This window comes from Lampris incognitus, chromosome 9 (assembly GCF_029633865.1).
Source record: "Lampris incognitus isolate fLamInc1 chromosome 9, fLamInc1.hap2, whole genome shotgun sequence".
Taxonomy (NCBI): domain Eukaryota; kingdom Metazoa; phylum Chordata; class Actinopteri; order Lampriformes; family Lampridae; genus Lampris; species Lampris incognitus.
The window spans coordinates 151,415-222,484 of record NC_079219.1 but is presented as its reverse complement, the minus strand read 5'-3'; the positions used below and the strand labels follow the sequence as shown (position 1 = coordinate 222,484).

General features: G+C 42.0%; 6 non-coding genes and 11 pseudogenes across 6 annotated transcripts; all 17 read left to right on the top strand.

Annotated features, from left to right (window-relative positions):
- Positions 1–24,690: 24,690 nt before the first annotated feature.
- Positions 24,691–24,896, top strand: LOC130118716 (small nucleolar RNA U3). Its single transcript, XR_008810786.1, has one exon. It is a non-coding gene; the product is annotated as a small nucleolar RNA U3 (small nucleolar RNA).
- A 396-nt stretch (positions 24,897–25,292) lies between these two features.
- LOC130118730 (small nucleolar RNA U3) lies at positions 25,293–25,462 on the top strand (annotated as a pseudogene).
- A 5,756-nt stretch (positions 25,463–31,218) lies between these two features.
- On the top strand, positions 31,219–31,424 carry LOC130118711 (small nucleolar RNA U3). The gene has a single exon (XR_008810781.1). It is a non-coding gene; the product is annotated as a small nucleolar RNA U3 (small nucleolar RNA).
- A 397-nt stretch (positions 31,425–31,821) lies between these two features.
- Positions 31,822–31,991, top strand: LOC130118727 (small nucleolar RNA U3; annotated as a pseudogene).
- A 1,394-nt stretch (positions 31,992–33,385) lies between these two features.
- Positions 33,386–33,573, top strand: LOC130118731 (small nucleolar RNA U3; annotated as a pseudogene).
- A 397-nt stretch (positions 33,574–33,970) lies between these two features.
- LOC130118725 (small nucleolar RNA U3) lies at positions 33,971–34,140 on the top strand (annotated as a pseudogene).
- A 1,483-nt stretch (positions 34,141–35,623) lies between these two features.
- Positions 35,624–35,750, top strand: LOC130118732 (small nucleolar RNA U3; annotated as a pseudogene).
- A 401-nt stretch (positions 35,751–36,151) lies between these two features.
- LOC130118724 (small nucleolar RNA U3) lies at positions 36,152–36,321 on the top strand (annotated as a pseudogene).
- A 2,010-nt stretch (positions 36,322–38,331) lies between these two features.
- LOC130118729 (small nucleolar RNA U3) lies at positions 38,332–38,501 on the top strand (annotated as a pseudogene).
- Positions 38,502–39,984: 1,483 nt separating this feature from the next.
- Positions 39,985–40,111, top strand: LOC130118733 (small nucleolar RNA U3; annotated as a pseudogene).
- Positions 40,112–40,512: 401 nt separating this feature from the next.
- LOC130118726 (small nucleolar RNA U3) lies at positions 40,513–40,682 on the top strand (annotated as a pseudogene).
- Positions 40,683–42,166: 1,484 nt separating this feature from the next.
- On the top strand, positions 42,167–42,293 carry LOC130118734 (small nucleolar RNA U3; annotated as a pseudogene).
- A 402-nt stretch (positions 42,294–42,695) lies between these two features.
- LOC130118728 (small nucleolar RNA U3) lies at positions 42,696–42,862 on the top strand (annotated as a pseudogene).
- Positions 42,863–47,162: 4,300 nt separating this feature from the next.
- LOC130118708 (small nucleolar RNA U3) lies at positions 47,163–47,378 on the top strand. The gene has a single exon (XR_008810778.1). It is a non-coding gene; the product is annotated as a small nucleolar RNA U3 (small nucleolar RNA).
- A 3,233-nt stretch (positions 47,379–50,611) lies between these two features.
- Positions 50,612–50,823, top strand: LOC130118715 (small nucleolar RNA U3). The gene has a single exon (XR_008810785.1). It is a non-coding gene; the product is annotated as a small nucleolar RNA U3 (small nucleolar RNA).
- A 10,061-nt stretch (positions 50,824–60,884) lies between these two features.
- LOC130118699 (small nucleolar RNA U3) lies at positions 60,885–61,097 on the top strand. Its single transcript, XR_008810770.1, has one exon. It is a non-coding gene; the product is annotated as a small nucleolar RNA U3 (small nucleolar RNA).
- A 1,062-nt stretch (positions 61,098–62,159) lies between these two features.
- Positions 62,160–62,372, top strand: LOC130118707 (small nucleolar RNA U3). The gene has a single exon (XR_008810777.1). It is a non-coding gene; the product is annotated as a small nucleolar RNA U3 (small nucleolar RNA).
- The last annotated feature ends 8,698 nt before the right edge of the window (positions 62,373–71,070 follow it).

Here is a 71,070-nt window from a genome sequence, read left to right as displayed (position 1 = left end):
TTCACTGTTTACCCGGGGCCAGAGTCTCCGACATAGAGGATAATCTTAGGGTGCTGGCATCACGGAGGGAGAATCGGGGAACCCAGGCACACAGCACCACTACTTTCAGCAACATTGTTATTCATGTTGGCACCAATAATGCTAGGATGAAGCAATCAGAGATCACAAAAGCCAGCCTAGTCAGAGTGCTTGAGTTTGCTAGAAAGATGTCGGCATCGATTAATTGTCTCTGGTCCCTTACCTGTGAGGGGTAATGATGAGATGTACAGTAGGCTCACCTCAATGAACTGCTGGCTGGCTCGTTACTGTAATGAGCAGGGATTCGGCTTCGTTGATAACTGGCCTTCTTTCTGGGGCCGCCCTTACCTGTTGAAAGCGGACGGCATTCACCCTACTGGGGACGGCACCGCTCTTTTGTCTAGCAATATAGATAGTTGTTTACGTTTAGTTTGACACTAGGGACTTAACCTTCAGCAGGTTGCAGGTGATTAGAGAGCCTGCTAGGTTTAAATCTAGTGCGGATGTGGAGTCAAGTAGTTTAATTAATGTTAGTCAGGGAATTTCTCATAGTGTAGATTATCAGCCTGATAGCTTGGTCTATAACATTGAGACTGTCTCCTTGCCCTGCTGTATTGCTCTCAAGCTCTCCTCTCCTAAATATGTGAATCACAATAATGTAGTAATTATTCCTACCACTTGTAGTGGTGAGATGTCTGACAAAGTACCTAATAATCTACAAAACCAAACAGCTAACGTTATCAAGAATGTGACCACATATCGTCCAAAGCGTTGGTGGCCAAAACTGTCAACAAGGTGTCTAATTCCAATTAATCTTTCACCTATTGGTAGCTCTAAAGCTCTGCCTACTACTGATCACTTCCACAAGACGCTTAAATTTTTGTAAATATCAGATCACTGTCTACCAAAGCCTTACTAATAAATGATCTGATTCTTGAACATAGTTTTGATATGATTAGGTTATGTGAAACATGGCTGAAACCAAATGTTTTCCTTCCCTTAAATGAAGCTTCCCCACCTGACTATACTTATGCCCATGTAGCTCGGGCAAATAAACAAGGTGGGGGTGTTGCCTTAATATATAAATCTATTTTCAATCTGACTTCTAGACTTGAATCTAAATTCCAGTGTTTTGAGTCTCTTGTTCTTGGTCCATCTCCCTCAGCCATGAATAGACTCGGCTCAGTCCAAATTGTGATACTCTACCGGCCTCCTGGCTGTTACTCGTTATTTCTTGAAGAATTTGGAGAATTTGTCTCAGGCTTTGTTACGCACTGTGATGAGATTCTAATTCTAGGTGATTTCAATATTCATCTGAATAAGGCTGCTGATCCTCTAAGTATAGCCTTTCTGGCACTAGTTGATACTTTTGGGTTCACTCAGTTTGTTCAAGAGTCGACTCAGTGCAGTGGTAACACCCTTGATTTGGTTTTATCTAAAGGAATAGCTGTTTCTGATCTAAATGTCTTACCAACCACATCTGCTGTGTCTGATCATTTTCTCATCAAATTTGAAGCATTATTGGCCTGTCCAGTTATTGTCAGCACAGATGTAATTGCCACTCGCCATATTGGTCCCTCCAGTGTAGCTGCATTTGGCCAGCAGCTGCCTGAAGTCTTGGCTCCTTTCACTGTGGTTAAATGACTCTGTTGAAAATTTCACTAGTGACTTAAATGTGGCCCTCTCTAGTCTCTTCTATTCAGTTGCACCTCTCACTACCAGAGCTAGGCAACTAAAGAGGCCTACACCCTGGTTTAATGATGAGACACATGCTCTTAAGCGGACCTGCAGGAGACTTGAATGTAAATGGCGAAAATCAAATTTGGAAGTTTTTTACCTATCGTGGCACGAGTGTTTATTGAAATACAAGCGTGCTTTATCTACTGCAAAAACATCGTATCTCTCTCACTTAATAAATATTAATAAACATAACCCCAGATTTCTCTTTGACACTGTATCTAAACTTACTAAAAAGCAGTCATCTATTAGCTGCTCACCATTCACAGCCCATGAATTTCTAGATTTTCTCTGCAATAAGGTTGATGAGATCTTGGACAAAATGAGTTCTTCAACTTCATCTACTCCTGCAGATCCTGTCTTACTATTTTCATATCTACATAATGAGTCACTGACAGTTCCAGTTATTACAGCTTTTGAGATTATCTCTCTTGATACTTTGACTAAGTTCGTGTCAGCTTCTAAATCAACTGCTTGCCTACTTGATCCCTTACCAGCAAAACTTTTTAAAGACCTCTGGCCTTTTTTTTGGACCTACAATCCCAGACATCGATAATTTATCTCTTACTGCTGGCTTTGGTCCCAGCAGTTTTAAGACAGCTGTGGTTAAACCTCTACTTAAAAAACCGCACCTTGATCCAGGGTCTCTTAATAACTATCGACCAGTCTCTAATCTTCCATTCGTCTCTAAAGTACTAGAGAGAGTTGTTTATCAACAACTTTGGACCCATATAAAAGACAACCATCTATATGAACCTTTTCAGTCAGCTTTCAGGCCCTGTCATTCCACTGAAACTGCTCTGACCAGAGTGGCAAATGATCTCTTACTAGCTATCGACTCTGATTCCACTTCTGTGCTTCTACTACTGGACCTCAGTGCAGCCTTTGACACCATTGATCACTGTATACTTTTAGATAGATTAAATTGTAATTTTGGTGTCTCTGGCTTAGCTCTCTCTTGGCTGAAGTCTTACCTATATGGAAGAACACATTGTGTCTGCTATAATAATATTATATAAACATTTTCTGAAATTAAATACGGTGTGCCTCAGGGCTCAGTTCTTGGCCCTCTACTTTTCTCTCTGTACATTACACCTCTTGGCCAAATTATATGCAGTTATGGAATAAATTTCCATTGCTATGCTGATGATACTCAGTTTTATGTGCCTATAAGGGCTGATGATCATACTCAAATCACGAACTTAAGAGGCCTGCTTGGCTACTGTGAAAAACTGGATGTCACTTAATGTTCTGCTTTTAAATTCAGATAAAACCGAGATGCTGGTCATTGGCCCTGCTAGACAGACACCAATTTGGTCAAGTAGCGATAACTCTGTGGCTTGGCACCCAAAAATCTTGGTGTTACGTTTGATCCCAGCCTTTCATTTGTTAAGCACATTAAAAAAATCACCAAGACTGCCTTTTTTCACTTACGTAACATAGCTAAAATTCGGTCTTTTCTCTCCATGGCTGACGCAGAGACTCTAATACATGCATTTGTTTCATCCAGACTCGATTACTGTAATGTTCTGTTCTCAGGTCTGCCACGTTCTAGTACTAAAAGTGTTCAGATGGTTCAGAATGCTGCTGCTAGAATCCTAACTAAAACTAGGAAATTTGACCATATTACACCAATTCTTGCCTCCCTTCATTGGCTTCCTATCCATGTTAGATCAGAATACAAGGTGCTTCTGCTGACTTGTAAAATCCTAAATGGGCTTGCCCCACCTTACTTGTCTGATCTCCTTAAACCTTACATGCCATCTCGAGCTCTTTGTTCTCAAAATACAGGGCCCCTGTGTGTACCCAAAGTTAAAAAGAAGTCAGCTTGTGGCAGGGCTCCATTGTTGTGGAATAACCTGTCTGCTGCCATCAGACTATCGGAGTCTGTTGAATCCTTTAAATCCAAACTTAAAACTCATCTTTTTGCCTTAGCTTACAATTAGTTGCCTTTACGTTGTATGCTTCACAACCTGTACTGGATGGCAGGTTGGTTTTTTGTCTCAATGAATTTTCCAACCACTGTTCTGCCGACGAGATTATCGAGTATAGATTACAGAGTATAAATTATGACTACTTGATGACGTAATTGATTATGACTAATGACTATTGCAAACTGTTCTCTTCTCTAACATGTCTTTTTCTCTCTCTGAATGATGTCTTCTCCTTTCTCTTTTTCTGTGTTTGAATGGTGTCATATGAGTCTCTCTTGCGTGCACGTGCAGTCGGTTCTCCTCCCAGGTCTCCGTGGTGATGGTGGTCACCATTTGGATGCTGCCTGCCCTTCCTCTCCTCACATAAGTTTTTTTTAATTTAAAAAATGTTTTTAACTGATGATGCTGGTCGTGTGGCTTGGGTCCTGGACTGCACCTGGGGAAGGATCAGCCAGTCAAAGAGAGCATCTTAAGGATCGCCTCAAAAGTATGTTTGAGAGGCTGTTGTTGAAATTGAGACAGGATGAAACATTCCAGGCACCCATAAAATCTCTTGTCTCCTCTTATGAGAAGGTTATGCCCGAGAGTGCGCTGATTTCACCGTTGTCCACGTTTGGAAAACCAAGTAGTGCAGCCACTTCAGCCAAACTACTAAAAATGCAGGCAAGGAAATGCCTGCAAATGAGCACAGTAACTGGTGTGCAACCTACAGCTGTGGTTCGATGGAAGGTACCACTTGGAGGCAGATGGGCATTGATCACTGGACGACCTCCTAAAAGAGCCCGGAGAGATCATAACTGTGGCAGAGTTAAAGAGGGGGGCAGCGAACTGCCCAAAAGATTGGCACCACACTTACTTTCTCAGTGTGTGACTGATCGTGTGTCCCTGGGTGGCAAACATAGCAGCAAATAAACTATTAAACAGCATGTTTATGTTTATGTAGGCCTAAGTATTCCGATTTTAACAGCAAAAAGTTCTCAAACAAATCACAGACTATACCTTCCAAAAAAAATTTATATATATATTGTAACGTGCATGGATAAGAAGACATCGCTAACCGCTAGACTAAAGGGTCAGACCCTTTAGTCTAGCGGTTAGCGATGTCTTCTTATCCATGCATGTTACAATATACACTCACTGGCCACTTTATTAGGTACACCTTGCTAGTACCGGGTTGGACCCCCTTTTGCCTTCAGAACTGCCTTAATCCTTCATGGCATAGATTCAACAAGGTACTGGAAACATTCCTCAGAGAGTTTGGTCCATATTGACATGACAGCATCACGCAGTTGCTGCAGATTTGTCGGCTGCACATCCATGATGCGAATCTCCCGGTCCACCACATCCCAAAGGTGCTCTATTGGATTGAGATCTGGTGACTGTGGAGGCCATTTGAGTACAGTGAACTCATTGTCATGTTCAAGAAACCAGTCTGAGATGATTCGAGCTTTATGACATGGCGTGTTATCCTGCTGGAAGTAGCCATCAGAAGATGGGAACACTGTGGTCATAAAGGGATGGACATGGTCAGCAACAATACTCCGGTAGGCTGTGGCGTTGACACGATGCTCAATTGGTATTAAGGGGCCCAAAGTGTGCCAAGAAAATATCCCCCACACCATTACACCACCACCAGTAGCCTGAACCGTTGATACAAGGCAGGATGGATCCATGCTTTCAGGTTGTTGACGCCAAATTCTGACCCTACCATCCGAATGTCGCAGCAGAAATCGAGACTCATCAGACCAGGCAACGTTTTTCGAATCTTCTATTGTCCAATTTTGGTGAGCCTGTGCGAATTGTAGCCTCAGTTTCCTGTTCTTAGCTGATAGGAGTGGCACCCGGTGTGGTCTTCTGCTGCTGTAGCCCATCTGCCTCAAGGTTCAACGTGTTGTTCGTTCAGAGATGCTCTTCTGCATACCTCGGTTGTAATGAGTGGTTATTTGAGTTACCGTTGCCTTTCTATCAGCTCGAACTAGTCTGGCCATTCTCCTCTGACCTCTGGCATCAACAAGGCATTTTCACCCACAGAACTGCCGCTCACTGGATATTTTCTCTTTTTCGGACCATTCTCTGTAAACCCTAGAGATGGTTGCGCGTGAAAATCCCAGTAGATCAGCAGTTTCTGAAATACTCAGACCAGCCCGTCTGGCACCAACAACCATGCCACGTTCAAAGTCACTTAAATCACCTTTCTTCCCCATTCTGATGCTCGGTTTGAACTGCAGCAGATCGTCTTGACCATGTCTACATGCCTAAATGCATTGAGTTGCTGCCATGTGATTGGCTGATTAGAAATTTGCGTTAACTAGCAGTTGGACAGGTGTGCCTAATAAAGTGGCCGGTGAGTGTATATTGTAGCGAATTCGGTACAATATATATATATATATATATATATCAGTGATGAAAAAATGAATTGACAGGTCCTGTAAATATTGATTAAAACGACAAAACGCACACACATGTTTCCCGGTTAAATAAATACTTACGTAAATTACGTGTTAGCATGTTTATTTATTTTAAACTTGCAGCAACTTTGCTAGAAGTTTGACACAAGTGTTTGCCTGAAGGCACTTTTTGTAAGGGAATGCATTGTAATGTTTGTGTTACACATATTTCACAATTATTGTAGGGCAGAGGAAGAGTCAGAAGACGGGAAGAAATGGAAACGGATGATGCGCTGTGGTGACCCCTAATGGGAGCAGCCGTAAGTAGTCGTAGTAGTAGTAGTAGTAGTAGTAGTAGTAGTAGTGGTAGTAGTAGTAGTGGTAGTAGTAGTGGTAGTAGTAGTGGTAGTAGTAGTAGTGGTGGTAGTAGTAGTAGTAGTAGGTAGAACCCCCTTAAGGGTCAGATCCTCAAAATGCTGCTACTTCCATTCTCTCCCCCCAGAATAACGTTACTGACGCTGATGATGCATCATCTTTCTAACCAGTACTAGTCTGCTGTACATTATTGCGCCTATGAAAATAACGGCGAAAATAATTAAAATATGTTTTCAGTATATCTGTGGTGGTGATAGGATTACACTAATATATAGAGATAGGACAAGTAGTTGTTTTGATACATATGTATAATAGTGTAACGTACAGGATCGGACCCTTTAGTCGACTGGTTAACGGTGTCGCCCGCGATGCGGGAGATACGGGTTCACGTCCCGGCTGTAAACGGATCCCACTTCTGACACCAATGCCGCGGGGTTCCGCTACAGCCGGGACGCGAAGGATCCGCTACAGCCGGAACGCGAACCCGCATCTCCCGCACCGCGGGGGACAACGTTAAGCAGTCGACTAAAGAGTCCAACCCGTTATCCAAGGGCTAACGTGTCTACTTACTCGTGTACGTTACAATATATTGATGTAATGGCGAAGATCGGTTATAACTTATGCTAGCTAACGTAGCCAAGCATTGTCAGAGCAAGGAAGGAATCACGTGCTTTGAGGGGAGCAACGCGAACGTCAGATCGTTGACTTTTCAGCGGCCAATCAGGTAGCGCTTTTATGAATATTAATTAGCCTTCCCCTGCCACCCTGCACTACGGAAATTCGCACGCGGCGCAGCAGTTAGCGGAAGATAACATTAACATAACGCGGAGCAGCAGTTAGCGGAAGATAACGTTAACATAACGCGGCGCAGCAGTTAGCGGAAGTGGAGACGTAACAAGCGCATTTGATTTACACCACTGGTACATTACCTGTTTTAAAGCACCGCATTATAAATCCAAAGTTATCAAGCAGTACATGATCATTGTGGTCTACAACTGTCACAGCACATCCAAAGCAACATTTCAGACCGCCATGACCCGCTCCACATCCTAGCTCATGTTTTATGAGTTTTTCATATTTCCCAGTGTTTCCTGTTTTATTGTGGTATTAATGTTTGTCTCGTTTTCAGATGCCACTTCCTGTCAAGTTTCCCTCCAGTGTGATTACCGGCCCCGCCCTAATGTGTTGCACCTGTGTGTCATCTCCCCATGTGTGTATTTAAGCCACGTCTTTCTCCCTCATACTGCCAGTTCGTCTTTACCCCGGAGAAGAGCCTGACGCCTCTGACTGGTTGCCGCGTACCGACCTTTTTGCCCGGTTAAACCTTTTTGGAGCTTTTGCTATCTGTGTCAGTCTGCTTTGTGGGTCCTTCGTCATTGTGAGCCTGCGAACTGGCCACAATATGGGCTCCGCAAACCACAGCCCGGTTCGTACTGCTCTGCGAGCTAGGACCAGCGACCGCAATGCTAGAAGCGATGCATAAATCGGACGCTACATCGCCGTGTGACCCTGGTAAGTTTTCTTTTCCTGTCAAACAACGTTATTGATTGTCTTACACGTTTGGTAGTTAATGCTGAACAACAGAAACAATTTCACTTGCTGTTTTATTGCTTGTGCAGTACGAGTGTGAGTAGACTCGCTAGCTGGTGGTCGTATATAAAAAAAAATACAAAAACCTCCCACTAACACCTGCACATATTGCATTCTACCACACAGCAAACAACCACCACTCCCAAGAGACGCACCCGGGTCTTCCGTGGTGTTTTAAGTCTGTGGTCATGCAAGAAAACATTATTTCAGTGGTGTCAGTCAGGGCCGGAGTTTGTGTCCATATTTTATGATTAACTCCCGGGTTCACCGCGCAATTTCCCATGAAGTGAGGTCTGCCGGGCCGGTTAGGGTTTAGCTTTCTGACGAACGGCCGGCCCCGGAGTTGCCACCGAGGCAATTCGCACCGAGACAAATGCCGCGTCGCACAGCGTGTCTGAGAGTTAGCATGCTATGCTAGCACCATGTCATGAGCAGGCGGGACGCCGAGTCGAGTAGCCGCTGGTCTCGGCTAGTTTTTGACGGAGGTGCCAAGAATTTTGAACCGTTAGAGACGAACAGTTTGGGCGGTCTTCGGCTGCAAGTTCTAAAGGACACCGTTTTAAATGAGGGAGCGCAGCCGGCAGGAGACGAGGAGAGACATGCCGCGGATTATGCAGAGCTAATTCAGTTTGTGGATGATGAAAGCTTGTCGCTGGTCATGCGAGAAGCAGTGGACAACGGTGATTCATTAACACCAACAAAAGCTAAATGAGGCCTCCATCGCAATTATTTACATGGTCTCGAGACCGAGAAAACGACAAAACATGTTTTTAAACAAAACATGAAAAATGCTTTCAATGAACAGTCAAGTTTGTTAGGCGAATAAGAATTTAATTTTTTGGAACATTAGTAAACAACTTTATGCGCAATCGATATACTTTAAAAAAAAAAATCCAACAGACTTGGGGGGGGGGGGTGGCAAGGCGTGCAGAGCCTGTGGCACGGCTAACCATTTGGCAAGTGTGCATCAAACCCAATAGCCGGGGGCAGGAGTTCATTCCGTGGACAATTCAATTCCGGGACAGCGGAATCTGCGTTATTCTGTTTGCTACCTAACCCTGGTTAGTTAAGACAGCGTCTTAAGTTGATCTGTTGTTGCATATATTTGCTTATGGTTAGTATTTGTTTTGTTAATAAACTCGTTTATTTTTAAACTTGGTTCTGCCTACCACCTTTCTTATTCCCCCGGGATACTTTTTCTTTGTTACTTCCCCTGGACCTTTTGACGGGCAATGTAACGGGGAGGAAAGGGAACAGTGGTTTGTCACTCAACTAGAAGCAGCAATGTAACCTCGATTCAGGAGCCACATGTGTAATGTCATGAGTTTCAAGCAGAAAATGCGGATTGCTCCCAGACCATCTCACGCCAAGTAGCACCAGACTCTACTCAGACCAGTTGATGCCCTCCATAGGCCTGTTGGTGACAGTGTGTTGTGCGCTACCACAGATGCACTATAGATTTCGAGGTAGTTGAGGCCAGAGCGCTAGAAAGAGAGTTGCGTCAATGAGGGGTCAGAACGCGAGAGGGTCACGTGGTTCATGTAGCCGTCGAATAGTTCCAAACGAAGCTTGGCGGGTCATTTAAATAAACTGCTTAGCCGCGATTTTTTTTTATATATATATATATATATATATAGTGTGTGTGTGTGTATATATATATATATATGTGTGTGTGTGTGTATATATATATATATATATATGTGTGTGTGTGTGTATATATATATACACTACCGTTCAAAAGTTTGGGATCACCCAAACAATTTTGTGTTTTCCATGAAAAGTCACACTTATTCACCACCATATGTTGTGAAATGAATAGAAAATAGAGTCAAGACATTGACAAGGTTAGAAATAATGATTTGTATTTGAAATAAGATTTTTTTTTTACATCCAACTTTGCTTTCGTCAAAGAATCCTCCATTTGCAGCAATTACAGCATTGCAGACCTTTGGCATTCTAGCGGTTAATTTGTTGAGGTAATCTGGAGAAATTGCACCCCACGCTTCCAGAAGCAGCTCCCACAAGTTGGATTGGTTGGATGGGCACTTCTTGCGTACCATACGGTCAAGCTGCTCCCACAACAGCTCAATGGGGTTCAGATCTGGTGACTGCGCTGGCCACTCCATTACCGATAGAATACCTGCTTCTGCTCTAAATAGTTCTTGCACAATTTGGAGGTGTGTTTAGGGTCATTGTCCTGTTGTAGGATGAAATTGGCTCCAATCAAGCGCTGGCCACTGGGTATGGCGTTGCAAAATGGAGTGATAGCCTTCCTTATTCAGAATCCCTTTTACCCTGTACAAATCTCCCACCTTACCAGCACCAAAGCAACCCCAGACCATCACATTACCTCCACCATGCTTAACAGATGGCGTCAGGCATTCTTCCAGCATCTTTTCATTTGTTCTGCGTCTCACAAACGTTCTTCTTTGTGATCCAAACACCTCAAACTTGGATTCATCCGTCCACAACACTTTTTTCCAGTCTTCCTCTGTCCAATGTCTGTGTTCTTTTGCCCATCTTAATCTTTTTCTTTTATTGGTCAGTCTCAGATATGGCTTTTTCTTTGCCACTCTGCCCTGAAGCCCAGAATCCCGCAGCCGCCTCTTCACTGTAGATGTTGACACTGGTGTTTTGCGGGTACTATTTAATGAAGATGCCAGTTGGGGACCTGTGAGGCGTCTGTTTCTCAAACTAGAGACTCTAATGTACTTATCTTCTTGCTCAGTTGTGCAACGCGGCCTCCCACTTCTTTTTCTACTCTGGTTAGAGCCTGTTTGTGCTGTCCTCTGAAGGGAGTAGTACACACCGGTGTAGGAAATCTTCAATTTCTTAGCAATTTCTCGCATGGAATAGCCTTCATTTCTAAGAACAAGAATAGACTGTCGAGTTTCAGATGAAAGTTCTCTTTTTCTGGCCATTTTGAGCGTTTAATTGACCCCACAAATGTGATGCTCCAGAAACTCAATCTGCTCAAAGGAAGGTCAGTTTAGTAGCTTCTGTAACGAGCTAAACTGTTTTCAGATGTGTGAACATGATTGCACAAGGGTTTTCTAATCATCAATGAGCCAATGAGCAAACACATTGTACCATTAGAACACTGGAGTGATAGTTGCTTGAAATGGGCCTCTATACACCTATGTAGATATTGCACCAAAAACCAGACATTTGCAGCTAGAATAGTCATTTACCACATTAGCAATGTAGAGAGTGTATTTCTTTAAAGTTAAGACTAGTTTAAAGTTATCTTCATTGAAAAGTACAGTGCTTTTCCTTCAAAAATATGGACATTTCAATGTGATCCCAAACTTTTGAACGGTAGTGTATGTGTATATATATATATATATATATATATGTGTGTGTGTATGTATATATATATATATATATATATATATATATATATATATATATATATACACGTGTGTGTATATATATATATATTCCAACGTGAACGTATTCTATGCGCACTGTTTGGAACTATCCGGGGCTCCCACGATCCGCCATTGCTGTTAAATAATTGGCCCATTGACGTCTACGGAGTTAACATAACTCTCTTTCTAGGGCTCTGGTTGAGGCCAGCCAGCAGCCATTGCTCTGACGGTCCATCTGTGAGTGCGTTGGGCTCGTGCATTTCACCATTCCATCTGACTGAGAACACGCTGGTTAGCAAATACCAAGGTGTTTTCACTTCCCCAGTTGACTCCGTGCCAGATGAGGTGCATTTTGAGTTGAATGCAGTGATTCGGCCAGTCCACCTCGCAATGTTCAAGTCGCTACGCAGAAAGCGGCGAAGTCACGGCGTGATCAATACGAAGCGGGGGGCTATATTACTCCAGTTAGAGCCAACAGATTAGGATTAGCAATATGGTGATTGTTAAGCGACCTGACAAGCTGCGGGCATGCGTTGGGGCGATCACATTACTTCATGCCCACGCTAGAGGATGTACTCTACAAGCTTCCTAAGGGGAGGGTTTTCACTTTCGTGGACGCCAGGGATGCCTTCCTTCAATGCCAATTTGATGAGCCCAGCAGTTACCTGACAACTTTTTCGACGCCCTGTGGTTGAACGCAGGTTGACGCTTCCCTTTGGTGTGTCTGTGGCCCCAGAAGTGTACCAACAGAAATGGTACGAGCTGCTGGTTAGGTTCAATGGGGCGGAGCATAATGCTGACAACGTTCTCGTCGTGGGCTGTGACGAAACGGATGAAAAGGCAGACCGGGATTATAATACCAAGCTGTCGGCCCTAATGGACGGATGCAGGCAGGTCAAGCGGCGACTTGGTTTAAAAGAGCTCCAATTGAAGGTGCCAGAGGTCTGCTTCCATGGGCACACCATCTTCCATGGGCTTGAAAGCAGATCCGGAGAAGGTGAAAGCAATTGGAAATGCCACCCCCGTCAAATGTGAAGGCTGTGCAGCGGTTTGTTGGATTTGTCACCTACCTCGCCAAATTCCTGCCACCGTTTTCGAAAGTGTGCGAGCCATTGAGAAGACTCGTGGACAAGGACGCAGTCTGGCACTGGCTCACAAAGCATGATAGCGGTGAGCGATAAAACAGCTGATGATGACAACGCATGTTACTACGACGTGGCAAAGGCGGTCATTATTCGGAGTGATTCATTAGCATGACCTGGGCTGCTGCCAGATTCAGGAGGGTCGCTCTGTCGCATTTGCTTCGAGGGTCCTCACACTAACGGAGCAGAATTATGCTCCAATCGAAAAGGAGTGCCTCAGCATTGTTTGCACGCCAGCGTTTTCGCCATTATCGGTATGGACGCTACAGCATAGACCAATCGCAAGCCCCTCATCGCCATATTCAGCAAGCCCCTTCTGAGTGCCCCAAAGCGTCAGCAGGGTATGCTGCTGGCTCTGCAGAGCTACAACCTCGGGTGGCGTGTATATTGGTTTGCTAAAATAACCATAAATGATTTAATGTAGGAGTGTCTTCTTAACCAAGCTTTTTGTGCCGTTTAATTAAAGAATAAAAGTTACAAGTGAGGCACTCGTGGCTGTCGACTAAGCATGCTGTCAGGACTAACCTAACTGTCTCAGTCTGGATGTTAACATTAACTACCTAAAACAATGAGCACTGGTAGTTGTGGTCCTCTAAGCTATGTAGTCATGGCAGGTCCTACAGAGCCATTTAACATGCATGGATAAGTGGACTCGTTGGTCCTTGACTAACGGGTCGGACCCTTTAGTCGACTGGTTAACGTTGTCGCTTGCGGAGTGGGAGACAAGGGTTCGCGTCCCGGCTGTGGCAACAGTTCCTGGGCTGCCCCCCAAATTCGCTACAGTACTTTATTCGTTCTCCGCTAGGCACTACGGTAAATCGGTTTATGGTGACCCCTCTGGGGGTCACTGTCGTAATAATGTAAACTAACCTACGACACATCAGTACAGTGTAGAAGCTGGGACCAGTGATATACGTGAGTGAGACCCTCAGAAGAGCCACTGTCAAACACGTGGGGTCCATGCACAACGATCACGCTGTCTGTAGTTTAGAGACAGCAGCTGGATGTGGAGCTCATCAACCGGGCTGACTACCGCAATGTCACAGATGGGCGACTCGTACAGATCCGGCAACACACGGACAATGACGAGCACCCGACTGTGGTTTCAGGACAGCCGCAGGGTCAGATTTCAGAGTTGAAGCTCCACTTGCAGCAAGGGAATACTGGCATTTAAGGAGGGGCTCAGTAGTCAAAATGGGGTATTATTCAAAGGTGCAAGTCATTACTCTGCCTCCAAATGTTGGCACAGTGCACTCTAGTCACATAGGGGTCGAGGCATTATAGATGCAAGCTTCGTAGAAAGTGTTACCGAAAATTCTTATCCAAAAGGTAGAGATTCAAACACAGTCAAACCTTGTGCATTAAATCTGCCGGGTGGCCTCTACATCGAGGGCATAATTCAATTTATTGTCTTTAAAAACAATGTGCAGGCACATGTTAAAAATGAAATGAGGGCTGTGGCTTCACCAAACGGTGCAAGACAGATGAACACAATATAAGATGTACACGCATGAAGACCAAAAGCTAAAATAAGTTTAAAAAAAGAGCTGGAGTACAAAATATCTAGATGTTCAGGTGGGCAACAGCTTGTGGAAAGGAGCTGTTTTTGAGCCTGGTAGTGTGGGCTCTGAGGCTCCTGTAGCGCCTCCCAGAGCGCAGGGGGGAGAACAGTCTATGGTTGGGGTGGGTGGGATCTGTGCTGATGCTCAGACCCCTTCGAAGGCAGCGTTTTTGATAAATCTCTTTTATGGCTGGGTACTGGTGATATACTGGGCTGCCTTGATGATCCACATAAAGGCTCAATGTTTGGATAAATCTTTGCCAATCTAGTATTAGTAAAATGTACTTTGCTAAACATGGCTTAATACAACTGAAAGTTGTAGAGATGCAGACAATGTGTTTATCAAATCTAAAATGGAGTCCCATTGGTCATCCGTTAAAGGTGTTTCAGGCCAGTTTTACATTTTCCGTGGAATGTTGCTTGATGTTAATGAACTCATAAATCTGGGATGTCGTACCTCCTGTGGTCTGAAGTCGATTCCAGGAAATGGTCGACATCTTTTTTTTTTTTAAATGGGTTTGTATGGAAATGAGATAGATGTCTTTTGTGTAAAACTCCTGATCTGTAAATAACAAAAGTGGTTCTCGGATAAGTCATAGACTTTTGATAATGGAGGAAAAGATACAAATGTCTTTTATGGATTGATCTAATCCCTTTGTTAAACCATAAAGTAAATGCAGCGTCTGTACAAGAGGGAATGATTGGACTTAATCGGGCAGAGAATAGAAGTTTCTTGCAGCCCAAAATGCCTTCTAAACAGTCCATATTCTTATTGAGTGATTGACTATTATATTCAAACTGAGCTTATTGCTAAGGGTCAAGGCTGCACCAACCACTGAGCCAAAATGGTGTTGGCATGATGAGAACTCTAATCGTACCCAGTCTGCCTTTCCTGCAATTGGGTTTTCTTCAAACCAGTGAATCATTTTCTGAATATTGCATGCCCAATCGTAAAGGAACTTAGGCAAAGCCAGGCCTCCTTAGTGCATTGGTCTTTGGAGATGGGTTTTTCTGATTTGGCTAGACTTATTCCCCCATATGAATGAGATGATACTTTTATCAAGGGCTTTTAAAAAACATTTTTTTTTAATTAGGATGTGGATGTTTTGGATGAGATATAAAAACTTTGGTAATACTATCATTGTAAGGTGTCAATATTTAAATTTCAATAGCTCTTATACGACAATCTGTTTTCAAAAAGCTATTAAGAGTGACGATTACAATTGACTTTAAAGCTGGCTCCTACACCAGCAGTCACATCATAGATAATAATAAAACTTTATTTGTATAGCACCTTTCATACATAAAATGCAGCTTAAAGTGCTTTACATTTTAAAAAAAAAAGGGAAACGATAAAACTAAACAATACAGAAGTTAAAAGTAATAAAACAGACCTAGGCAAAAACGCAAGGCAAGAAATAAAACCACAGTATAAGGTAAAAGAAAAAAAATGGAATTTATTAAAAGCAAGAGCATAGAAATGGGTATTGAGCTGATTCTTAAAACTATCTATGGAGGTTGCTTTTACTTGTTGGGAGTCTATTCCAAGCTGTTGGTGCATTAAAAACAAAAGGCTGCTTCGCCATACTTTTTGTAGTTAATTCTAGGGACATTGAGCAGGCCAGCACCAGAGGATCTAAAAGATCGGCTCGGAACATAATCGGATAAGCTGTCAGATAGGTATGAGGGTGCTAAACCATGTAGAGATGCTGGAAGCTAATAAGCAAGATGCTCGACCGCCAATTGGTGACAGAGGTGTCCAAGTCTCCAGCCTGGGACATAATGGTTGACGAGACAACAGACGTGCATCTGTCCCCAAACAGTTGGGTCTTGTTGTGAGGCAAGTAAAATGTTCAAATATGACCAAAATGACTTATGGTGCAGCTAGAAACAGAGTGACAATAGTGTTACTTGGTTTTCTGCAGCTATTTGGGTCCAGACCAGACTGGAACTGTAGTGGTCAAGTCAAAGGTGTTGAATGTCTGCAAAGTCCAGGCTGGAGACGCAGCAACCCTGACAGACGGTCTTAACCATTCTAACCAGCCAGAGGCACTGTGACCTACCTGTCCAATGCCGCCTCACCATCTCCCTCGGAGTGGAGTTGAGGGGGATGGTGAGGTGGCATTCATGGTTCTTAATGTGGTATCTTTAGTGATGAAGTGTCTGATTTGCAAGTATCTTAAAAAAAATGCCACCTCTCTGCAAGCCATATTGTTGCTGCAACTGCTGATGTGGCACTTGGTTAAAATTGGTTAATGTAAACGGATGCCCCCATTTGTTGTTGTTTTTTTTTTTTGTAAATGTACAGAAAAAAACACTTGCTTGTCAAAGTACAGAAATTAATGTCTTATTACTGGTCACTATGATCAACGTATGCTTGGCCAACAGAGGGCACAGTGAGTAGTATTCCCGAAGCATCAGTGGGTTGATTCTAGAAGCTTCGTCAGTACGTCATGTGAGTGCTGAGACCACGATAGAAAGGTTCAGCGCTCGGATAATATTTTGTATTCTCTACTTTTCTACAGGTAGGTTGATCATGATTATCAGTCTAATAAATGTAATGACGTTGTACACTCGAGTGAATGGTAACGGTAATCATTATGGAAGGAAATGTCGATTTGGACCGTATTTTAGCATGACGACATTAGACTAGCAACAGCAGTAAAATGGCGACCGCCGACGGAACGAGTCACGTAAATGTTGTATTCCCAAAAGACGAGATATCAATATGATAGAGGCCTCTGTCTTATTATAATCGGTGCTAGATCGCTGATTAGCTTAATTATCCGAAGACGATTTGTCGTTCATTTGAGGTTCTAGCTTGGCTAACCGCTAGCTTGGACTCCAGTAAAACACTGCAGTAGCTAGCCTAGCCTAGCTTACGGTCACCACGAGGTGGGAGACACTGCGCGTGCTATACGTACTGGTGCTAGTAGAATGGCGACTTAATCTTAACATATCGGCAGCTAGCGAATCAGCGTGTCATCTTTTAGACTAATGGGGATTAACAATAAATAGAATATATTAATGTGATAATAGATAACAATCGATAAAACACGTAATGGATTAATGTGACTGCGTCTAGTAATGGGTCGGTGAACGTAGCTTTTCTGATTCTGTGAACTATTCCGGACGTTAGTACGACCTCGTTAGAGTGCAGGCATAGTATGGTGTTCATGCAGAAAGAACACAGGGTGTATCAGATGAAGTAAACACAGCTCTTTTTAAATAGATATGTTATTCTTAAGAGTTTATCTGCTATTTTAAGAGAAGTATACTGGTTTTCAAAATAAGAATCGTTTGATAAATGTTGGCGTATGTTTAATCTACCTCTTTAATGCAATAGTACCAACCTAAGATATTTCAGGGTCAGGATATGTTGGAACAGTAAAACGGGTATACAGTCTGTAATGAACAATACATTATATATAGTTTGTGTGTGTGTATGCAACTTTAGAATACTTGTTTTGTAAACTATAAAGTATAAATTAGTTAACAAACAATGAACGTTATTTACCTCAACTTCTAAGGGGAGGGAAACTTAACCTTTATACTCAACTGGAGTCCTGTAAGAAAGATCTTGAAATCTGTAAACGAAATATGGGTTAATAAGGACATTGTAATTGAAGAGTAGTAAACTTTGTACTAGGAAGGTACAATTGTGTATTGTATGAGTTAAATGATGGTTGATTGTCTATTGATGTTACTTGATTGTATTGTTTGAGAATCATCAGTAGGTTGCTGATTCTAGAAACTTGGTCAGTACATGATGCGAGTGATAAGACCACTGCAAAAAGATTCAGTGCTCTGATAATATTTTGTATTCTCTACTTTTCTATAGTTTCCCTGCTAAATTAAATGTGTTACACCAAACTGAGCCCCAAGCGTCATTTTGTGTCTAACACTGAAAGGATAGTAAAGTCTGGCCATTGAATAAATCTCCTAGCTTTGTTAGTACCTGGCTGTACCATGCTTTAAACACTATCTTATTGTTTTCCTTTAAAATAACTTTTTCTGTCTCCCCCCCCCCCTTTTAACGTTCCATGTAGGGCTGCGACATCTAGTCCTGAGTCAAGCACCACTACTACCCTTCGTATCAACCCTAAAAAAATCGGCAAAGGTAGTTCTTGTTGCTACAGGCACTTTTGTTTCATGAAATGTAGAAGATCCACCCAGTAGTGGAGCTAGAGTTTTATACAGGGATTGGCCAAGGCTAATTCAGGAGGTCCACAGACAATGACAGAAAACTAGTGTATAACCCTAACCTGGCATTTAACGAGTATGAATGAATCCTGAGGTTGAAGTGATAATTCACTTAGCTCGGAGTGCTTCAATGTGGCACATAGTGTGGTCCACTAGGGTTACTTCGCTAGAATTCTTTAACATACTATGAGTAGCCAGTGTCTCTACCTCCAGAACTGCAGCTCAATTTCTTTGTCACACACACTGTGCTATACTATACTGGAGAGACTGGGGTCACTCTGTTTTCATGAATATATAATCTGGGTCTAAGTGTTGAACATCCAAAATATTTTCATGAAATAAAGCTCAAGGAGATAAGATGGCATTTGTGTGTGACATAATTTGCATAGTTTATTTATGGAAGTAAATTTACAAATAAACACTGCAATTTGATGTACCAGGTATGACCAACTTGTACAGACCTCTGATTCCCAAGTCAAACAATGTTTTTTGTTGTTTTGTGAAAACGCAAGATATGCTTGCACAAAATATTATCAAGCAGAAATGGACTTGGAAAAAGAAAAATAATTTTGGTGCCCACCAAGGTTACAATGTTCTCTGCAATTATTGCAAGGTTTGTTTTTATTCAAAAACATAATTTCTCAACAAGTAGCTATAATTTCCTATACCTTACGATGGCGAACAGGCCATCTGCAAATTGTGGTAATGTTAACAGATTGATAATAAGAATTGTTCGTTTCGAGTTCAAGAACAAAAATCTGAGTTGATGGATTTCAGGTTGTTAAATGTTAACTTGCTGAACACTTAATTGTATTAATTATCGAAACACTTGTATATTGTAACTTACAACAGTTCACTGTCTATGCGTGGTGTGTATTACTTGCGCAGATGTAAACATAATGTTAGGCTAAACTGGGAACCTAGCTCTCTCAGCTGATTAACTCTGTTATGGAGTCAAATGGCCAGTATGCATCTACACAGCCACTCAACTTTCATAAAAGTTGTTCAGGAAACTGAAACTCGATGATAAACCTCAAAACTTACTTCAAAATGGTGCTTTCGCCGTAGGTCTGCCATAGTTGTCAGTTGCTTGTGTAACTCGTGAGCTGTGGAAATATTTTCTCATCCTCGATTTTTGAAAAGCAGTGTTGGATGTCAAAATAAACACTTCTTTCAAGAAGAGGTGAAATGAGATGTCAATCGGCATCAAACTGCAAGTGATGGCGAATCAAGTTTTAGGATGGCATCTGGGCTGGCCAATCAGATGTCAGGGGTGTCCAGTTCCACCCCTCTGGTTCCACCTTGGTTGAGTGGAAGTTTTGTGATTGCCAAGGAGCAAATTGTTGTCAGATGTCTAAACTGGCTAACAACCGTTTTTTTATTATGCTTTAATTTCTTGACCTAGCAAGCACTGTGAGCAGCACTCACTACCTGCTAAACATTTTTAAAGTAGTTTTATATTTCATCCAACCTGATGCAGCACGCACTGAGAGATCGCTAATATAAATGGCAGGGAAGCAAGGAAAACTTTAATGCTGCTGTGAGTATTGGGGGAGGATGGAGTGCACACTATCTGTATGTGCTGAAATGTAGTCGATGAGGTTTTCTTGGTGCAATATGTTTCCATCCGAGTGTCAGCCTACCTGGACTAGCAAATTGCTAATGCTCCTGCATAAAGATGGTTGTATTTAATTTGCAGGCACCGGAATTGATGGACTCAACACCCTCACAGAAGGGACAGCCCACAAGAAAGGTAATTTAAAAACTGCTCTCTGTATGAATAAATGTTCCTGAGTTTTGAGCTGCAATTGTTCAGTTATTTAGCGTTTGGTTTTATGGTTGACGTGTACAAAAGGGAAGCACTATAAAAATGCCAATGTACATATCTAATTTATAGGCTCCGGCATCCCCGCGACCCTGAGAGCAGGATAAGCGGTTTGGATAATCGATGCATGGATAACAAAAGAATTCATGCATTGACATATCCTTGCATTAATGTAAGCCTTGTCTTGTTCCTTGCGATTAGGTCTTGTCAAAACAGGCAGCAAAATATATGGTACATTCTCTTAAAGAAGAACTTGGACGGAGGCCCAAAGACCCAGATCCAAACACAGGCCACCTCTTTGACACACTCTGTCATGGATCTCAACAATCAGTCACCAAGACATGTAAGTAGTTGTAGTACTCTTTAATTGTTTATTTTTTTGGGAGAGTGCACATTAATTAAATCATAAATATGCCAGATTTAGCCTGTCATGTAGTCCTACCTTAGCAATAACCTACAAACTTCATCTGAACACACTTTGCACAATTTACTAATTCACTTTCAGTTGGGTATGAATTTGAATATAATTAAGTGAAAACATCTCACATAAGCAATTACGGCTCTTTTTAAGGCTTGTTTTCTATGATTAAACTATTTGTATTTTTGATACCGGTTTATGCCTACATTCCATTTGCTCCATCTTTTCTGTTCATGGTATAGAGATGAGTGACTTATTTCATATGACCACATACAGCTCGCTACCCCTGCAGCAGACAGCTATTAAATGTACAAGTACTTGTTGTTCTTATTTGGTTGATGTAGTTGTTGTTAGTTTCAAATAAGACAACTGTACTTATTTAACTGAACTTTATTTGTGCGCTCAACAGCAAGTGGCCACAGCCTACCGAACATTTCAACAAGTGCCTTTCACTAGCAGCGCACCTTCCTCCTAATTGGAGGGTTACTGTAAAGACTGCAGTAGAAGTGACTAACAAAACAGGCTACTGTATTATAGGCACCAACAAAAGTTAACTTAACAAACTTAACAGTTGTCTCATTTAGGGCTGCAACTAACAACTATTTTGACAGTCATAACTTATCGATTATTGATACAAATAATCGATTATTCAGATTATGACTCGCACAGTTACTCAATGGCTCTTATTTATCTATCTGCTTTCAAATGTAGCTTGAGGTTGTTTTAGGCATGCGGTAACGATAAAGATGAGACCTTCATTCAAAAATGTATTTTTTAATGAATGGTTAACTAGGACTAGTTCAGTGAGGGCAGTTGCTTGCTGGGGTGTACAAGTCTGCTTCCTGTGAAGAAAGCCATCCATGGTAGCATTACAAGATCCAACAAACCCGCAACTTGTTCCAATTAATTTGAATGCGACCCACATTGGGCATGCACGCATAAACAAGTTGTAGAAATCTTTCACAAATTCAAGTATCAAATCCTCCGGTGTTCTCCAAACTTTTGTATTCGGCAGCAACACTATCTCCAGCCATACATGTCACCATGACAACAATGCGACGTTTAAGCAAATAATTTCCAAATGGCAGACAGGCTCTGGTTTAACATTGTAAAGTTAGGGCACATATGGAATGTGAACAGGATGGTTGTGAATATGTCCAATGTCATTAATAATTGATTGATCAAGAGAAAATGTATTTCAAAACAGAAAATGTTACAGCTCATAACGTGGAGTAACATGGCTTTTAACACTAACATTAGCTATACTAGCTAGCCAGCTAGCTTAACGAGACGAGTCTAAATCATGCAGAGAGCCAACGTGCCACCTCTTCAGATTTTGCGTCGCGTTGATCAGTGCATTATTTCCGTTGGTTGGTTAGTAGACGTAGCTCGTACTAACGGTCCCATTGTGAGATGGTCATCCTAACTTTGACACTGTCAGACTTTTGTCCCAGGCTATCTTCGGTCGTAAGACTGGAATTATGGCCATCTTTGAACCTGTCTCGCAGTGCAACGTAAGACCACTTTTAGAACCCCGACCAAACATATCGCCACGTTTAGTCATCTGAGATGGCCCAAATCGCATAGTCTGTAGGAGAGCGATAATGTTTAGTTACAGAATTTTTTTTCTTTTTCCAAAAAAAAAACACACCCAAACTCCAAATCTGCCTGGAGACACACCAGAGAGCCAATCGGTAATGAGCAGGACAGCCCTCCCAATGGCACGTAAACTGACGATGATTGCTGCCTTCAGAAACTGCAGGGGGCTATTATGAAAGTAGAGTTGTCATATATGGAGTTTTAAATTTTCAGTTAAGACAAAAACAATGTTCTTTACAAGGAAAAGAACTGATAATGAAATAAAACAAATTATGTAATCGAGTTGGAAAAGTTGAACCCTTTCAGTTTTTAAGGATATGGTTCGATGAAAGAATTACATGCTTATCTGTTCAGAAAGTAGTGGACAAATGTAAGAAGATACTAAATGTAATGGTGTTTAGTTGGAAGTGAATGGGGCAGATGGAACTGCTTTGAAGGCCATATAGAATGGTTTACTTTGGTCAGTATTAGATTATGGCTGTGTAGTGTATGGGTCGGCAGCCAACATTGGGGAAAAAAAATGAGAAGGTACAATATCAGGCTTTGAGATAATGCAAAGGTGCATTTAAAACAAGCCCAACAGCAGCATTACAGGTAGAAATGGGAGACATGCCACTAGAAATGAGAAGGATAGTTATCCTTGAACTACTGGGCTAATTTACAGGGCCATAGTCAGGATCATCCAACACTAGACACTTCAGTCCCTTGTTGGGAAAAGGAGAGAAGGGAAACAAAAAGCTTTGGATGGACAATGACACGGAAAGCAATAGAATTTGAAGTAGATCAATTAAACATTGAGCCAACAGTGCCTTTGCCAGCAATACCACCTCGGATACTTCCAGATTCCTCAGTAGATTTCCCATTATTAGAAAAGAACAAATGTAAGGATTTGAATTCTGATTGACATAAAATACAGGCTTACATTGATAATTACACAGTTGCATCCAGATTTATACAGATGCATCAAACGGGTCAGTAAATAATCAAGATGGGAGGTGAATTGTAAAGAAGAAACATCCAAATTTACCGTATCCTTAATCCATCAAACTCTATCCGCATCCCTAACCCTAATTCTGGGGGTATCTCCAAGCCAGCACTGGCGGAGGCCCTCTGGTGACACACGCTGGCCCGGGAATTAAACCCTTAACTTTCACTCCGAAAAGGTCAGTATTATCCATCAGAAATGCCATTGCCATGGTTCCCTTGCCTACTGTGAAGAGTTAGTCTCTGTTGCTGTGGTGTTCTTTGTGGGATTGTCCACCTGAGCAAGTAAAATCTTACCCTAACAAAAACCCAACCCAAAGGTGTGGAAAGATCTGGCAATTTTATCCAAAACTCACTCTGAGAAGTTCAAGACTTTACATAAGAAATGCCATTGCCGTCGTTAGCTTGGCTACTGCGAAGTTAGTCTCTTTTGCTGTGGTATTGTCTGCCTGAGCAGATAAATCCCGTACCCTAACCCAACCGAATCATGTAGGAGGCATCCGTTAATTTTATCCAAAACTATCACTCTGAGAAGCTCGGTGCTTTCCATTATAAATGCCGTTACCGTGGTTAGCTTGGCTACCATGAAGAGTTAGCCTCTGTTGCTGTGGTATTGTCTGTGCGATTGACTGCCCAAGCCGATAAAACGCTTGCACTAATCGAAATATGTAGAAAGAGCCGTCCGTTAATTTTATCCAAAACTTTCATTCCGAGAAGCTTGGTACTTTCCATCCGCATTGCCATAATTAGCTTGGCTACGATGAAGAGTTGGTCTCTTGCTGTGGGATTTCTGAGGGATTGTTCGACTAAACGGATAAAACCCTTAACGTAAGCGAAACATGTAGAAAGCAGTCCAGTAATTTTATCCAAAACTTTCACTCCGAGAAGCTTGGTACTTTCCATCAGAAATGCCATTGCAGTGGTTAGCTTGGCTACTGCGAAGAGGTAGTGTCTGTTGCTGTGGTATTCTCTGTGCGATTGTCTACCTGAGCTGATAAAACCCTTACCCTAAGCGAAACATGTAGAAAGAGCCATCTCGTTCTACATCTTTCGGTTAGGGTTATGGTCAGCAACAGAGACTGTCTGCCTTTGCAGATAAAACCCTTATACTAAACCTATCCCAACCCTTAAAAATGTAGGAAGAGCCATCCGTTAATTGTATACAAACCTAAAGCTCCAAGACTCCGTATTTCCCATCAGAAATGCCATTGCTGTGGTTAGCTTGACTCCTGTAAAGAATTAATCCCACAAAGAATACCATATTAAGAGACTGTCTTGGCGGTTGCCAAGCTAACCACTGCAGTGGCGTTTCTGATGGAAAGTACAGAGCTTCTCGGTGTGAAAGGTTTCGATAAAATTAACGGATAGCTCATTCTACACTTTTTTTGTTAGACTTGGGGGTAGAACTAGGGTAATAGTTTTTTTTTTTTCTCAGGCAGCCAGTCTCTGCTGTAGTATTGTCTACCCTAGCAGATCAAACCCCAGCCCTAACCGCAAGATCCATCCGTTAAGTTTATCCAAACCTAATGCTAACCAAAAGCTGCAGAAGACTGTATTTTCAGCGATCATTTCTGACTTACTTAACTTGAAATATGTTTCTAAGTGATTCCCGCCAGCCACGATTATGGGCTGTTGTGAATCTTCCTGAGCGCAAAGCGGGTACAGGGAAGTTGTTTAATGACAAACTCTGCTTTTATGACCGTTGAGTGCTCCTTTATGGGAGCTTCGAGGAAGGAGCACATTCTGATGGGTTAAAGAGGGGGGGAAATCCACCAGTTTTATCCAGACCTAAACCTTATTCCTAATCCTTACCCTAAAAACATTAAATTGCAATAGCAGACAACTTCAAAAAAAAAAGAAGCTTATATTACTCTAAACCCCACCAACAACTTTTGAAGCTTAAAGCAGGGTAAACTAAATAAGATGGAAGACAATGGGAGGTGAATTGTAAGGAAGAAACATCCAAATTTACCGTATCCTTAATCCATCAAACTCTATCCACCTCTCTAACCCTAATTCTGGGGGTATCTCCAAGCCGGCACTCTGGTGACACGCGCTGACCCGGGCATTCAACCCTAAACTTTCACTCCGAGAAGGTCAGTATTATCCATCAGAAATGCCATTGCCATGGTTCGCTTGCCTATTGCGAAGAGTTAGTCTCTGTTGCTGTGCTGTTCTAGAGAAATGTGTTTCTAAAGTGAGTCCTGCTACCCACGATGATGAGGTGTGATGCTTCTTCCTGAGCATAAAGCAGGTACAGAGAAGTGGCTTAATCCCAATTTCTGTGCTTTTGTGGAAAGAAGCATGCGCTGATTGGTAAAATGCAGAGAGCCATCAATTAATTTTATTTAAACCTAACCCTAAAAACAAACTGCTGTAGCAGTGAACTTCCAAAAAAAAAATTATAATGCTCCAACCCCCACCATCAATTTTTCAAGTTTAAACGGGGTAAACCAATTAAGATACAAGACAGTGGGAGATCAATTGTAAAGAAGAAAAATCATCCTAATTGAACCTACCATTAACCCATCAAACTCTCTCCATAACCCTAATCCTGAGGGTTTCTCCAAGCCAGTGCTTAGGCACTGTCCACCTGAGCAGATAAAACCCTCCCTAAACCGAAACATGTAGAAAGAACCATCTGTTAATTTGATCCAAAACATGGACTACGAGAAGCTTGGTATTCTCCTTCAGAAATGACATTGCTGTGGTTAGTTTGGCTCCTGCTAAGAATTAATCCCACAAAGAATACCATAGTAACAGAGACTGTCTTGGCAGTTGCCCAGCTAACCACTGCAGTGGCATTTCTGATGGAAAGTACAGAGCTTCTTGGTGTCAAAGGTTTGGATAAAATTAACGGATAGCTCAGTCTACGTTTTTCTGTTGGACTTGGCGGTAGAACTAGGGTAAGAGGTTTTTGTTTTGTTTTTTTGCTCAAGCGGCCAGTCTCGCTAACCAAAAGCTTCAGAAGACTGTATTTTCAGCTATCATTTCTGCCGTTCTTAACTTGAAATATGTTTCTACTAGAGGAACCCTGCTGCAATGTAGCGGTTTGGTTATCCACCCGTCTAAATCTTCCTCCTCTTCATCCTGCCAGCTAGCCGCCTGCCCCTAAACCCCCCACTCCAACTCCCTCCCCCCAAATACTCAGAATCATCTGAAATGCCGAGAAAAGTGGTTTTTAGCCATTTTTAGAAAATGCATATTTTGCATAAGTATGTATAATTATTAAAATTGTTTTAATTTTCTGCTATTTTTCTGGTCCTCTCTGGAACAATACCTACCAACTCAAAAAAAAATTAGGATCATAGGTGCATTTTTGCAAAAATGCATTTATTTTGCATAATGCCAAACATTTCTAAGTCCCAGATTTTTTTTTTTACATAGGTGAAAAAATGAAAGATGCTCAATCATCTGAAGTGCAGATAAAAGTGGTTTTTAGCCATTTCTAGAAAAATGCATATTTATGCATAATTTTAATTTTCTGGGATTTTTCCTTTACTCTGCGTCAATACCTACCACCTCCAAAAAGAATTGGGATCTTAAATGCTTTAGTTTTCCGGTTCCGCTGAATAACAGACATATACGCACATGCGCACACACACACACATTACGAAAACATATGAGTAGAAAGTGATTCCCGCCAGCCACGATAATGGGCTGTCATGAATCTTCCTGAGCGCAAAGCGGGTACAGGAAAGTTGTTTAATGACAAACTCTGCTTTTATGACTCTTGAGTGCTCCTTTATGGGAGCTTCGAGGAAGGAGCGCATTCTGCTACTGCTAAGAGTTGGTCTCTTTTGCTGTGGTAATCTATGTACGATTGTCTGCCTGAGCTGATAAAACCCTTACGCTAACCAAACCGAAACATTGTAGAAAGAGCATACGTTAATAAGATCCAAAACTGTCACTCCCATTCACATGGGGAGCTTTGCTACTGAGATTTACTCTCTGTTGCTGTGAGATTGTTTGCCTGAGCAGATAAAACCCTTACCGAATCCCAAACCCTACCTCAACCAAAACATGAAGAAAGTCATCAGTTAATTTGATGCAAAATGCTGACTACGAGAAACTAGGTACTTTATTTCAGAATTGTCATTGCTGTGTTTAGCTTGCCTACTGCGAAGTGCTAGTCTCGGTTGTTATGCTATTCTTGTGGGATTGTCTGCGTGAGCAGGTAAAACCCTTACCCTATCCCAACCGAAACATGTAGAAAGAGCAATCTGTTAGTTTTATCTGAAACTATCTGTTCAGAAATGCTACTGCGGAGGTAGTTGCTGTGGTATTGTTTGCCTGAGCATATAAAACTCTTAGCCAAACTCATCCCTAACCGAAAGATGTAGAAAGAGCAATCTGTTAATTTTATCCAAACCCTTTCAGTTGGAAAAGCTCAGTACTTTCCATCAGAAATGACTGTCATGGATAGCTTGGCTACTGCTAAGAGTTATTCTCTGGTGCGGTATTTTTTTGTGGGATTGTTTGACTGAGCAGATAAAACCCTTACGCTTAGCGAAATATGTGGAAAGAACCGTCCAGTAATTTTATCCAAAATTTTCACTCCGAGAAGCTTGGTACTTTCAATCAGAAATGCCATTGCCGTGGTTAGCTTGGCTACTGCGAAGAGTTGGTCTCTGTTGCTGTTGTATTCTCCGTGCGATTGTCTGCCTGAGCTGATAAAACCCTTACCCTAATTGAAACATGTAGAAACGGCCTCCGTGAATTTTTTCCCGAAACTATCACTCAGAAGCTCGGTACTTGAGAAGACCAGTGCCATTGCGGTGTTTAGCTTGGCTACAGCGAAGTTAGCCTCTGTTGCTGTGGGATTGTCTGCCTGAGCAGGTAAAACCCTTAGGCTAACCAAATCGAAACATTGTTGTAAGAGCATATTTTAATGAGATCCAAAACTGTCACTCCGAGAAGCCTAGTACTTTCCATCAGAAATGTCATTGCCATGGTGAGCTTTGCTATTGCGAAGAGTTAGTCTCTGTTGCTGTGAGATTGTTTGCCTGAGCAGATAAAACCCTTAGGCAAACCCTACCTCAACGAAAACATGAAGAAAGTCATTGGTTGATTTGATCCAAAATTGTCTACGAGAAAGTCGGTACTTTTTCAAAATTGTCATTTCTGTGTTTAGCTTGGCTACTGCGAAGTGGTAGTCTCCGTCGCTGTGAGATTGTCTGCCTCAGCAGGTAAAACACTTACCCTAACCCAACCAAAACATGTAGAAAGAACCATCCGTTTATTTTACCCAAAACTATCGCTGCGACAAGCTCACTGCTCTCCATCAGAAATGCCATTGCCGTGGTTGGCTTGGCTACCACCAAGACTGTCTGTTGCTGTGGTATTTCTACAGGATTATCTGGCTGAGCAGATAAAACCCTTACTCTTTAGTGAAACATGTAGAAAGAGTCATCTGTTAACTTCATCCGGAACTATCACTCGGAGAAGCTTGGTACTTTCCATCAGAAATGACTTTGCTGTGGTTAGTTTAGCTACTATGAAGAGTTAGACTCTGTTGCTGTGGTATTCTCTGTTTGATTGTCTACCTGAGCTGATAAAACCCTTACCCTAAGCAAAACATGTAGAAGGAGCCGTCCATTAATTTTATCCAAAACTTTCACTCCGAGAAGCTTGGTACTTTCCATCAGTAATGCCATTGCCGTAGTTAGCTTTGCTACTACGAAGAGTTAGTCTCTGTTGCCGTGGTGTTCTCTGTGTGATTGTCTGCCTGAGCTGATAAAACCCTTACACTAAGCGAAATATGTAGAAAGAGCTGTCCAGTAATTTTATCCAAAACTTTCACTCCGAGAATCTTGGTACTTCAGTAATACCATTGCCCTGGTTTGCTTGGCTACCACAAAGAGTTGGTATCTGTTGCTATTGTATTTCTGCGGGATTGTCCGACTGAACAGATAAAACCCTTACACTAAGCGAAACATGTAGAAAGAGCCGTCCAGTAATTTTATCCAAAACTTTCACTCCGAGAAACTGTGTACTTTCCATCAGAAATGCCGTTGCCGTGGTTAGCTTGGCTACTGCGAAGAGTTGGTCTGTTTTGCTGTGGTAATCTATGTGCGATTATCTGCCTGAGCTGATAAAACCCTTAAGCTAACCAAACCGAAACATTGTCGAAAGAGCATACGTTAATAAGATCCAAAACTGTCACTCCCATTCACATGGTGAGCTTTGCTACTGAGATTTACTCTCTGTTGCTGTGAGATGGTTTGACTGAGCAGATTAAACCCCTACGCTTAGCGAAATATGTAGAAAGAGCCGTCCAGTAATTTTATCCAAAACTTTCACTCCGAGAAGCTTGGTACTTTCCATCAGAAATGCCATTGCCGTGGTTAGCTTGGCTACTGCGAAGAGTTGGACTCTGTTGCTGTGGTATTCTCTGTTTGATTGTCTACCTGAGCTGATAAAACCCTTACCCTAAGCGAAACATGTAGAAGGAGCCATCCATTAATTTTATCCAAAGCTTTCAGTCCGAGAAGCTTGGTAGTTTCCATCAGGAATGCCATTGCTGTAGTTAGCTTGGCTACTACGAAGAGTTAGTCTCTGTTGCTGTTGTTCTCTGTGCGATTGACTGCCTGAGCTGATAAAACCCTTACACTAAGCAAAATATGTCAAAAAAGCTGTCCAGTAATTTTACCCAAAACTTTCACTCCGAGAAGCTTGGTGCTTTCCATCAGTAATGCCATTGCCGTAGTTACCTTGGCTACTACGAAGACTTAGACTTCGTTGCTGTGGTGTTCTCTATGTGACTGTCTGCCTGAGCTGATAAAACCCTTACACTAAGCGAAATATGTAGAAAGAGCTGTCCAGTAATTTTATCCAAAACTTTCACTCCGAGAAGCTTGGTACTTTCCATCAAAAATGCCATTGCTGTGGTTAGCATGGCTATTGTGAAGAGTTGGACTCTGTTGCTGTGGTATTCTCTGTTTCATTGTTTGCCTGAGCAGATAAAACACTTACCCTAACCCAACCGAAACATGTAGAAAGAGCCATCTGTTTCTTTTATCCAAAACTATCGCGCCGAGAAGCTCTGTACGTTCCATCCGCAGTGCCATTGCCGTAATTAGCTTGGCTACGATGAAGAGTTGGTCTCTGTTGCTGTGGGATTTCTGAGTGATTGTTCGACTAAATGGATAAAACCCTTACCGTAAGCGAAACATGTAGAAAGCAGTCCAGTAATTTTATCCAAAACTTTCACTCGGAGAAGCTTGGTACATTCCATTGCAGTGGTTAGCTTGGCTACTGCGAAGAGGTAGTGTCTGTTGCTGTGGTATTCTCTGTGCAATTGTCTACCTGAGCTGATAAAACCCCTTACCCTAAGCAAAATATGTTGAAAGAGCCGTCCAGTAATTTTATCTAAAACTTTTGCTTCGAGAAGCTTGGTACTTTCCATCAGAAATGCCATTGCCGTGGTTAGCTTGGCTACTGCGAAGAGTTGGACTCTGTTGCTGTGGTATTCTCTGTGCGATTGTCTACCTTAGCTGATAAAACCCATACCCTAAGCAAAACATGTAGAAAGAGCCATGTTGTTCTACATCTTTCAGTCAGGGTTGGTGTAGGGTTATGGTCAGCAACAGAGACTGTCTGCCTGTGCAGATAAAACCCTTATACTAAACCTATCCCAACCCTTAAAAATGTAGAATGAGCCAGTCGTTAATTGTATACAAACCTAAAGCTCCAAGACCCTCGGTATTTCCCATCAGAAATGCCATTGCCGTGGTTAGCTTGACTCCTGCTAAGAATTAATCCCACAAAGAATACCATAGTAAGATTGACTGTCTTGGCGGTTGCAAAGCTAATCACTGCAGTGGCGTTTCTGATGGAAAGTACAGAGCTTTTCGGTGTGAAAGGCTTGGATAAAATTAACGGATAGCTCATTCTACTTTTTTTTGTTTTGTTAGACTCGGGGGTAGAACTAGGGTAAGAGGTTTGTTTTTTGTTTGCTCAGGCAGCCAGTCTCTGCTGTAGGATTGTCTGCCCTAGCAGATCAAACCCCAGCCCTAACCGTAAGATCCATCCGTTAAGTTTATCCAAACCTAACTCTACCCAAAATCTGCAGAAGACTGTATTTTCAGCAATCATTTCTGCTGTTCTTAACTTGAAATATGTTTCTAAAGTGATTCCGCCAGCCACGATTATGGGCTGTCGTGAATCTTCCTGAGCGCAAAGCGGGTACAGCGAAGTTGTTTAATGACAAACTTTGCTTTTATGATCGTTGAGTGCTCCTTTATGGGAGCTTCGAGGAAGGAGCACATTCTGATGGGTTAAAGAGGGGGGGAAATCCACCAGTTTTATCCAGACCTAAACCTTATTCCTAATCCTTACCCTAAAAACATTAAATTGCAATAGCAGACAACTTCAAAAAAAAAAAGAAGCTTGTATTACTCTAAACCCCACCAACAACTTTTGAAGCTTAAAGCAGGGTAAACTAATCAAGATGGAAGACAATGGGAGGTGAATTGTAAGGAAGAAACATCCAAATTTACCGTATCCTTAATCCATCAAACTCTATCCACATCTCTAACCCTAATTCTGGGGGTATCTCCAAGCCGGCACTCTGGTGACACGCGCTGACCCGGGCATTCAACCCTAAACTTTCACTCCGAGAAGGTCAGTATTATCCATCAGAAATACCATTGCCATGGTTCGCTTGCCTATTGCGAAGAGTTAGTCTCTGTTGCTGTGCTGTTCTAGAGAAATGTGTTTCTAAAGTGAGTCCTGCTACCCACGATGATGAGGTGTGATGCTTCTTCCTGAGCATAAAGCAGGTACAGAGAAGTGGTTTAATCACAAGTTCTGTGCTTTTGTGGAAAGAAGCATGCGCTGAGTGGTAAAAAGCAGAGAGCCATCAATTAATTTTATTTAAACCTAACCCTAAAAACAAACTGCCATAGCAGTGAACTTAAAAAAAAAATCATTTATAATGCTCCAACCCCCACCATCAATTTTTCAAGTTTAAACGGGGTAAACCAATCAAGATACAAGACAGTGGGAGATCAATTGTAAAGAAGAAAAATCATCCAAATTGAACCTACCATTAACCCATCAAACTCTCTCCATAACCCTAATCTTGAGGGTTTCTCCAAGCCGGCGCTTAGGCACTGTCCACCTGAGCAGATAAAACTTTACCTAAACCGAAACATGTAGAAAGAACCATCTGTTAATTTGATCCAAAACTTGGACTACGAGAAGCTTGGTATTCTCCTTCAGAAATGACATTGCTGTGGTTAGTTCGGCTCCTGCTAAGAATTAATCCCACAAAGAATACCATAGTAACAGAGACTGTCTTGGCGGTTGCCAAGCTCACCACTACAGTGGCATTTCTGATAGAAAGTACAGAGCTTCTCTGTGTCAAAGGTTTGGATAAATTAACGGATAGGTCAGTCTACATTTTTCTGTTGGACTTGGCGGTAGAACTAGGGTAAGAGGTTTTTTTTTTGCTCAGGCAGCCAGTCTCTGCTGTAGGATTGTCTGCCCTAACCGTAAGATCCATCTGTTAAGTTTATCCAAACCTAACGCTAACCAAAACCTGCAGAAGACTGTATTTTCAGTGCTCATTTCTGCCGTTCTTAACTTGAAATGTGTTTCTACTAGAGGAACCCTGCTGCAATGTAGCGGTTTGGTTATCCACCCATCTAAATCTTCCTCTTCATCCTGCCAGCTAACCGCCTGCCCCTAAACCCCCCACTCCAACTCCCTCCCCCCCAATGCTCAGAATCATCTGAAATGCCGAGAAAAGTGGTTTACCCCCCTACTCCAACTCCCTCCCCCCAAATGCTCAGAATCATCTGAAATGCCAAGAAAAGTGGTTTTTAGCCATTTTTAGAAAATGCATATTTTGCATAATTATATATGATTATTAAAATTGTTTTAATTTTCTGCTATTTTTCTGGTCCTCTCTGGAACAATAGCTACCACCTCCAAAAAAAATTAGGATCATAAGTGCATTTTTGCAAAAATGCATTTATTTTGCATAATGCCAAACATTTCTAAGTCCCAGATTTTTTTTTTTTTACATAGGTGAAAAAATGAAAGATGCTCAATCATCTGAAATGCAGATAAAAGTGGTTTTTAGCCATTTTTAGAAAAATGCATATTTATGCATAATTTTAATTTTCTGGGATTTTTCCTTTACTCTCAGACAATACCTACCACCCCCAAAAAGAATTAGGATCATAAATGCTTTAGTTTCCGGTCCCGCTATTTACACTAACTAACAGGCCTATACGCGCACACACACATTACGAAAACCTATGAGTAGAAAGTGATTCCCGCCAGCCACGATAATGGGCTGTCATGAATCTTCCTGAGCGCAAAGCGGGTACTGGGAAGTTGTTTAATGACAAACTCTGCTTTTATGACCGTTAAGTGCTCCTTTATGGGAGCTTCGAGGAAGGAGCACATTCTGATGGGTTAAAGAGGGGGGGAAATCCACCAGTTTTATCCAGACCTAAACCTTATTCCTAATCCTTACCCTAAAAACATTAAATTGCAATAGCAGACAACTTCAAAAAAAAAAAGAAGCTTATATTACTCTAAACCCCACCAACAACTTTTGAAGCTTAAAGCAGGGTAAACTAATCAAGATGGAAGACAATGGGAGGTGAATTGTAAGGAAGAAACATCCAAATTTACCGTATCCTTAATCCATCAAACTCTATCCACATCTCTAACCCTAATTCTGGGGGTATCTCCAAGCCGGCACTCTGGTGACACGCGCTGACCCGGGCATTCAACCCTAAACTTTCACTCCGAGAAGGTCAGTATTATCCATCAGAAATACCATTGCCATGGTTCGCTTGCCTATTGCGAAGAGTTAGTCTCTGTTGCTGTGCTGTTCTAGAGAAATGTGTTTCTAAAGTGAGTCCTGCTACCCACGATGATGAGGTGTGATGCTTCTTCCTGAGCATAAAGCAGGTACAGAGAAGTGGCTTAATCCCAATTTCTGTGCTTTTGTGGAAAGAAGCATGCTCTGAGTGGTAAAATGCAGAGAGCCATCAATTAATTTCATTTAAACCTAACCCTAAAAACAAACTGCCGTAGCAGTGAACTTCAAAAAAAAATCATTTATAATGCTCCAACCCCCACCATCAATTTTTCAAGTTTAAACGGGGTAAACCAATCAAGATACAAGACAGTGGGCGATCAATTGTAAAGAAGAAAAAACATCCAAATTGAACCTACCATTAACCCATTAAACTCTCTCCATAACCCTAATCCTGAGGGTTTCTCCAAGCCGGCGCTTAGGCACTGTCCACCTGAGCAGATAAAACTTTACCCAAACCCTACCTAAACCGAAACATGTAGAAAGAACCATCTGTTAATTTGATCCAAAACTTTGACTATGAGAAGCTTGGTATTCTCCTTCAGAAATGACATTGCTGTGGTTAGTTTGGCTCCTGCTAAGAATTAATCCCACAAAGAGTACCATAGTAACAGAGACTGTCTTGGTGGTTGCCAAGCTAACCACTGCAGTGGCATTTCTGATGGAAAGTACAGAGCTTCTCGGTGTCAAAGGTTTGGATAAAATTAATGGATAGCTCAGTCTACGTTTTTCTGTTAGACTTGGCGGTAGAACTAGGGTAAGAGGTTTTTTTTTTTTTGCTCAGGCAGCCAGTGTCTGCTGGAGGATTGTCTGCCCTAGCAGGTCAAACCCCAGCCCTAACTGTAAGATCCATCCGTTAAGTTTATCCAAACCTAACGCTAACTAAAAGCTGCAGAAGACTGTATTTTCAGTGCTCATTTCTGCCGTTCTTAACTTGAAATATGTTTCTACTAGAGGAACCCTGCTGCAATGTAGCGGTTTGGTTATCCACCCATCTAAATCTTCCTCTTCATCCTGCCAGCTAACCGCCTGCCCCTAAACCCCCCACTCCAACTCCCTCCCCCCCAATGCTCAGAATCATCTGAAATGCCGAGAAAAGTGGTTTACCCCCCTACTCCAACTCCCTCCCCCCAAATGCTCAGAATCATCTGAAATGCCAAGAAAAGTGGTTTTTAGCCATTTTTAGAAAATGCATATTTTGCATAATTATGTATAATTATTAAAATTGTTTTAATTTTCTGCTATTTTTCTGGTCCTCTCTGGAACAATAGCTACCACCTCCAAAAAAAATTAGGATCATAAGTGCATTTTTGCAAAAATGCATTTATTTTGCATAATGCCAAACATTTCTAAATCCCAGATTATTTTTTTTTTTACATAGGTGGAAAAAATGAAAGATGCTCAATCATCTGAAATGCAGATAAAAGTGGTTTTTAGCCATTTTTAGAAAAATGCATATTTATGCATAATTTTAATTTTCTGGGATTTTTCCTTTACTCTCAGACAATACCTACCACCTCCAAAAAGAATTAGGATCATAAATGCTTTAATTTCCGGTCCCGCTATTTACACTAACAGACATATACGCGCACACAGACATTACGAAAACCTATGAGTAGAAAGTGATTCCCGCCAGCACGATAATGGGCTGTCATGAATCTTCCTGAGCGCAAAGCGGGTACAGGGAAGTTGTTTAATGACAAACTTTGCTTTTATGATCGTTTAGTGCTCCTTTATGGGAGCTTCGAGGAAGGAGCACATTCTGATGGGTTAAAGAGGGGGGGAAATCCACCAGTTTTATCCAGACCTAAACCTTATTCCTAATCCTTACCCTAAAAACATTAAATTGCAATAGCAGACAACTTCAAAAAAAAAAGAAGCTTATATTACTCTAAACCCCACCAACAACTTTTGAAGCTTAAAGCAGGGTAAACTAATCAAGATGGAAGACAATGGGAGGTGAATTGTAAGGAAGAAACATCCAAATTTACCGTATCCTTAATCCATCAAACTCTATCCACATCTCTAACCCTAATTCTGGGGGTATCTCCAAGCCGGCACTCTGGTGACACGCGCTGACCCGGGCATTCAACCCTAAACTTTCACTCCGAGAAGGTCAGTATTATCCATCAGAAATACCATTGCCATGGTTCGCTTGCCTATTGCGAAGAGTTAGTCTCTGTTGCTGTGCTGTTCTAGAGAAATGTGTTTCTAAAGTGAGTCCTGCTACCCACGATGATGAGGTGTGATGCTTCTTCCTGAGCATAAAGCAGGTACAGAGAAGTGGCTTAATCCCAATTTCTGTGCTTTTGTGGAAAGAAGCATGCTCTGAGTGGTAAAATGCAGAGAGTCATCAATTAATTTCATTTAAACCTAACCCTAAAAACAAACTGCCGTAGCAGTGAACTTAAAAAAAAAAAATCATTTATAATGCTCCAACCCCCACCATCAATTTTTCAAGTTTAAACGGGGTAAACCAATCAAGATACAAGACAGTGGGCGATCAATTGTAAAGAAGAAAAAAAATCCAAATTGAACCTACCATTAACCCATTAAACTCTCTCCATAACCCTAATCCTGAGGGTTTCTCCAAGCCGGCGCTTAGGCACTGTCCACCTGAGCAGATAAAACTTTACCCAAACCCTACCTAAACCGAAACATGTAGAAATAACCATCTGTTAATTTGATCCAAAACTTTGACTATGAGAAGCTTGGTATTCTCCTTCAGAAATGACATTGCTGTGGTTAGTTTGGCTCCTGCTAAGAATTAATCCCACAAAGAGTACCATAGTAACAGAGACTGTCTTGGTGGTTGCCAAGCTAGCCACTGCAGTGGCATTTCTGATGGAAAGTACAGAGCTTCTCGGTGTCAAAGGTTTGGATAAAATTAATGGATAGCTCAGTCTACGTTTTTCTGTTAGACTTGGCGGTAGAACTAGGGTAAGAGGTTTTTTTTTTTTTTGCTCAGGCAGCCAGTGTCTGCTGGAGGATTGTCTGCCCTAGCAGGTCAAACCCCAGCCCTAACTGTAAGATCCATCCGTTAAGTTTATCCAAACCTAACGCTAACTAAAAGCTGCAGAAGACTGTATTTTCAGTGCTCATTTCTGCCGTTCTTAACTTGAAATATGTTTCTACTAGAGGAACCCTGCAGCAATGTAGCGGTTTGGTTATCCACCCATCTAAATCTTCCTCTTCATCCTGCCAGCTAACCGCCTGCCCCTAAACCCCCCACTCCAACTCCCTCCCCCCCAATGCTCAGAATCATCTGAAATGCCGAGAAAAGTGGTTTACCCCCCTACTCCAACTCCCTCCCCCCAAATGCTCAGAATCATCTGAAATGCCAAGAAAAGTGGTTTTTAGCCATTTTTAGAAAATGCATATTTTGCATAATTATGTATAATTATTAAAATAGTTTTAATTTTCTGCTATTTTTCTGGTCCTCTCTGGAACAATAGCTACCACCTCCAAAAAAAATTAGGATCATAAGTGCATTTTTGCAAAAATGCATTTATTTTGCATAATGCCAAACATTTCTAAGTCCCAGATTATTTTTTTTTTACATAGGTGGAAAAAATGAAAGATGCTCAATCATCTGAAATGCAGATAAAAGTGGTTTTTAGCCATTTTTAGAAAAATGCATATTTATGCATAATTTTAATTTTCTGGGATTTTTCCTTTACTCTCAGACAATACCTACCACCTCCAAAAAGAATTAGGATCATAAATGCTTTAATTTCCGGTCCCGCTATTTACACTAACAGACATACGCGCACACAGACATTACGAAAACCTATGAGTAGAAAGTGATTCCCGCCAGCACGATAATGGGCTGTCATGAATCTTCCCGAGCGCAAAGCGGGTACAGGGAAGTTGTTTAATGACAAACTTTGCTTTTATGATCGTTTAGTGCTCCTTTATGGGAGCTTCGAGGAAGGAGCACATTCTGATGGGTTAAAGAGGGGGGGAAATCCACCAGTTTTATCCAGACCTAAACCTTATTCCTAATCCTTACCCTAAAAACATTAAATTGCAATAGCAGACAACTTCAAAAAAAAAGAAGCTTATATTACTCTAAACCCCACCAACAACTTTTGAAGCTTAAAGCAGGGTAAACTAATCAAGATGGAAGACAATGGGAGGTGAATTGTAAGGAAGAAACATCCAAATTTACCGTATCCTTAATCCATCAAACTCTATCCACATCTCTAACCCTAATTCTGGGGGTATCTCCAAGCCGGCACTCTGGTGACACGCGCTGACCCGGGCATTCAACCCTAAACTTTCACTCCGAGAAGGTCAGTATTATCCATCAGAAATACCATTGCCATGGTTCGCTTGCCTATTGCGAAGAGTTAGTCTCTGTTGCTGTGCTGTTCTAGAGAAATGTGTTTCTAAAGTGAGTCCTGCTACCCACGATGATGAGGTGTGATGCTTCTTCCTGAGCATAAAGCAGGTACAGAGAAGTGGCTTAATCCCAATTTCTGTGCTTTTGTGGAAAGAAGCATGCGCTGATTGGTAAAATGCAGAGTCATCAATTAATTTCATTTAAACCTAACCCTAAAAACAAACTGCCGTAGCAGTGAACTTAAAAAAAAAATCATTTATAATGCTCCAACCCCCACCATCAATTTTTCAAGTTTAAACGGGGTAAACCAATCAAGATACAAGACAGTGGGCGATCAATTGTAAAGAAGAAAAAACATCCAAATTGAACCTACCATTAACCCATTAAACTCTCTCCATAACCCTAATCCTGAGGGTTTCTCCAAGCCGGCGCTTAGGCACTGTCCACCTGAGCAGATAAAACTTTACCCAAACCCTACCTAAACCGAAACATGTAGAAAGAACCATCTGTTAATTTGATCCAAAACTTTGACTATGAGAAGCTTGGTATTCTCCTTCAGAAATGACATTGCTGTGGTTAGTTTGGCTCCTGCTAAGAATTAATCCCACAAAGAGTACCATAGTAACAGAGACTGTCTTGGTGGTTGCCAAGCTAACCACTGCAGTGGCATTTCTGATGGAAAGTACAGAGCTTCTCGGTGTCAAAGGTTTGGATAAAATTAATGGATAGCTCAGTCTACGTTTTTCTGTTAGACTTGGCGGTAGAACTAGGGTAAGAGGTTTTTTTTTTTTTTTGCTCAGGCAGCCAGTGTCTGCTGGAGGATTGTCTGCCCTAGCAGGTCAAACCCCAGCCCTAACTGTAAGATCCATCCGTTAAGTTTATCCAAACCTAACGCTAACTAAAAGCTGCAGAAGACTGTATTTTCAGTGCTCATTTCTGCCGTTCTTAACTTGAAATATGTTTCTACTAGAGGAACCCTGCTGCAATGTAGCGGTTTGGTTATCCACCCATCTAAATCTTCCTCTTCATCCTGCCAGCTAACCGCCTGCCCCTAAACCCCCCACTCCAACTCCCTCCCCCCCAATGCTCAGAATCATCTGAAATGCCGAGAAAAGTGGTTTACCCCCCTACTCCAACTCCCTCCCCCCAAATGCTCAGAATCATCTGAAATGCCAAGAAAAGTGGTTTTTAGCCATTTTTAGAAAATGCATATTTTGCATAATTATGTATAATTATTAAAATTGTTTTAATTTTCTGCTATTTTTCTGGTCCTCCCTGGAACAATAGCTACCACCTCCAAAAAAAATTAGGATCATAAGTGCATTTTTGCAAAAATGCATTTATTTTGCATAATGCCAAACATTTCTAAGTCCCAGATTATTTTTTTTTTTACATAGGTGGAAAAAATGAAAGATGCTCAATCATCTGAAATGCAGATAAAAGTGGTTTTTAGCCATTTTTAGAAAAATGCATATTTATGCATAATTTTAATTTTCTGGGATTTTTCCTTTACTCTCAGACAATACCTACCACCTCCAAAAAGAATTAGGATCATAAATGCTTTAATTTCCGGTCCCGCTATTTACACTAACAGACATATACGCGCACACAGACATTACGAAAACCTATGAGTAGAAAGTGATTCCCGCCAGCACGATAATGGGCTGTCATGAATCTTCCTGAGCGCAAAGCGGGTACAGGGAAGTTGTTTAATGACGAACTTTGCTTTTATGATCGTTTAGTGCTCCTTTATGGGAGCTTCGAGGAAGGAGCACATTCTGATGGGTTAAAGAGGGGGGGAAATCCACCAGTTTTATCCAGACCCAAACCTTATTCCTAATCCTTACCCTAAAAACATTAAATTGCAATAGCAGACAACTTCAAAAAAAAAAGAAGCTTATATTACTCTAAACCCCACCAACAACTTTTGAAGCTTAAAGCAGGGTAAACTAATCAAGATGGAAGACAATGGGAGGTGAATTGTAAGGAAGAAACATCCAAATTTACCGTATCCTTAATCCATCAAACTCTATCCACATCTCTAACCCTAATTCTGGGGGTATCTCCAAGCCGGCACTCTGGTGACACGCGCTGACCCGGGCATTCAACCCTAAACTTTCACTCCGAGAAGGTCAGTATTATCCATCAGAAATACCATTGCCATGGTTCGCTTGCCTATTGCGAAGAGTTGGTCTCTGTTGCTTTGCTGTTCTAGAGAAATGTGTTTCTAAAGTGAGTCCTGCTACCCACGATGATGAGGTGTGATGCTTCTTCCTGAGCATAAAGCAGGTACAGAGAAGTGGCTTAATCCCAATTTCTGTGCTTTTGTGGAAAGAAGCATGCTCTGAGTGGTAAAATGCAGAGAGCCATCAATTAATTTCATTTAAACCTAACCCTAAAAACAAACTGCCGTAGCAGTGAACTTCAAAAAAAATCATTTATAATGCTCCAACCCCCACCATCAATTTTTCAAGTTTAAACGGGGTAAACCAATCAAGATACAAGACAGTGGGCGATCAATTGTAAAGAAGAAAAAACATCAAAATTGAACCTCCCATTAAACTCTCTCCATAACCCTAATCCTGAGGGTTTCTCCAAGCCGGCGCTTAGGCACTGTCCACCTGAGCAGATAAAACTTTACCCAAACCCTACCTAAACCGAAACATGTAGAAAGAACCATCTGTTAATTTGATCCAAAACTTTGACTATGAGAAGCTTGGTATTCTCCTTCAGAAATGACATTGCTGTGGTTAGTTTGGCTCCTGCTAAGAATTAATCCCACAAAGAGTACCATGGTAACAGAGACTGTCTTGGTGGTTGCCAAGCTAACCACTGCAGTGGCATTTCTGATGGAAAGTACAGAGCTTCTCGGTGTCAAAGGTTTGGATAAAATTAATGGATAGCTCAGTCTACGTTTTTCTGTTAGACTTGGCGGTAGAACTAGGGTAAGAGGTTTTTTTTTTTTTTTTTTTTTTTGCTCAGGCACCAAGTCTCTGCTGTAGGATTGTCTGCCCTAGCAGATCAAACCCCAGCCCTAACTGTAAGATCCATCCGTTAAGTTTATCCAAACCTAACGCTAACTAAAAGCTGCAGAAGACTGTATTTTCAGTGCTCATTTCTGCCATTCTTAACTTGAAATATGTTTCTACTAGAGGAACCCTGCTGCAATGTAGCGGTTTGGTTATCCACCCATCTAAATCTTCCTCTTCATCCTGCCAGCTAACCACCTGCCCCTAAACCCCCCACTCCAACTCCCTCCCCCCCAATGCTCAGAATCATCTGAAATGCCGAGAAAAGTGGTTTACCCCCCTACTCCAACTCCCTCCCCCCAAATGCTCAGAATCATCCGAAATTCCGAGAAAAGTGGTTTTAGCCATTTTTAGAAAATGCATATTTTGCATAATTATGTATAATTATTAAAATTGTTTTAATTTTCTGCTATTTTTCTGGTCCTCTCTGGAACAATAGCTACCACCTCCAAAAAAAATTAGGATCATAAGTGCATTTTTGCAAAAATGCATTTATTTTGCATAATGCCAAACATTTCTAAGTCCCAGATTTATTTATTTTTTTACATAGGTGGAAAAAATGAAAGATGCTCAATCATCTGAAATGCAGATAAAAGTGGTTTTTAGCCATTTTTAGAAAAATGCATATTTATGCATAATTTTAATTTTCTGGGATTTTTCCTTTACTCTCAGACAATACCTACCACCTCCAAAAAGAATTAGGATCATAAATGCTTTAATTTCCGGTCCCGCTATTTACACTAACAGACATATACGCGCACACAAACATTACGAAAACCTATGAGTAGAAAGTGATTCCCGCCAGCACGATAATGGGCTGTCATGAATCTTCCTGAGCGCAAAGCGGATACAGGGAAGTTGTTTAATGACGAACTTTGCTTTTATGATCGTTGAGTGCTCCTTTATGGGAGCTTCGAGGAAGGAGCACATTCTGATGGGTTAAAGAGGGGGGGAAATCCACCAGTTTTATCCAGACCTAAACCTTATTCCTAATCCTTACCCTAAAAACATTAAATTGCAATAGCAGACAACTTCAAAAAAAAAAAGAAGCTTATATTACTCTAAACCCCACCAACAACTTTTGAAGCTTAAAGCAGGGTAAACTAATCAAGATGGAAGACAATGGGAGGTGAATTGTAAGGAAGAAACATCCAAATTTACCGTATCCTTAATCCATCAAACTCTATCCACATCTCTAACCCTAATTCTGGGGGTATCTCCAAGCCGGCACTCTGGTGACACGCGCTGACCCGGGCATTCAACCCTAAACTTTCACTCCGAGAAGGTCAGTATTATCCATCAGAAATACCATTGCCATGGTTCGCTTGCCTATTGCGAAGAGTTAGTCTCTGTTGCTGTGCTGTTCTAGAGAAATGTGTTTCTAAAGTGAGTCCTGCTACCCACGATGATGTGTGATGCTTCTTCCTGAGCATAAAGCAGGTACAGAAAAGTGGCTTAATCCCAATTTCTGTGCTTTTGTGGAAAGAAGCATGCTCTGAGTGGTAAAAAGCAGCGAGCCATCAATTAATTTCATTTAAACCTAACCCTAAAAACAAACTGCCGTAGCAGTGAACTTCAAAAAAAATCATTTATTAATCTCCAACCCCCACCATCAATTTTTCAAGTTTAAACGGGGTAAACCAATCAAGATACAAGACAGTGGGAGATCAATTGTAAAGAAGAAAAATCATCCGAATTGAACCTACCATTAACCCATCAAACTCTCTCCATAACCCTTATCCTGAGGGTTTCTCCAAGCCAGCGCTTAGGCACTGTGCACCTGAGCAGTTAAAACTTTACCCAAACCCTCCCTAAACCGAAACATGTAGAAAGAACCATCTGTTAATTTGATCCAAAACTTTGACTACGAGAAGCTCAGTACTCTCCTTCAGAAATGACATTGCTGTGCTTAGTTTGGCGACTGCGAAGAGTTAGTCACATTCTGTGGGATTATCTGCCTGAGCAGATAGAGCTTTACCCAAACCGAAATGTACAAAGTCTTCTTTTAACTGGATCCAAAAATTTTACTCTGAGAAGCGCTGTATTTTCCATCAGAAATGCCATTGTCATAGTGAGCTTTGCTACCATGAAGAGTTAGTCTCTGTTGCTGTGGGATTGTCTGCCTGAGCAGGTAAAACACTTAACCTAACTCAACCGAAACATGTAGAAAGAGCCATCTGTTTATTTCATCCAAAACTATCGCGCCGAGAAGCTCGGTACGTTCCATCCGCAGTGCCATTGCCATGGTTAGCTTGGCTACGATGAAGAGTTGGTCTCTGTTGCTGTGGGATTTCTGAGGGATTGTCCGCCTAAACGGATAAAACCCTTGCTCTAAGCGAAACATGTAGAAAGCACTCCGTTAATTTCACCCAAAATTTTCATTCCGAGAAGCTCTGTTCTTTCCTGCAGAAATGCCATTGCCCTGGTCGGCTTCGGCTACCACCAAGACTGCCTGTTGCTTTGGTATTTCTATGGGATTATCTGGCTGAGCAGATAAAACCCTTACTCTTAAGTGAAACATGTAGAAAGAGTCATCTGTTAATTTCATCCGGAACTATCACTCCGAGAAGCTCGGTACTTAACATCAGAAATGACTTTGCTGTGGTTAGTTTGGCTACTATGAAGAGTTAGTCTCTGGAACGACCCAACCCTTAATTTTATCCAAATATTTTATTCCGAGCAGCTCGGTACATTCCATCTGAAATGCAGTTACTGTGGTTAGCTTGTCTATCGAAGTTATTCTCTGTTGCAGTGGTATTCTCTATAGGATTTTCTGCCTTAGCAGGTAAAACCCTAACCCTATCCCAACCGAAACATCTAGAAAGAGCGATCCGTTAATTTTATCTGAAACTATCACTCCATGTTAAGAAATGCTACTGTGAAGAGGTAGTCCCTGTTGATGTGGTATTGTTGGCCTGAGCAGACAAAACTCTTAGCCTAACTCATCCCCAACCGAAAGATGTAGAAAGAGCAATCTATTAATTTTATCCAAACCTTTCAGTTGGAAAATATCAGTACTTTCCATCAGAAATAACTGTCATGGATAGCTTGGCTACTGCTAAGAGTTATTCTCTGTTGTGGTATTTTTTTTTTTTTGTGGGATTGTCTGACTGAGCAGGTAAGCCCTAACCCAAACCTTACCTCAAGTGAAACATGTAGAAAGCGCTCTCCGTTCGTTTTATGCAGAACTCTTACTCTGAAAAGTTCAGTACTTTCCATCAGAAATACCATTGCTGTGTTTAGCTTGCCTACTGCGAAGTGTTGGTCTCTGTTGTTGTGCTATTCTGTGTGGGATTGTCTGCCTGAGCAGGTAAAACCCTTACCCTATCCCAACCGAAACATGTAGAAAGAACAATCTGTTAGTTTTATCTGAAACTATCTATGTTCAGAAATGCTACTGCGAAGAGGTAGTCGCTGTTGCTGTGGTATTGTTTGCCTGAGCAGATAAAACTCTTAGCCAAACTCATCTCTAACCGAAAGATGTAGAAAGAGCAATCTGTTAATTTTATCCAAACCTTTCAGTTGGAAAAGCTCAGTCCTTTCCATCAGAAATGCCGTTGCCGTGGTTAGCTTGGCTACTGCGAAGAGTTAGTCTCTGTTGCTGTTGTATTCTCCGTGCGATTGTCTGCCTGAGCTGATAAAACCCTTACCCTAATTGAAACATGTAGAAACAGCCTCCGTGAATTTTTTCCCAAAACTATCACTCAGAAGCTCGGTACTTGAGAAGAGCAGTGCCATTGCTGTGTTTAGCTTGGCTATGGCGAAGTTAGCCTCTGTTGCTGTGGGATTGTCTGCCTGAGCAGGTAAAACCCTTACGCTAACCAAATCAAAACATTGTTGTAAGAGCATATTTAAATAAGATCCAAAACTGTCACTCCGAGAAGCCTAGTACTTTCCATCAGAAATGCCATTGCCATGGTGAGCTTGGCTATGGCGAAGTTAGCCTCTGTTGCTGTGAGATTGTTTGCCTGAGCAGATAAAACCCTTACGCAAACCCTACCTCAACCAAAACATGAAGAAAGTCATCAGTTAATTTGATCCAAAATTGTGTCTACGAGAAAGTCGGTACTTTATTTCAAAATTGTCATTTCTGTGTTTAGTTTGGCTACCGCGAAGAGTTGGTCTCTGTTGCTGTGGGGTTTACTGTGGGATTTGCTGCCTGAGCAGGTAAAACCTTTACCCTAATACAAACCCTAACCCAGCCCAAACGTGTTGAAAGAGCCGTCTGTTAATTTTATCCAAATCTTGCATACCGAGAAGCTCTGTACTTTCCATCAGAAATGCTATTGTTAGCTTGGCAACCTCCAAGACAGTCTCTGTTGCTATGGTATTAATTCTTAGCAGGAGCCAAGCTAACCACGGCAATGGTATTTCTGGTGGAAGATACTGAGTGTTTCGGAGCTTGTGGTTCGGATATAATTAGCGGCTGGCTCTTTATACATCTTTTTGTAAGGGTTGGGCAGACAGTCTCTGTTGCCGTTGTATTTCTGCGGGATTGTCCGCCTGAACAGATAAAACCCTTACAACTAAGTGAAACATGTAGAATGAGCCGTCCGTTAATTTTATCCAAAACTTTTACTCCGAGAAGTTTGGTACTTTCCATCAGAAATGCTATTGCCGTAGTTGGCTTGGCTACTGCGAAGAGTTCGTCTCTGTTGCTGTGGTATTCTCTGTGCGATTGTCTGCCTGAGCTGATAAAACCCTTACTCTAAGTGAAACATGTAGAAACAGCCTCCGTGAAATTTTTTTCCGAAACTGTCACTCAGAAAGTCGGTACGTGAGAAGAGCAGTGCGATTGCTGTGTTTAGCTTGGCTATGACGAAGTTAGTCTCTGTTGCTGTGTCTGCCTGAGCAGGTAAAACACTTACGCTAACCAAAACGAAACATTGTAGAAAGAGCATACGTCAATACGATCCAAAACTGTCACTCCGAGAAGCTGGGTACTTTCCATCAGAAATGCCATTGCCGTGGTGAGCTTTGCTACTGCGAAGGGTTAGTCTCTGTTGCTGTGAGATAGTTTTCCTGAGCAGATAAAACCCTTAACCAACCCGTACCTCAACCAAAACATGAAGAAAGTCATTTAGTTTGATCCAAAATTTCGAGTACGAGAAAGTCGGTACTTTATTTCAGAATTTTCATTGCTGTGTTTAGCTTGGCTACCGTGAAGTGTTAGTCTCTGTTGCTGTGCTATTTTGTGTGGGATTGTCTGCCTGAGCAGGTAAAACACTTAGACTAAACCAACCGAAACATGTAGAAAGAGCCATCCGTTTATTTTAGCCAAAACTATCGCTGCGAGAAGCTTGCTACTCTCCATCAGAAATGCCATGGTTGGCTTGGCTACCACCAAGACTGTCTGTTGCTGTGGTATTTCTTTGGGATTATCTGTATGAGCAGATAAAACTCTTACGTGAAACATGTAGAAAGAGTCGTCTGTTAATTTCATCCAGAACTATCACTCCGAGAAGCTCGGTACTTTCCATCAGAAATTACTTTGCTGTGGTTAGTTTGGCTACTATGAAGAGTTGGTCTCTGTTACTGTCGTATTTTCTTTGGGATTGTGTGGCTGAGCAGATAAAACCCTTACCCTAACCCAAATCCCAGAAAGCGCTGTCCGTTAATTTTATGCAAAGCTTTTACTCTGAGAAGCTCTCTACTTTGCATCAGAAATACCGTTGCCGTGGTTAGCTTGGCTATTGTGACGAGTTGGTCTCTATTGCTGTGGTATTGTCTGCCAGAGCAGATAAAACTCTTACCCCAACCGTAACCGAAAGATATAGAGCCATCCATTGAGTTTATCAAAACCTAATATTAATTTCAGAGATAATTTCTTTAGTTTTTATCTTGAGAAATGTTTTTCTAAAGTGCGAGTCCCGCCACCCACCATGATGAGCCTGGGGTGCTTCTCCCAGACCGCGAAGCAGGTAGAGAGAAGTGGTTTAATCACTCACTCTGTGCTTTTGGTGACCGTTCAGTGTTGCTTTTATGGAGTTATCAAGAGGAAGGAGCATGTTCTGTGTGGTTAAAAAGGAGGGGCAAAAATGTAGAAATTCATCAATTTTATCTAAACCTTAGTCCAAACTCTAAAAACATGACGATTGTAGAAGTGCAATTCAATAAAAGAAACCCACTTGTATTGCTGCAAACCCCACCAACAACTTCTCAAGTTTAAAACAGGATAAACTAATCAAGAGGGAAGACAATGGGGGATCAAGTGTAAAGAATAAACAACCTCCAAATAGATCCTATACCCAATCCATCAAACTCTCCAAATTTGTAACCCTAAACCTGGGGGTATCTGTAAGCCAGTATTTGGGCATTGTTGAGGCGCCTGGTTGACATGTGTTGGCTCTGGCATTCAATTCTAACTCTTACCTTTCACTAGGAGAGGCCTAATATTTCCCATCAGAAATGCCATTGCCGTGGTTAGCTTGGCTACTGCCAAGAGTTCATCTCTGTTGCTGTGGTATTCTCTGTGCGATTGTCTGCCTGAGCTGATAAAACCCTTACACTAAGCAAAACCTAGAAAGAGCCGTCTATTAATTTTATCTAAGTCTTTCACTCCGAGAAGCTTGGTACTTTCCATCAGAAATGCCATTGCCGTGGTTAGCTTGGCTACTGCGAAGAGTTCGTCTCTGTTGCTGTGGTATTCTCTGTGTGATTGTCTGTCTGAGCTGATAAAACCCTTACACTAAGCGAAACGTATAGAAAGAAACGTCCATTAATTTTATCCAAGACTTTAACTCCGAGAAGCTTGGTACTTTCCATCAGAAATGCCATTGCCGTAGTTAGCTTGGCTACTGCGAAGAATTCGTCTCTGTTGCTGTGGTATTCTCTGTGCGATTGTCTGCCTGAGCTGATAAAACCCTTACACTAAGCAAAACGTATAGAAAGAAACGTCCAGTAATTTTATCCAAAACTTTTACTGTGAGAAGTTTGGTACTTTCCATCAGAAATGCCATTGCCGTGGTTAGCTTGGCTACTGCGAAGAGTTAGTCTGTTGCTGTGGTATTCTCTGTGCGATTGTCTGCCTGAGCTGATAAAACTCATACACTAAGCGAAACATAAGGAGCCGTCCATTAATTATATCCAAGACTTTCACTCCGAGAAGCTTGCTACTTTCCATCAGAAATGCCATTGCCGTGGTTAGCTTGGCTACTGCGAAGAGTTCATCTCTGTTACTATGGTATTCTCTGTGCGATTGTCTGACTGAGCTGATAAAACCCTTCACTAAGCGAAACCTAGAAAGAGCCGTCCATTAATTTTATCCAAGTCTTTCACTCCGAGAAGCTTGGTACTTTCCATCAGAAATGCCATTGCCATGGTTAGCTAGGCTACTGCGAAGAGTTCGTCTCTGTTGCTGTGGTATTCTCTGTGCGATTGTCTGCCTGAGCTGATAAAACCCTTACACTAAGCGAAACATAAAGAGCCGTCCATTAATTTTATCCAAAACTTTCACTCCGAGAAGCTTGGTACTTTCCATCAGAAATGCCATTGCCGTGGTTAGTTTGGCTACTGCGAAGAGTTCGTCTCTGTTGCGGTGGTATTCTCTGTGTGATTGTCTGCCTGAGCTGATAAAACCCTTACACTAAGCAAAACGTATAGAAAGAAACGTCCATTAATTTTATCCAAGACTTTCACTCCGAGAAGCTTGGTACTTTCCATCAGAAATGCCATTGCCATGGTTAGCTTGGCTACTGCGAAGAGTTAGTCTCTGTTGCTGTGGTATTCTCTGTGCGATTGTCTGCCTGAGCTGATAAAACTCTTACACTAAGCGAAATATAAGGAGCCGTCCATTAATTATATCCAAGACTTTCACTCCGAGAAGCTTGCTACTTTCCATCAGAAATGCCATTGCCGTGGTTAGCTTGGCTACTGCGAAGAGTTCATCTCTGTTGCTATGGTATTCTCTGTGCGATTGTCTGACTGAGCTGATAAAACCCTTACACTAAGCGAAACCTAGAAAGAGCCGTCCATTAATTTTATCCAAGTCTTTCACTCCGAGAAGCTTGGTACTTTCCATCAGAAATGCCATTGCCATGGTTAGCTAGGCTACTGCGAAGAGTTCGTCTCTGTTGCTGTGGTATTCTCTGTGCGATTGACTGCCTGAGCTGATAAAACCCTTACACTAAGCGAAACCTAGAAAGAACCGTCTATTAATTTTATCCAAGTCTTTCTCCCCGAGAAGCTTGGTACTTTCCATCAGAAATGCAATTGCCGTGGTTAGCTTGGCTACTGCGAAGAGTTCGTCTCTGTTGCTGTGGTATTCTCTGTGCGATTGTCTGCCTGAGCTGATAAAACCCTTACACTAAGCGAAACCTAAAGAGCCGTCCATTAATTTTATCCAAGACTTTCACTCCGAGAAGCTTGGTACTTTCCATCAGAAATGCCATTGCCGTGGTTAGTTTGGCTACTGCGAAGAGTTCGTCTCTGTTGCTGTGGTATTCTCTGTGTGATTGTCTGCCTGAGCTGATAAAACCCTTACACTAAGCAAAACGTATAGAAAGAAACGTCCATTAATTTTATCCGAGACTTTCACTCTGAGAAGCTTGGTACTTTCCATCAGAAATGCCATTGCCATGGTTAGCTTGGCTACTGCGAAGAGTTCGTCTCTGTTGCTGTGGTATTCTCTGTGCGATTGTCTGCCTGAGCTGATAAAACCCTTACGCTAAGCAAAACCTAGAAAGAGCCGTCTATTAATTTTATCTAAGCCTTTCACTCCGAGAAGCTTGGTACTTTCCATCAGAAATGCCATTGCCGTGGTTAGCTTGGCTACTGCGAAGAGTTCGTCTCTGTTGCTGTGGTATTCTTTGTGCGATTGACTGCCTGAGCTGATAAAACCCTAACGCTAAGCGAAACATGTAGAAAGAGCTGTCCATTAATTTTATCCAAAACTTTCACTCCGAGAAGCTTGGTACTTTCCATCAGAAATGCCATTGCCGTGGTTAGCTTGGCTACTGCGAAGAGTTAGTCTCTGTTGCTGTGGAATTCTCTGTGCGATTGTCTGACTGAGCTGATAAAACCCTTACACTAAGCGAAACCTAGGAAGCGCCAGCCATTAATTTTATCCAAGTCTTTCACTCCGAGAAGCTTGGTACTTTCCATCAGAAATGTCATTGCCGTGGTTAGCTTGGCTACTGCGACGAGTTGGTGTCTTGCTGTGGTATTCTCTCTAGGATTGTGTGCCAGAGCAGATGAAACCCTTACCCCAACCGTAACTGAAAGATATAGAGCCATCCGTTACGTTTAGCAAAACCTAATCCTACTTTCGGGGATAAGTTCTTTAGAAAAACATTTCTCACGATAAAACTAAAGTGAGTTCCACCACCCACGATGATGAGCTGGGGTGCTTCTTCCTCAGCGCTAAGCTGGTACAGAGAAGTGGTTTAATCACAAGCTCTGTGCCTTAGATGATGTTCAATGTTCCTTTCATGGGAGCATCAAGAGAAGGGGCATGTTCTGAGTGGTAAAAAGGAAAAAATTGCAGAAATTCATCAATTTGATCTAAACCTTAGTCTTAAGTCTTAAAACATTAAATTGCAATTGCACAAAAGTTAAATTTAAAAAAAACAAAACACTTGTATTGTTCCAAACCCCACCAACAACATTTCAAGTTTAAAACGGGATAAAGTAATCAAGATATAAGACAATGGGAGATCAGTTGTAACGAATAAACACCCAAATTGCCCCTAGACTTAACCAATCAAACTCTATCCCTAACCGTAATCTTTGGGGTATTTCTAATCCAGCACTTGGGCATTGGCGGAGGTGCTCAGTTGACATGTGTTGGCTCTGGCATTCAACCCTAACCATAAAGTTAACCTAGTATTTTCAATCTGAAATGCCCTTGCCGTGGTTAGCTTGGCTACTGCGAAGAGTTCGTCTCTGTTCCTGTGGTATTCTCTGTGCGATTGTCTGCCTGAGCTGATAAAACCCTTACACTAAGCGAAATATGTGGAAAGAGCTGTCCAGTAATTTTATCCAAAACTTTCACTCAGAGAATCTTTATACTTTTCCTCAGTAATGACATTGCCTTGGTTTGCTTCGCTTCCACGAAGAGTTAGTTTCTGTTGCTATTGTATTTCTGCGGGATTGTCCGACTGAACATATAAAACCCTTACTGTAAGTGAAATATGTAGAATAGCCGTTCATTAATTTTATCCAAAACTTTTACTGCAAGAAACTTGATACTTTCCATCAGGAATGCCATTGCAATAGTTAGCTTGGCTACTACAAAGAGTTGGTCTCTGTTGCTGTGGTATTCTCTGTGCGATTGTCTGTCTGAGCTTATAAAACCCTTACACTAAGCGAAACGTATAGAAAGAAACGTCCAGTAATTTTATCCAAAACTTTTACTGTGAGAAGTTTGGTACTTTCCATCAGAAATGCCATTGCCGTGGTTAGCTTGGCTACTGCGAAGAGTTGGTCTGTTGCTGTGGTATTCTCTGTGCGATTGTCTGCCTGAGCTGATAAAACCCTTACACGAAGCGAAACATAAAGAGCCGTCCATTAATTATATCCAAGACTTTCACTCCGAGAAGCTTGGTACTTTCCATCAGAAATGCCATTGCCGTGGTTAGCTTGGCTACTGCGAAGAGTTCGTCTCTGTTGCGGTGGTATTTTCTGTGTGATTGTCTGCCTGAGCTGATAAAACCCTTACACTAAGCGAAACGTATAGAAAGAAACGTCCATTAATTTTATCCAAGACTTTCACTCCGAGAAGCTTGGTACTTTCCATCAGAAATGCCATTGCCGTGGTTAGCTTGGCTACTGCGAAGAGTTCGTCTCTGTTGCGGTGGTATTCTCTGTGCGATTGTCTGCCTGAGCTGATAAAACCCTTACACTAAGCGAAACATAAAGAGCCGTCCATTAATTTTATCCAAGACTTTCACTCCGAGAAGCTTGGTACTTTCCATCAGAAATGCAATTGCCGTGGTTAGCTTGGCTACTGCGAAGAGTTCGTCTCTGTTGCTGTGGTATTCTCTGTGTGATTTTCTGCCTGAGCTGATAAAACCCTTACACTAAGCGAAACGTATAGAAAGAAACGTCTATTAATTTTATCCAAGACTTTAACTCCGAGAAGATTGGTACTTTCCATCAGAAATGCCATTGCCGTGGTTAGCTTGGCTACTGCGAAGAGTTCATCTCTGTTGCTGTGGTATTCTCTGTGCGATTGTCTGCCTGAGCTGATAAAACCCTTACACTAAGCGAAACCTAGAAAGAGCCGTCAATTAATTTTATCCAAGTCTTTCTCTCCGAGAAGCTTCGTACTTTCCATCAGAAATGCCATTGCCGTGGTTAGCTTGGCTACTGCGAAGAGTTCGTCTCTGTTGCTGTGGTATTCTCTGTGCGATTGTCTGCCTGAGCTGATAAAACCCTTACACTAAGCGAAACATAAAGAGCCGTCCATTAATATTATCCAAGACTTTCACTCGGAGAAGCTTGGTACTTTCCATCAGAAATGCCATTGCCGTGGTTAGCTTGGCTACTGCGAAGAGTTCGTCTCTGTTCCTGTGGTATTCTCTGTGCGATTGTCTGCCTGAGCTGATAAAACCCTTACACTAAGCGAAATATGTGGAAAGAGCTGTCCAGTAATTTTATCCAAAACTTTCACTCAGAGAATCTTTATACTTTTCCTCAGTAATGACATTGCCTTGGTTTGCTTCGCTTCCACGAAGAGTTAGTTTCTGTTGCTATTGTATTTCTGCGGGATTGTCCGACTGAACATATAAAACCCTTACTGTAAGTGAAATATGTAGAATAGCCGTTCATTAATTTTATCCAAAACTTTTACTGCAAGAAACTTGATACTTTCCATCAGGAATGCCATTGCAATAGTTAGCTTGGCTACTACAAAGAGTTGGTCTCTGTTGCTGTGGTATTCTCTGTGCGATTGTCTGTCTGAGCTTATAAAACCCTTACACTAAGCGAAACGTATAGAAAGAAACGTCCAGTAATTTTATCCAAAACTTTTACTGTGAGAAGTTTGGTACTTTCCATCAGAAATGCCATTGCCGTGGTTAGCTTGGCTACTGCGAAGAGTTGGTCTGTTGCTGTGGTATTCTCTGTGCGATTGTCTGCCTGAGCTGATAAAACCCTTACACGAAGCGAAACATAAAGAGCCGTCCATTAATTATATCCAAGACTTTCACTCCGAGAAGCTTGGTACTTTCCATCAGAAATGCCATTGCCGTGGTTAGCTTGGCTACTGCGAAGAGTTCGTCTCTGTTGCTGTGGTATTCTCTGTGTGATTTTCTGCCTGAGCTGATAAAACCCTTACACTAAGCGAAACGTATAGAAAGAAACGTCCAGTAATTTTATCCAAAACTTTTACTGTGAGAAGTTTGGTACTTTCCATCAGAAATGCCATTGCCGTGGTTAGCTTGGCTACTGCGAAGAGTTCGTCTCTGTTGCTGTGGTATTCTCTGTGCGATTGTCTGACTGAGCTGATAAAACCCTTACACTAAGCGAAACCTAGAAAGAGCTGTCCATTAATTTTATCCAAGTCTTTCACTCCGAGAAGCTTGGTACTTTCCATCAGCAATGCCATTGCCGTGGTTAGCTTGGCTACTGCGAAGAGTTCGTCTCTGTTGCTGTGGTATTCTCTGTGCGATTGTCTGCCTGAGCTGATAAAACCCTTACACTAAGCGAAATATGTGGAAAGAGCTGTCCAGTAATTTTATCCAAAACTTTCACTCAGAGAATCTTTATACTTTTCCTCAGTAATGACATTGTCTTGGTTTGCTTCGCTTCCACGAAGAGTTAGTTTCTGTTGCTATTTTATTTCTGCGGGATTGTCCGACTGAACATATAAAACCCTTACTGTAAGTGAAATATGTAGAATAGCCGTTCATTAATTTTATCCAAAACTTTTACTGCAAGAAACTTGATACTTTCCATCTGGAATGCTATTGCAATAGTTAGCTTGGCTACTACAAAGAGTTGGTCTCTGGTGCTGTGGTATTCTCTGTGCGATTGTCTGTCTGAGCTTATAAAACCCTTACACTAAGCGAAACGTATAGAAAGAGCCGTCCAATAATTTTATCCAAAACTTTCACTCCGAGAAGTTTGCTACTTTCCATCAGAAATGCCATTGCCGTGGTTAGCTTGGCTACTGCGAAGAGTTCGTCTCTGTTGCTGTGGTATTCTCTGTGCGATTGTCTGACTGAGCTGATAAAACCCTTACACTAAGCGAAACCTAGAAAGAGCCGTCCATTAATTTTATCCAAGTCTTTCACTCCGAGAAGCTTGGTACTTTCCATCAGAAATGCCATTGCCGTGGTTAGCTTGGCTACTGCGAAGAGTTCGTCTCTGTTGCTGTGGTATTCTCTGTGCGATTGACTGCCTGAGCTGATAAAACCCTAACGCTAAGCGAAACATGTAGAAAGAGCTGTCCATTAATTTTATCCAAGACTTTAACTCCGAGAAGCTTGGTACTTTCCATCAGAAATGCCATTGCCGTGGTTAGCTTGGCTACTGCGAAGAGTTCGTCTCTGTTGTTGTGGTATTCTCTGTGCGATTGTCTGCCTGAGCTGATAAAACCCTTACACTAAGCGAAACATAGAGCCGTCCATTAATTTTATCCAAGACTTTCACTCGGAGAAGCTTGGTACTTTTCCTCAGTAATGACATTGCCTTGGTTTGCTTCGCTTCCACGAAGACTTAGTTTCTGTTGCTATTGTATTTCTGCGGGATTGTCCGACTGAACATATAAAACCCTTACTGTAAGTGAAATATGTAGAATAGCCGTTCATTAATTTTATCCAAGACTTTCACTCCGAGAAGCTTGGTACTTTCCATCAGAAATGCCATTGCCGTGGTTAGCTAAGCTACTGCGAAGAGTTCGTCTCTGTTGCTGTGGTATTCTCTGTGCGATTGTCTGCCTGAGCTGATAAAACCCTAACGCTAAGCGAAACATGTAGAAAGAGCTGTCCATTAATTTTATCCAAAACTTTCACTCCGAGAAGCTTGGTACTTTCCATCAGAAATGCCATTGCCGTGGTTAGCTTGGCTACTGCGAAGAGTTCATCTCTGTTGCTGTGGTATTCTCTGTGCGATTGTCTGCCTGAGCTGATAAAACCCTCACACTAAGCGAAACGTATAGAAAGAAACGTCCATTAATTTTATCCAAGACTTTAACTCCGAGAAGCTTGGTACTTTCCATCAGAAATGCCATTGCCGTGGTTAGCTTGGCTACTGCGAAGAGTTCGTCTCTGTTGCTGTGGTATTCTCTGTGCGATTGTCTGCCTGAGCTGATAAAACCCTTACACTAAGCAAAACCTAGAAAGAGCCGTCTATTAATTTTATCTAAGTCTTTCACTCCGAGAAGCTTGGTACTTTCCATCAGAAATGCCATTGCCGTGGTTAGCTTGGCTACTGCGAAGAGTTCGTCTCTGTTGCTGTGGTATTCTCTGTGCGATTGTCTGCCTGAGCTGATAAAACCCTTACACTAAGCGAAACATAGAGCCGTCCATTAATTTTATCCAAGACTTTCACTCGGAGAAGCTTGGTACTTTTCCTCAGTAATGACATTGCCTTGGTTTGCTTCGCTTCCACGAAGACTTAGTTTCTGTTGCTATTGTATTTCTGCGGGATTGTCCGACTGAACATATAAAACCCTTACACTAAGTGAAAAATGTAGAATAGCCGTTCATTAATTTTATCCAAAACTTTCACTGCAAGAAACTTGATACTTTCCATCAGAAATGCCATTGCAATAGCTAGCTTGGCTACTACAAAGAGTTCGTCTCTGTTGCTGTGGTATTCTCTGTGCGATTGACTGCCTGAGCTGATAAAACCCTAACGCTAAGCGAAACATGTAGAAAGAGCTGTCCATTAATTTTATCCAAAACTTTCACTCCGAGAAGCTTGGTACTTTCCATCAGAAATGCCATTGCAATAGTTAGCTTGGCTACTACAAAGAGTTGGTCTCTGTTGCTGTGATATTCTCTGTGCGATTGTCTGTCTGAGCTTATAAAACCCTTACACTAAGCGAAACGTATAGAAAGAAACGTCCAGTAATTTTATCCAAAACTTTTACAGTGAAGTTTGGTACTTTCCATCAGAAATGCCATTGCCGTGGTTAGCTACGCTACTGCGAAGAGTTCATCTCTGTTGCTGTGGTATTCTCTGTGTCATTGTCTGCCTAAGCTGATAAAACCCTTACACTAAGCGAAATATGTGGAAAGCGCTGTCCAGTAATTTTATCCAAGTCTTTCACTCAGAGAATCTTGATACTTTTCCTCGGTAATGACATTGCCTTGGTTTGCTTCGCTTCCACGAAGAGTTAGTTTCTGTTGCTATTGTATTTCTGCGGGATTGTCCGACTGAACATATAAAACCCTTACTGTAAGTGAAATATGTAGAATAGCCGTTCATTAATTTTATCCAAAACTTTCACTGCAAGAAACTTGATACTTTCCATCAGGAATGCCATTGCAATAGTTAGCTTGGCTACTACAAAGAGTTGGTCTCTGTTGCTGTGGTATTCTCTGTGCGATTGTCTGCCTGAGCTGATAAAACCCTTACACTAAGCGAAACATAAAGAGCCGTCTATTAATTTTATCTAAGTCTTTCACTCCGAGAAACTTGGTACTTTCCATCAGAAATGCCATTGCCGTGGTTAGCTTGGCTACTGCGAAGAGTTCGTCTCTGTTGCTGTGGTATTCTCTGTGCGATTGACTGCCTGAGCTGATAAAACCCTAACGCTAAGCGAAACATGTAGAAAGAGCTGTCCATTAATTTTATCCAAAACTTTCACTCCGAGTAGCTAGGTACTTTCCATCAGAAATGCCATTGCCGTGGTTAGCTTGGCTACTGCGAAGAGTTCGTCTCTGTTGCTGTGGTATTCTCTGTGCGATTGTCTGCCTGAGCTGATAAAACCCTTACACTAAGCGAAACATAAAGAGCCGTCCATTAATTTTATCCAAGACTTTCACTCCGAGATGCTTGGTACTTTCCATCAGAAATGCCATTGCCGTGGTTAGCTTGGCTACTGCGAAGAGTTCGTCTCTGTTGCTGTGGTATTCTCTGTGCGATTGTCTGCCTGAGCTGATAAAACCCTTACACTAAGCGAAACATAAAGAGCCGCCCATTAATTTTATCCAAGACTTTCACTCCGAGAAGCTTGGTACTTTCCATCAGAAATGCCATTGCCGTGGTTAGCTTGGCTACTGCGAAGAGTTCGTCTCTGTTGCTGTGGTATTCTCTGTGCGATTGACTGCCTGAGCTGATAAAACCCTAACGCTAAGCGAAACATGTAGAAAGAGCTGTCCATTAATTTTATCCAAAACTTTCACTCCGAGTAGCTAGGTACTTTCCATCAGAAATGCCATTGCCGTGGTTAGCTTGGCTACTGCGAAGAGTTCGTCTCTGTTGCTGTGGTATTCTCTGTGCGATTGTCTGCCTGAGCTGATAAAACCCTTACACTAAGCGAAACATAAAGAGCCGTCCATTAATTTTATCCAAGACTTTCACTCCGAGATGCTTGGTACTTTCCATCAGAAATGCCATTGCCGTGGTTACCTTGGCTACTGCGAAGAGTTCGTCTCTGTTGCTGTGGTATTCTCTGTGCGATTGTCTGCCTGAGCTGATAAAACCCTTACACTAAGCGAAACATAAAGAGCCGTCCATTAATTTTATCCAAGACTTTCACTCCGAGAAGCTTGGTACTTTCCATCAGAAATGCCATTGCCGTGGTTAGCTTGGCTACTGCGAAGAGTTCGTCTCTGTTGCTGTGGTATTCTCTGTGCGATTGTCTGCCTGAGCTGATAAAACCCTTACACTAAGCGAAACATAGAGCCGTCCATTAATTTTATCCAAGACGTTCACTCCGAGAAGCTTGGTACTTTCCATCAAAAATGCAATTGCCGTGGTTAGCTTGGCTACTGCGAAGAGTTCGTCTCTGTTGCTGTGGTATTCTGTGTCATTGTCTGCCTGAGCTGATAAAGCCCTTACACTAAGCGAAACGTATAGAAAGAAACGTCCATTAATTTTATCCAAGACTTTCACTCCGAGAAGCTTGGTACTTTCCATCAGAAATGCCATTGCCGTGGTTAGCTTGGCTACTGCGAAGAGTTCGTCTCTGTTGCTGTGGTATTCTCTGTGCGATTGTCTGCCTGAGCTGATAAAACCCTTAAGCTAAGCGAAACCTAGAAAGAGCCGTCTATTAATTTTATCTAAGCCTTTCACTCCGAGAAGCTTGGTACTTTCCATCAGAAATGCCATTGCCGTGGTTAGCTTGGCTACTGCGAAGAGTTCGTCTCTGTTGCTGTGGTATTCTCTGTGCGATTGACTGCCTGAGCTGATAAAACCCTAACGCTAAGCGAAACATGTAGAAAGAGCCGTCCATTAATTTTATCCAAGACTTTCACTCGGAGAAGCTTGGTACTTTTCCTCAGTAATGACATTGCCTTGGTTTGCTTCGCTTCCATGAAGACTTAGTTTCTGTTGCTATTGTATTTCTGCGGGATTGTCCGACTGAACATATAAAACCCTTACTGTAAGTGAAAAATGTAGAATAGCCGTTCATTAATTTTATCCAAAACTTTCACTGCAAGAAACTTGATAATTTCCATCAGGAATGCCATTGCAATAGTTAGCTTGGCTACTACAAAGAGTTGGTCTCTGTTGCTGTGGTATTCTCTGTGCGATTGTCTGTCTGAGCTTATAAAACCCTTACACTAAGCGAAACATATAGAAAGAAACGTCCAGTAATTTTATCCAAAACTTTTACTGTGAGAAGTTTGGTATTTTCCATCAGAAATGCCATTGCCGTGGTTAGCTTGGCTACTGCGAAGAGTTAGTCTGTTGCTGTGGTATTCTCTGTGCGATTGTCTGCCTGAGCTGATAAAACCCTTACACTAAGCGAAACATAAAGAGCCGTCCATTAATTATATCCAAGACTTTCACTCCAAGAAGCTTGGTACTTTCCATCAGAAATGCCATTGCCGTGGTTAGCTTGGCTACTGCGAAGAGTTCGTCTCTGTTGCTTGGGTATTCTCTGTGCGATTGTCTGCCTGAGCTGATAAAACCCTTACACTAAGCGAAACGTATAGAAAGAAACGTCCATTAATTTTATCCAAGACTTTCACTCCGAGAAGCTTGGTACTTTCCATCAGAAATGCCATTGCCGTGGTTAGCTTGGCTACTGCGAAGAGTTCGTCTCTGTTGCTGTGGTATTCTCTGTGCGATTGTCTGCCTGAGCTGATAAAACCCTTACACTAAGCGAAACATAGAGCCGTCCATTAATTTTATCCAAGACTTTCACTCGGAGAAGCTTGGTACTTTTCCTCAGTAATGACATTGCCTTGGTTTGCTTCGCTTCCACGAAGAGTTCGTCTCTGTTGCTATTGTATTTCTGCGGGATTGTCCGACTGAACATATAAAACCCTTACTGTAAGTGAAATATGTAGAATAGCCGTTCATTAATTTTATCCAAAACTTTCACTGCAAGAAACTTGATACTTTCCATCAGGAATGCCATTGCAATAGTTAGCTTGGCTACTACAAAGAGTTGGTCTCTGTTGCTGTGGTATTCTCTGTGCGATTGTCTGTCTGAGCTTATAAAACCCTTACACTAAGCGAAACGTTTAGAAAGAAACGTCCAGTAATTTTATCCAAAACTTTTACTGTGAGAAGTTTGGTACTTTCCATCAGAAATGCCATTGCCGTGGTTAGCTTGGCTACTGCGAAGAGTTAGTCTGTTGCTGTGGTATTCTCTGTGCGATTGTCTGCCTGAGCTGATAAAACCCTTACACTAAGCGAAACATAAAGAGCCGTCCATTAATTTTATCTAAGCCTTTCACTCCGAGAAGCTTGGTACTTTCCATCAGAAATGCCATTGCCGTGGTTAGCTTGGCTACTGCGAAGAGTTCGTCTCTGTTGCTGTGGTATTCTCTGTGCGATTGACTGCCTAAGCTGATAAAACCCTAACGCTAAGCGAAACATGTAGAAAGAGCTGTCCATTAATTTTATCCAAAACTTTCACTCCGAGAAGCTTGGTACTTTCCATCAGAAATGCCATTGCCATGGTTAGCTTGGCTACTGCGAAGAGTTCATCTCTGTTGCTGTGGTATTCTCTGTGCGATTGTCTGCCTGAGCTGATAAAACCCTCACACTAAGCGAAACGTATAGAAAGAAACGTCCATTAATTTTATCCAAGACTTTCACTCCGAGAAGCTTGGTACTTTCCATCAGAAATGCCATTGCCGTGGTTAGCTTGGCTACTGCGAAGAGTTCGTCTCTGTTGCTGTGGTATTCTCTGTGCGATTGTCTGCCTGAGCTGATAAAACCCTTACACTTAGCGAAACATATAGAAAGAAACGTCCATTAATTTTATCCAACACTTTCACTCCGAGAAGCTTGGTACTTTCCATCACAAATGCCATTGCCGTGGTTAGCTCTGCTACTGCGAAGAGTTCGTCTCTCTTGCTGTGGTATTCTCTGTGCGATTGTCTGCCTGAGATGATGAAACCCTTACCCCAACCGTAACCGAAAGATATAGAGCCATCCGTTACGTTTAGCAAAACCTAATCCTACTTTAGGGGATAATTTCTTTTAGTTTTATCGTGAGAAATGTTTTTCTAAAGTGAGTTCTGCCACCCACGATGATGAGCTGGGATGCTTCTTCCTGAGCGCTAATGTGGTACAGAGAAGTGGTTTAATCACAAGCTCTGTGCCTTAGATGATGTTCAATGTTCCTTTCATGGGAGCATCAAGAGAAGGGGCATGTTCTGAGTGGTAAAAAGGAAAAAAGTGCAGAAATTCATCAATTTGATCTAAACCTTAGTCTTAACTCTTAAAACATTAAATTGCAATTGCAGAAAAATTAAATTTAAAAAAAAAAAAAAAAAACTTGTATTGTTCCAAACCCCACCAACAACATTTCAAGTTTAAAACGGGATAAAGTAATCAAGATATAAGACAATGGGAGATCAGTTGTAACGAATAAACACCCAAATTGCCCCTAGACTTAACCAATCAAACTCTATCCCTAACCGTAATCTTTGGGGTATTTCTAATCCAGCACTTGGGCATTGGCGGAGGTGCTCAGTTGACATGTGTTGGCTCTGGCATTCAACCCTAACCATAAAGTTAACCTAGTATTTTCAATCTGAAATGCCCTTGCCGTGGTTAGCTTGGCTACCGCGAAGAGTTGGTCTCTGTTGCTGTGGTATTCTCTGTGCGATTGACTGCCTGAGCTGACAAAACGCTAAGCGAAACATGTAGAAAGAGCCGTCCATTAATTTTATCCAAAACTTTCACTCCGAGAAGCTTGCTACTTTCCATCAGAAATGCCATTGCCGTGGTTAGCTTGGCTACTGCGAAGAGTTCGTCTCTGTTGCTGTGGTATTCTCTGTGCGATTGTCTGACTGAGCTGATAAAACCCTTACACTAAGCGAAACCTAGAAAGAGCCGTCCATTAATTTTATCCAAGTCTTTCACTCCGAGAAGCTTGGTACTTTCCATCAGAAATGCCATTGCCGTGGTTAGCTTGGCTACTGCGAAGAGTTCGTCTCTGTTGCTGTGGTATTCTCTGTGCGATTGTCTGCCTGAGCTGATAAAACCCTTACACTAAGCGAAACATATAGAAAGAAACGTCCATTAATTTTATCCAAGACTTTCACTCCGAGAAGCTTGGTACTTTCCATCACAAATGCCATTGCCGTGGTTAGCTCTGCTACTGCGAAGAGTTCGTCTCTGTTGCTGTGGTATTCTCTGTGCGATTGTCTGCCTGAGATGATGAAACCCTTACCCCAACCGTAACCGAAAGATATAGAGCCATCCGTTACGTTTAGCAAAACCTAATCCTACTTTCGGGGATAAGTTCTTTTAGTTTTATCGTGAGAAATGTTTTTCTAAAGTGAGTTCCGCCACCCACGATGATGAGCTGGGGTGCTTCTTCCTGAGCGCTAATGTGGTACAGAGAAGTGGTTTAATCACAAGCTCTGTGCCTTAGATGATGTTCAATGTTCCTTTCATGGGAGCATCAAGAGAAGGGGCATGTTCTGAGTGGTAAAAAGGAAAAAAGTGCAGAAATTCATCAATTTGATCTAAACCTTAGTCTTAACTCTTATAACATTAAATTGCAATTGCAGAAAAATTAAATTTAAAAAACAAAAACAAAACAACACTTGTATTGTTCCAAACCCCACCAACAACATTTCAAGTTTAAAACGGAATAAAGTAATCAAGATATAAGACAATGGGAGATCAGTTGTAACGAATAAACACCCAAATTGCCCCTAGACTTAACCAATCAAACTCTATCCCTAACCGTAATCTTTGGGGTATTTCTAATCCAGCACTTGGGCATTGGCGGAGGTGCTCAGTTGACATGTGTTGGCTCTGGCATTCAACCCTAACCATAAAGTTAACCTAGTATTTTCAATCTGAAATGCCCTTGCCGTGGTTAGCTTGGCTACCGCGAAGAGTTGGTCTCTGTTGCTGTGGTATTCTCTGTGCGATTGACTGCCTGAGCTGACAAAACGCTAAGCGAAACATGTAGAAAGAGCCGTCCATTAATTTTATCCAAAACTTTCACTCCGAGAAGCTTGCTACTTTCCATCAGAAATGCCATTGCCGTGGTTAGCTTGGCTACTGCGAAGAGTTCGTCTCTGTTGCTGTGGTATTCTCTGTGCGATTGTCTGACTGAGCTGATAAAACCCTTACACTAAGCGAAACCTAGAAAGAGCTGTCCATTAATTTTATCCAAGTCTTTCACTCCGAGAAGCTTGGTACTTTCCATCAGAAATGCCATTGCCGTGGTTAGCTTGGCTACTGCGAAGAGTTCGTCTCTGTTGCTGTGGTATTCTCTGTGCGATTGACTGCCTGAGCTGATAAAACCCTAATGCTAAGCGAAACATGTAGAAAGAGCTGTCCATTAATTTCATCCAAAACTTTCACTCCGAGAAGCTTGGTACTTTCCATCAGAAATGCCATTGCTGTGGTTAGCTACGCTACTGCGAAGAGTTCATCTCTGTTGCTGTGGTATTCTCTTTGTCATTGTCTGCCTAAGCTGATAAAACCCTTACACTAAGCGAAATATGTGGAAAGAGCTGTCCAGTAATTTTATCCAAAACTTTCACTCAGAGAATCTTGATACTTTTCCTCAGTAATGACATTGCCTTGGTTTGCTTCGCTTCCACGAAGAGTTAGTTTCTGTTGCTATTGTATTTCTGCGGGATTGTCCGACTGAACATATAAAACCCTTACTGTAAGTGAAATATGTAGAATAGCCGTTCATTAATTTTATCCAAAACTTTCACTGCAAGAAACTTGATACTTTCCATCAGGAATGCCATTGCAATAGTTAGCTTGGCTACTACAAAGAGTTGGTCTCTGTTGCTGTGGTATTCTCTGTGCGATTGTCTGTCTGAGCTTATAAAACCCTTACACTAAGCGAAACGTATAGAAAGAAACGTCCAGTAATTTTATCCAAAACTTTTACAGTGAGAAGTTTGGTACTTTCCATCAGAAATGGCATTGCCGTGGTTACCTTGGCTACTGCGAAGAGTTCGTCTCTGTTGCGGTGGTATTCTCTGTGTGATTGTCTGCCTGAACTGATAAAACCCTTACACTAAGCGAAACGTATAGAAAGAAACGTCCATTAATTTTATCCAAGACTTTCACTCCGAGAAGCTTGGTACTTTCCATCAGAAATGCCATTGCCGTGGTTAGCTTGGCTACTGCGAAGAGTTCGTCTCTGTTGCTGTGGTATTCTCTGTGCGATTGTCTGCCTGAGCTGATAAAACCCTTACACTAAGCGAAACATAGAGCCGTCCATTAATTTTATCCAAGACTTTCACTCCGAGAAGCTTGGTACTTTCCATCAGAAATGCAATTGCCGTGGTTAGCTTGGCTACTGCGAAGAGTTCGTCTCTGTTGCTGTGGTATTCTCTGTGTCATTGTCTGCCTGAGCTGATAAAACCCTTACACTAAGCGAAACGTATAGAAAGAAACGTCCATTAATTTTATCCAAGACTTTCACTCCGAGAAGCTTAGTACTTTCCATCAGAAATGCCATTGCCGTGGTTAGCTTGGCTACTGCGAAGAGTTCGTCTCTGTTGCTGTGGTATTCTCTGTGCGATTGTCTGCCTGAGCTGATAAAACCCTTACACTAAGCGAAACATAAAGAGCCGTCCATTAATTTTATCCAAGACTTTCACTCCGAGAAGCTTGGTACTTTCCATCAGAAATGCCATTGCCGTGGTTAGCTTGGCTACTGCGAAGAGTTCGTCTCTGTTGCTGTGGTATTCTCTGTGCGATTGTCTGCCTGAGCTGATAAAACCGTTAAGCTAAGCAAAACCTGGAAAGAGCCGTCTATTAAGTTTATCTAAGCCTTTCGCTCCGAGAAGCTTGGTACTTTCCATCAGAAATGCCATTGCCGTGGTTAGCTTGGCTACTGCGAAGAGTTCGTCTCTGTTGCTGTGGTGTTCTCTGTGCGATTGACTGCCTGAGCTGATCAAACCCTAACGCTAAGCGAAACATGTAGAAAGAGCTGTCCATTAATTTTATCCAAAACTTTCACTCCGAGAAGCTTGGTACTTTCCATCAGAAATGCCATTGCCGTGGTTAGCTTGGCTACTGCGAAGAGTTCGTCTCTGTTGCTGTGGTATTCTCTGTGCGATTGACTGCCTGAGCTGATAAAACCCTAACGCTAAGCGAAACATGTAGAAAGAGCTGTCCATTAATTTTATCCAAAACTTTCACTCCGAGTAGCTAGGTACTTTCCATCAGAAATGCCATTGCCGTGGTTAGCTTGGCTACTGCGAAGAGTTCGTCTCTGTTGCTGTGGTATTCTCTGTGCGATTGTCTGCCTGAGCTGATAAAACCCTTACACTAAGCGAAACATAAAGAGCCGTCCATTAATTTTATCCAAGACTTTCACTCCGAGAAGCTTGGTACTTACCATCAGAAATGCCATTGCCGTGGTTAGCTTGGCTACTGCGAAGAGTTCGTCTCTGTTGCTGTGGTATTCTCTGTGCGATTGTCTGCCTGAGCTGATAAAACCCTTAAGCTAAGCAAAACCTAGAAAGAGCCGTCTATTAAGTTTATCTAAGCCTTTCACTCCGAGAAGCTTGGTACTTTCCATCAGAAATGCCATTGCCGTGGTTAGCTTGGCTACTGCGAAGAGTTCGTCTCTGTTGCTGTGGTATTCTCTGTGCGATTGACTGCCTGAGCTGATAAAACCCTAATGCTAAGCGAAACATGTAGAAAGAGCTGTCCATTAATTTTATCCAAAACTTTCACTCCGAGAAGCTTGGTACTTTCCATCAGAAATGCCATTGCTGTGGTTAGCTACGCTACTGCGAAGAGTTCATCTCTGTTGCTGTGGTATTCTCTTCGTCATTGTCTGCCTAAGCTGATAAAACCCTTACACTAAGCGAAATATGTGGAAAGAGCTGTCCAGTAATTTTATCCAAAACTTTCACTCAGAGAATCTTGATACTTTTCCTCAGTAATGACATTGCCTTGGTTTGCTTCGCTTCCACGAAGAGTTAGTTTCTGTTGCTATTGTATTTCTGCGGGATTGTCCGACTGAACATATAAAACCCTTACTGTAAGTGAAATATGTAGAATAGCCGTTCATTAATTTTATCCAAAACTTTCACTGCAAGACACTTGATACTTTCCATCAGGAATGCCATTGCAATAGTTAGCTTGGCTACTACAAAGAGTTGGTCTCTGTTGCTGTGGTATTCTCTGTGCGATTGTCTGTCTGAGCTTATAAAACCCTAACACTAAGCGAAACGTATAGAAAGAAACGTCCAGTAATTTTATCCAAAACTTTTACAGTGAGAAGTTTGGTACTTTCCATCAGAAATGCCATTGCCGTGGTTACCTTGGCTACTGCGAAGAGTTCGTCTCTGTTGCGGTGGTATTCTCTGTGTGATTGTCTGCCTGAGCTGATAAAACCCTTACACTAAGCGAAACGTATAGAAAGAAACGTCCATTAATTTTATCCAAGACTTTCACTCCGAGAAGCTTGGTACTTTCCATCAGAAATGCCATTGCCGTGGTTAGCTTGGCTACTGCGAAGAGTTCGTCTCTGTTGCTGTGGTATTCTCTGTGCGATTGTCTGCCTGAGCTGATAAAACCCTTACACTAAGCGAAACATAGAGCCGTCCATTAATTTTATCCAAGACTTTCACTCCGAGAAGCTTGGTACTTTCCATCAGAAATGCAATTGCCGTGGTTAGCTTGGCTACTGCGAAGAGTTCGTCTCTGTTGCTGTGGTATTCTCTGTGTCATTGTCTGCCTGAGCTGATAAAACCCTTACACTAAGCGAAACGTATAGAAAGAAACGTCCATTAATTTTATCCAAGACTTTCACTCCGAGAAGCTTAGTACTTTCCATCAGAAATGCCATTGCCGTGGTTAGCTTGGCTACTGCGAAGAGTTCGTCTCTGTTGCTGTGGTATTCTCTGTGCGATTGTTTGCCTGAGCTGATAAAACCCTTAAGCTAAGCAAAACCTAGAAAGAGCCGTCTATTAATTTTATCCAAAACTTTCACTCCGAGAAGCTTGGTACTTTCCATCAGAAATGCCATTGCCGTGGTTAGCTTGGCTACTGCGAAGAGTTCGTCTCTGTTGCTGTGGTATTCTCTGTGCGATTGACTGCCTGAGCTGATAAAACCCTAACGCTAAGCGAAACATGTAGAAAGAGCTGTCCATTAATTTTATCCAAAACTTTCACTCCGAGAAGCTTGGTACTTTCCATCAGAAATGCCATTGCCGTGGTTAGCTTGGCTACTGCGAAGAGTTCGTCTCTGTTGCTGTGGTATTCTCTGTGCGATTGTCTGCCTGAGCTGATAAAACCCTTACACTAAGCGAAACCTAGAAAGAGCCGTCTATTAATTTTATCTAAGTCTTTCACTCCGAGAAGCTTGGTACTTTCCATCAGAAATGCCATTGCCGTGGTTAGCTTGGCTACTGCGAAGATTTCGTCTCTGTTGCTGTGGTATTCTCTGTGCGATCGTCTGCCTGAGCTGATAAAACCCTTACACTAAGCGAAACCTAGAAAGAGCCGTCTATTAATTTTATCCAAAACTTTCACTGCAAGAAACTTGATACTTTCCATCAGGAATGCCATTGCAAAGGTTAGCTTGGCTACTACAAAGAGTTGGTCTCTGTTGCTGTGGTATTCTCTGTGCGATTGTCTGTCTGAGCTTATAAAACCCTTACACTAAGCGAAACGTATAGAAAGAAACGTCCAGTAATTTTATCCAAAACTTTTACTGTGAGAAGTTTGGTACTTTCCATCAGAAATGCCATTGCCGTGGTTAGCTTGTCTACTGCGAAGAGTTAGTCTGTTGCTGTGGTATTCTCTGTGCGATTGTCTGCCTGAGCTGATAAAACCCTTACACTAAGCGAAACATAAAGAGCCGTCCATTAATTATATCCAAGACTTTCACTCCGAGAAGCTTGGTACTTTCCATCAGAAATGCCATTGCCGTGGTTAGCTTGGCTACTGCGAAGAGTTCGTCTCTGTTGCTGTGGTATTCTCTGTGCGATTGTCTGCCTGAGCTGATAAAACCCTTACACTAAGCGAAACCTAGAAAGAGCCGTCTATTAATTTTATCTAAGTCTTTCACTCCGAGAAGCTTGGTACTTTCCATCAGAAATGCCATTGCCGTGGTTAGCTTGGCTACTGCGAAGAGTTCGTCTCTGTTGCTGTGGTATTCTCTGTGCGATTGACTGCCTGAGCTGATAAAACCCTAACGCTAAGCGAAACATGTAGAAAGAGCTGTCCATTAATTTTATCCAAAACTTTCACTCCGAGTAGCTAGGTACTTTCCATCAGAAATGCCATTGCCGTGGTTAGCTTGGCTACTGCGAAGAGTTCGTCTCTGTTGCTGTGGTATTCTCTGTGCGATTGTCTGCCTGAGCTGATAAAACCCTTACACTAAGCGAAACATAAAGAGCCGTCCATTAATTTTATTCAAGACTTTCACTCCGAGAAGCTTGGTACTTTCCATCAGAAATGCCATTGCCGTGGTTAGCTTGGCTACTGCGAAGAGTTCGTCTCTGTTGCTGTGGTATTCTCTGTGCGATTGTCTGCCTGAGCTGATAAAACCGTTAAGCTAAGCAAAACCTGGAAAGAGCCATCTATTAAGTTTATCTAAGCCTTTCGCTCCGAGAAGCTTGGTACTTTCCATCAGAAATGCCATTGCCGTGGTTAGCTTGGCTACTGCGAAGAGTTCGTCTCTGTTGCTGTGGTGTTCTCTGTGCGATTGACTGCCTGAGCTGATCAAACCCTAACGCTAAGCGAAACATGTAGAAAGAGCTGTCCATTAATTTTATCCAAAACTTTCACTCCGAGAAGCTTGGTACTTTCCATCAGAAATGCCATTGCCGTGGTTAGCTTGGCTACTGCGAAGAGTTCATCTCTGTTGCTGTGGTATTCTCTGTGCGATTGTCTGCCTGAGCTGATAAAACCCTCACACTAAGCGAAACGTATAGAAAGAAACGTCCATTAATTTTATCCAAGACTTTCACTCCGAGAAGCTTGGTACTTTCCATCAGAAATGCCATTGCCGTGGTTAGCTTGGCTACTGCGAAGAGTTCGTCTCTGTTGCTGTGGTATTCTCTGTGCGATTGTCTGCCTGAGCTGATAAAACCCTTACACTAAGCGAAACATAGAGCCGTCCATTAATTTTATCCAAGACTTTCACTCCGAGAAGCTTGGTACTTTCCATCAGAAATGCAATTGCCGTGGTTAGCTTGGCTACTGCGAAGAGTTCGTCTCTGTTGCTGTGGTATTCTCTGTGCGATTGACTGCCTGAGCTGATAAAACCCTAACGCTAAGCGAAACATGTAGAAAGAGCTGTCCTTTAATTTTATCCAAAACTTTCACTCCGAGTAGCTAGGTACTTTCCATCAGAAATGCCATTGCCGTGGTTAGCTTGGCTACTGCGAAGAGTTCGTCTCTGTTGCTGTGGTATTCTCTGTGCGATTGTCTGCCTGAGCTGATAAAACCCTTACACTAAGCGAAACATAAAGAGCCGTCCATTAATTTTATCCAAGACTTTCACTCCGAGAAGCTTGGTACTTTCCATCAGAAATGCCATTGCCGTGGTTAGCTTGGCTACTGCGAAGAGTTCGTCTCTGTTGCTGTGGTATTCTCTGTGCGATTGTCTGCCTGAGCTGATAAAACCGTTAAGCTAAGCAAAACCTGGAAAGAGCCGTCTATTAAGTTTATCTAAGCCTTTCGCTCCGAGAAGCTTGGTACTTTCCATCAGAAATGCCATTGCCGTGGTTAGCTTGGCTACTGCGAAGAGTTCTTCTCTGTTGCTGTGGTGTTCTCTGTGCGATTGACTGCCTGAGCTGATCAAACCCTAACGCTAAGCGAAACATGTAGAAAGAGCTGTCCATTAATTTTATCCAAAACTTTCACTCCGAGAAGCTTGGTACTTTCCATCAGAAATGCCATTGCCGTGGTTAGCTTGGCTACTGCGAAGAGTTCGTCTCTGTTGCTGTGGTATTCTCTGTGCGATTGTCTGCCTGAGCTGATAAAACCCTTACACTAAGCGAAACATAGAGCCGTCCATTAATTTTATCCAAGACTTTCGCTCCGAGAAGCTTGGTACTTTCCATCAGAAATGCAATTGCCGTGGTTAGCTTGGCTACTGCGAAGAGTTCGTCTCTGTTGCTGTGGTATTCTCTGTGTCATTGTCTGCCTGAGCTGATAAAACCCTTACACTAAGCGAAACGTATAGAAAGAAACGTCCATTAATTTTATCCAAGACTTTCACTCCGAGAAGCTTAGTACTTTCCATCAGAAATGCCATTGCCGTGGTTAGCTTGGCTACTGCGAAGAGTTCGTCTCTGTTGCTGTGGTATTCTCTGTGCGATTGTCTGCCTGAGCTGATAAAACCCTTACACTAAGCGAAACATAAAGAGCCGTCCATTAATTTTATCCAAGACTTTCACTCCGAGAAGCTTGGTACTTTCCATCAGAAATGCCATTGCCGTGGTTAGCTTGGCTACTGCGAAGAGTTCGTCTCTGTTGCTGTGGTATTCTCTGTGCGATTGTCTGCCTGAGCTGATAAAACCGTTAAGCTAAGCAAAACCTGGAAAGAGCCGTCTATTAAGTTTATCTAAGCCTTTCGCTCCGAGAAGCTTGGTACTTTCCATCAGAAATGCCATTGCCGTGGTTAGCTTGGCTACTGCGAAGAGTTCGTCTCTGTTGCTGTGGTGTTCTCTGTGCGATTGACTGCCTGAGCTGATCAAACCCTAACGCTAAGCGAAACATGTAGAAAGAGCTGTCCATTAATTTTATCCAAAACTTTCACTCCGAGAAGCTTGGTACTTTCCATCAGAAATGCCATTGCCGTGGTTAGCTTGGCTACTGCGAAGAGTTCATCTCTGTTGCTGTGGTATTCTCTGTGCGATTGTCTGCCTGAGCTGATAAAACCCTCACACTAAGCGAAACGTATAGAAAGAAACGTCCATTAATTTTATCCAAGACTTTAACTCCGAGAAGCTTGGTACTTTCCATCAGAAATGCCATTGCCGTGGTTAGCTTGGCTACTGCGAAGAGTTCGTCTCTGTTGCTGTGGTATTCTCTGTGCGATTGTCTGCCTGAGCTGATAAAACCCTTACACTAAGCGAAACATAGAGCCGTCCATTAATTTTATCCAAGACTTTCACTCCGAGAAGCTTGGTACTTTCCATCAGAAATGCAATTGCCGTGGTTAGCTTGGCTACTGCG